Genomic DNA, 72089 nt, shown 5'->3' on the forward strand with positions numbered 1-72089 from the left:
TATTTAAATTCACTTGACTTCTCTTTAATACCTATATTAATACCTTTTCACTCTTTAATTTATTTTCAAAGCATTTAATTGATAAAACATTTATCAACTCAAGTAATAATAATATTTAGTATTTATTTAAAAATGATCTCCTAAATATATTATTACTAAATTAAATAAATATTATTACGCTCTAAAATTAAACTATAATTTTTTCTTTAAATTTAATTATTTTTATATTTAATTAATTTTAAAAATATTATAACAATTTTTCATTAAATAAAATCAATAATTTAATCTTTTAATCTGACTTAATTAATAGAAAAATCACCAAAGACCTACAGGATGAAATACGAAAACCCATCATAGAAAAACACGTACAAGATAAAACTAAAGGATTATAATCACAAATTTATGTCATACGATGCATTCAGATGGTAATCATCTCAGATATTTGTCATAATTTTCTAGGAGAATTGGCTTAAAGGTTTAGGATTTGGACTCAAGAATTTATCTCTCCTCTCTTACTATTGAGATAATGCAATAGGGTATGCTCATCCTAGCAATTCAGGGAAGTCAATACCTGGTACTCGCAATCTACATAAAATCCATGCATGTATAAACACATATATTCTAAAGTAAATAGGCAATGGTAGGAAGTGTGCATCATTTATATCCTGACTAGTAGGTGACTATGACTCCCTTCCTTAACCATATAAAAAATGTCATACATAAAGAAAATATACATGCACACCATACACATGTAGTATGGGGTAAGTATCCATATAATAATCCATCTAACTAATCATATCAAATAAATAAAATCACTGTAATAATCATCATCAAGGTATAATCATCCATACAAAAAGTACATAGTAACAAGTAGTCTCATCATAAAATCAACTGAATATGAAACAATATCTGATAATATGAAAGATAATGCTACTAATCACCAATGATAGACTGGCCTAACAGAGTTCGACAATGATAACAAAATATAAACTAGGGGCAACACTACATCAGTAATTTCAAATTGAAATATTTGTCACAAAGTAAACCAGATAAAAAATTCACAGTCATGAAGAAGATAAGAATAATAAAGAACATAATTAACTAGGTGAATCAAAACACAAGAACCTACCTAGTTCTGATGCTAAAATCACAAACACCCAAAATATTTGTGAGAGAAATTTCTTCTCTCAAAAACTTCTCTTTTAAAAATCCTTCTCCAAAATTCAAGGTCCCTTGAAAATGAACCTTGCAATGCTGATAAGGAGTTCTTTCCTGAATTCGGGGCACTAATTGTGCGATCACCCAAAAAGACTCCTTGCTTGCAACTCTTTAACTCTTTATTATCTATCTTTTATGTTTTCATGCACATTTATTGCAATATAAAATATCTTTATTTAAACTCATTTGACTTCTCTTTTTAATTAATTTATTAAATTTTAATCTCATGCATACTTTATGCAATCTTAAAACTCTTTAAAAAATTAATATATTTTCACTCTTTAATTTAGTTTTGAAGTATTTAATTGATAAAATATTTATCAACTCAAGTAATAATAATAATTAGCATTTATTTAAAAATGATCTCCTAAATATATTATTACTAAATTAAATAAATATTATTATGCTTTAAAATTAAACTACAATTATCTGTTTAAATTTAATTCTTTTTATTTTTTCTCAATTAATTAAATATAATGAAATATTTAAAATATCATAATTTTTTTTATTAAATTAAATCATTAATTAAATCTTTTAATTTGACTTAATTAATAGAAAAATCACCAAAGACCTATAGGACGAAATATGAAAACCCATCATAGAAAAATGCATACAAGATCAAACTAAAGGGTTATAATAAAAAAATTACATTATACAATGCATTCAAAAGGTAATGATCTCAGATACTTGTCTTAATTTTCTAGGACAATTGGCTTAAAAGTTTAGGATTTGGACTCGAGAATTTATCTCCCTTCTCTTACCATTAAGATAATGTGATAGGGTATACTCATCCTAGTAATTCAGGGAAGTTGATACTCAATACCTACAATCTACATAAAATCCACGCATGTACAAACACATATATTCTAAACTAAACAAGCAATGGTAAGAAGTGTTGCATCATGTAGATCCTGACTAGCAGGTGGCTATGACTCCCTTTCTTAACCATATAAAAAATGTCATACATAAAGAAAATATACACATGCACCATACACATGTAGTATGGGGTAAGCATCCATATAATAATCTATCTAACTAATCATAGTCAAATAACTAAAATCACTTTAATAATTATTATCAAGGTATAATCATGCATACAAGAAGTACATAGTACTAGGTAGACTCATCATAAAATCAACTAAATATGAAACAATATCTAATAATCTAAAAGATAATTCTACTAATCATCAAGTATAAACTGGCCTAAAAGAGTTTGGCAATGATAACAAAATGTAAACTAGGGGTATGCACTACATCCACCCCCCTAAACTTAGGCTTACTCCTGGAAGTCAACAAGAATGGTAAAACTAAAGAACTCATTGCGTGGGTCCCATTGGACCCTTCCACCCTATAGGAGGATATGAATCTATTGTGAAAACTACAACAATAGTATCTGAGATAACAAGATGCTATAATAACAATAAAACATGCTACTATAAAGCATATATAAAAGACACATGTTTTCAAAATAGATTCATGTTCAATTTTTAGTTTTGCTTATTTTTAGGTTTAAGTATATTTTAGTTTTGAAGTCTAAATGTTCAAGTTTGAGAATATACAACTAAAATTTTAAGTTTTATTTCAGTTCAACTAGTTCAAGTTTCAATTTGAAATAGATATACACAACACTTCAAATTTCATTTTAGTTCTACTAGTTAACAACTAGTGGCATTCCAATATACCCAGAGCTTCCAATGTTGAACTCAAGCTCTAATAATCTAGGTCAATAATAGAACCTTGCTACTTGTTCTAGTGTATTATTTGTCCCAAAATGACCTCTGAGAGAACCATTGTGCTTTTCTTTGATAATATTATCCCTCATTGATGACTTAGGGATACATAACCTTGATCCTTTGAATAAGAAATCATCCTGCAATACATAGTCATAAAATTCACCATGAAAAGTATTAGCATACTCCAAATACATTTTATAGGACTCTTTGAAATCATAATCTGCCTTATATAGATCCTTGATCTGCTACAATCCCACCCTTTTTAGCTTGATTTCTTGGACTACAAGTATCCTCCTACTTAAAGCATTAGCCATCTTGTTGGAAGTCCCTTTTTTATGTTTGATTGAGAAGGCAAATGCTTTAATCTGCTCCACCCATTTAACATGTCTATGGTTAAGTTTATCTTGTCTATTCAAAAAGTTGAGGGCATGATTACTAGTATATACTATAAACTCCTTTGGCATAGGTAGTCTTTCCATTTCTTTAGAGCTTGAACCATGCATTATAGTTCAAGGTCATAGGTGGAATACTTTTGCTTAGCTTCATTTGAATTTTTTGAGAAAAATTCAATGGGATGATTCTCCTGACTAAGGATTACTACTATAACATACTTACTAGAAACACAATCCACAACAAACACCTTATCAAAATTAGGTAGCATTAGGGTGGGTAATTCTATCACTTTCTTCTTCAAAATTTGAAAACTCCTCTTTGTTGTTTCAGTCCACCTAAACTTACATTTGATTCATCCTTTGATGGTGTTAAGTATGGGAGTTACTTTCCAACTAAATCCCCTAATCAATTTCCTATAAAAGGTAGCTAAGACATGAAATCTCCTAACATCTCCTACTACCTTAGGACTAGGCCAATTCAAAATAGCTTCTACCTTACTAGGATCCATCATTAGGCATCCTTTTGAAATCATGAGACTAAGGTAAATCAATTCAAACTTAAAGAACTCATATTTTTCCAAGTTGATGTGTAGCTTCTCCTAATGCAATTTCTTCATCACCATGCTGAGATGCTCCAAGTTTTATTCTTTATTTCTATTGAATATCAAAATGTCATCTAAATAGACTATCACAAACTTTCCAATGAATTCTACCAATATCTTATTCATTAATCCCATAAATGTGCTAGGTGTATTACTCAATCCAAATGGCATCACTAGCCACTCATATAATCTCTCATTGGCCTTGAAATTTGTTTTCCACTCATCCCCTTAGATGGTCTTAATGAACATGATATCCTGATTTCAAGTCCAATTTTAAGCACATGATTCTCCTAGCTAATCCATTAGATCTTCAATCCTAGGCATGGGAAACCTATTCCTAAGTGTGATATTATTGATTTCCCTTGAATCAACGCAAAGTATACATTTACCATCCTTCTTGGGTTCTAAAATTGATGGAAATGTACATGGGATCAAACTTTTTCTCACTAATCCTTTATTCAATGATTCCACAACTTGTCTACATAGCTCTACATTCTATTGCGGTATGAGCTTATAGGCAAGATTGCTAGGTAATGTTGCACCAAGAACTAAGTCAATCTAATGGTTTATTCTCCTAAGAGGTGCTAATGCTTCTGGTTTCTCCTCTACAATTAGTGAAGGGTATTGTTTTAGTAATTCTACAACCTTTTCAAGTGGTTCTCTATTCCAAACTTCCTCCTTTGGCTTAGAAATTAGATCATACCCTTGAAAATCATCTTCCTTAGTTAACTACAGTAACTCCTTACCTCTGATCAATCTAACTACACTATCATCTTGGTCTTTCATTATATGATCAGGTAAAGGATTCATCTTAAATTGTCTTCCATAATTCTCTATCAAATAGGTGTTCTTTTCACCATTATGTTGGGCCTTCACATCATACTACCATGGGTTTCCTAGGATCAAATGACATGCACCCATAGGAATGAGTTTACATAGAACCTTATCCTTATACTCACCATGTTCAAATTCTACCCACACTTGATCTTCAATTGTAAAGCTATGATTCTTTTTTAATGATGAGATCTTGTGTGGGGCTAAATGGGGTAACATCTTAAGCTTACACTTCTTTGCCATCTCTAGAGATACAACATTCCCTATGGATCTAGAGTCAACTATAATTTTACACAATTTTCCATATGCCTTACCTTGAGTTTTGAATAGGGATTTTCTTTGTGTTGGTTCTATCTTTAGAGGCATCTTCAACATAGTCATTCTTAGCATCATGTTCTCCCCATAAAATATTGGTACTACACTCCCAACTTGTGTGGCACTACTACTGCAGATAGATTCATCACTCATGGCTAACTGATCCCTTCCATCTCTGTTATGGTTAGGAGGATTTTTGTTTTTGAGTGGACACTAAACCATTGTATGCCCTAGTTTCCCACATGAATAACACTTTATTTCTCATGTCCCTTTCCTTTTCCACCTTCATATTCTTTGCCTCTATTAAATAGCCTGCTCTACCCTCTAAATCCTTGATTCCCTCTATGTGAGTTCACCCCTATTACCACCTTCATTTCTCTAATCATTTTGTTGATTTTCCTCTAGCCTCCTTGGAAAGTTTCCTCTTCCCCTTTGATGATTATTTCTTTCTCCTCTGCCCCTATTAGAGTTCTCTTATCTTATTTCTATCTTCTCTTCAATATTCACTGCTACCTAAAAGCATTTTTCTACTATATTGGGGCATAAGATGGTGACTTCTTCACATATGTTATACCCTAGACCAATAAGATACCTAGCCACCTTCACACTATATGTCTCCACCATTCTTGATCTGAGGTAGAGCCAATTACACTCCTATGCATATAAGCTCACCATCAGCTCCTTTTGCCTTAGATTTTGTCTTCTTATGTGTAACTAGACATCATAGTCCTTTGGAACATAAGTATCCCTTGTCATATTAGACATTACCTTCCATGAAGTAATAATGTTCTTACTTTCTCTGACTGTTTCCTCCTGAATGAAATTCCACCATGTGAGAGTTGCTCCTTTCAGTCTTGATTGAGCTAGTCTCACCTTCTTCCCCTTTGTTATTCCATGCCATTCAAAATAACTCTCAATATCCTTGATCTAATCCATTATGGCATCAGGCTACATCTTCCCTCCAAAAATAGGAGTGTCAATGGATTTACTCCCAAAAGTTTCCAAAGATTTTATGAATGTTTCCTAGTCTATAGACATGTTATCATACTCATCATCCACATACTACTCTCCCTGCTCATCCATCTCTCTTTCTCCTTTGTTGAGGTATTCCTCAATCTTCTCAGTAGTTTTCTCTACTACTCCCATCTTGTGTTTTAACTTCTCTAATCTTTCTTTCAACTTTTTATTCTCATCTTTATATTCTTGAAGTTCTTTGGCCAATTCCACATTTGTCACCATCTTGTCTATCCTTGATGTACAACACTGATCAAGTGCAAAGATCCAATCCATAGGCTCCAAGATGAGCTTTGATAACACTTATGATGCAAGTAATGGGTATAATCCACTAGGATATCCTAATATCCTTCCTTCAGACCTAATCAAGACTAGGGTGGTGGTGATTGGTTTCCATAACACACCAACTTAACCTTACAATGCCATCCCTATCTTCCAAGTGGCCTCAAGCCTTCAAAAAGGAAACCAAGAGTTCTCTACAACTCACTCCCTTCCACCCTCTAGGATCTTAGACTCCAACACACTTCTTTGTACCCTTTGATAGTTTTTGGGCTTCCTTCTTAGCCAAAACTACAAGTTGTTTTAGGAGGTCTAATAAGGGCTCTTTTCTAGTAGTCTTGTCCAACTAGAACAATCACCAAAATCCAAAAAGTCCCAAAGAACTCACGCAAAAAGTTACAAAATATCTAATTCTATAAGAATATTTAACAAAATCCACAAGATGGGTTTTGGGTTGACTCTCCTAACCCCTTAAATCTCAAGTCCTAGTTTAGGGATAATTAGGCTTACTATCATAGTTTGTGTTAATAGCCTCCAATATTGAAACCCACACTATAAATACCTCCACCAAAACTTAGAGCATCCTTCCACACTACCTTCTACAAAATCTCAAGCACCCATGATCTTCCTTCTTCATTCTACATTGCTATTCTTGACTATTAGCATGCTAAGCACATCTGATGCTTAGCTCAAATGTTGTAAGAATTCCCAAGTAGGTGCATGGTGGAAAAAAAAGTTACAACAGTCATCTCCATCTTGAAACCATTCTATACACCATTAACTATGATTTTCCACTATGGGAATTAGGAGGTAGGCTTCATTGTAGTTAAAACCCTGACTACAGACTAGGTTAACCAACAGGCACAAATAAAGCCAAAATAAATACTAGATTATTCTACACGACCAAACCAAATTAATACATGGACAAGTAACCCAAACAAAAATTTCCTCAATCACAACATGTCCTTACTATCACTCTACAAGAAGATCTTAAGTTTGTATTGACTGTTTGTACATGGTTTCCCACCAAAATCTTGTTTTATTGATTCAAATTCCATACAACACATTCCAACCCTTTCCTAGATTAAAGATATTAATTTTATATGCCAAGCCTCTTGACCTTACATATTCACCTTTACATGTTCGATCAAAATAACCATTTGACTATTGACTTTCTAAAATGTTTTGCAAGAAAAGTTGCATGACAACTTTTTTGACAATTTTTGCAACTTGTCCACATTTCAAAACAAATAACACCAAATTCCTTCCAAATCTTGATAAATTATGCAAGAATACCAAAAATATACAAAAAAAATTTTAAATTTTTTTTTGATCAACTAACAACTTTGACTAACATTAACTGACCTTTAACTTGCCCAAAGGCCTTACTACAACATGCAAGAAATTTGGTTAAATGAATTCTAGGGATGCTTGAGATTGTATTATTGACTTGTGTCATCTTGGACACTTATTAACCTCCTACTCTATCCAAGATTGGTGTTTGACCACATTATATAGGACCTTGGGCCCCTGCACCAAACACCAAGCTTCATTCATCCACATATCCATGTTCTTGATTAATGCAACCACCATAGTTTTTATCAATGCAATTAGGACCAAACCATGAGTAATCTCTAGTGTAAAACATGTAAACATTACTATATGTGCTCATGTAACTAAATGCAAACATCGTTTCTTGTGTACCCTCTTCCATGCATGCATTGATCTTCCTTTGAACACCTGAATGTAAGGTCCACATGTAAAAAAAGTAAGTTAAACATGTATATATATATATATATATACATATATGCATGTATGTATGTGTGTATGTATGTATGTATGTATGTATGTATGTAAAGTAAGTTAAACATGTATATATATACATACATACATACATACATATGTATGTATGTATGTATGTATGTATACATGTTTAACCTACATTTTTTACATGTGGACCTTACATTCAAGTGTTGAAAGGAATATCAATGCATATTTAATGCATCTTTTGAAAATTGTTTTAACGTAGCTTTTTAATATTTGGAAAAGAAGACATAAAAATAGATAAAAGAATTGTATGGCCAAATCGATGTGTAAGACAATTTCAATTATCCTGGATATTTTATGCATAATGTAGATATCATCAATACAAAAATATACCACACATTTGAAGTTATTTTGAGAGTGGACATAGAAAGGGTGAGCATTATGGTGCAAGCACTTGTATCAAAAACACTTTAAGAAAGTATTAAAGGGACTATTAAGGTTATCACATTAATAATCCTCATGATGTAATTGAGTTGTGAAAAAACATTTTATGAAGGCCAATACAGATAACATGTTATCACAAGCAAATCAACTCATACTATTCAAAATGTTTTGTGAGGTATCACTTATGTGGATATTTAAATTAATTTATTCACCTAACATATTAAAGTGAAATTTGATTCCATTGATTTCAAACTAATTTAACATGTGCTATATATATATATATATATATATATATATATATATATATATATATATATATATATATATATATATATATATATATACATACATATATATCTATACATATATATATATATATACATATATATATATATATATATATATATATGTGTATGTATGTATATATATATGTATGTATGTATATATATATATGTATGTATATATGTATATATATATATACATATATATCTATACATACATATATATATGTATATATATATATATATATATATGTATATGTATATATATATGTATATATACATATATACATATATACATATATACATACATACATACATATATACATATATACATATATACATATATATATATATCTACATATATATATATATGTGATATAGATATACACACATATATATTATGATATATATACATATATATACATGTATACAAGTGATAACTCACAGAACATTTTGAATAGTATGAGTTGATTTGCTTGTGATAACATGTTATCTGTATTGGCCTTTGTAAAATGTTTTTTCACAACTCAATTACATCATGAGCATTATTAATGTGATAACCTTAATAGTCCCTTTGATACTTTCTTAAAGTCTTTTTGATACAAGTGCTTGCAACATCACACTCAACCTTTCTATGCCCACTCTCAAAATAACTCCAAATGTGTGGTATATTTTGGTATTGATGATATCTACATTATGCATAAAATATCTAGTATAATTGAAATTGTCTTACACATCGATTTGACCATACAATTCTTTTATCTATTTTTATGCCTTCTTTTCCAAATATTCAAAAGATACATTAAAACAATTTTCAAAAGATGCATTAAAACAATATTCAACAAAATTTATTCTTTTCCTTTATCATCACTAATGTAAAAATGATACTCTTTTTTAATGATATATGCTTGATCTGTACATTCCACACCATCAAAATTGATTTGTGCATGTGGATAAGACACTTGGACCATAGCAGTGACATTCTCTATAAAGTAGTATTTTTCTTGAAGTTGTTTTTGAGAAACAAAAGAGTAGTTCTCTTCAAATTGAAGGACTAATACAATTGTTCCTAGCGGGAAAGTTTCTCTTAATGTATAATTTTCTTCTTCTTGTCACTTAGAGAAAAAAGGCATGTTGTCTATATGGCTAAATCAAGTTTTTAAATTTTGAGATAAATTCTCCAAGAGGTATGTTGTCCTCTACATATTCTAACCTTGTTGATTCTTTCCCAAATTTTATTTCATATTTTATGTACTTATATCTCTTACATTTTACCATCCTCATCATCTCAATATCTTCATTTCTCAAAGGAAATTTAGCCAGATTACCACATGTTTCACAAGTTCTTCTTATGCAATACATTTCATCTATTGCATAATCATTTCATTCATCACATAAGATTGATGCCATGAATTGGCTTGGTCATTTAGGAAAAGAATTTTTTAGAACAACCATTTTCTTGTATCATCTTTCTAAACCTTTGATAGTACATATCAAATTCAACATGATATCAATAACATGAAGTACTCTATTTTACTAACAAATGTTGGTGAACCTGAATGTTATGATGAAGCTATGCAGGTGGATACTAAGATTTAGTGGGAGTCTGCAATGAAAGAAGAATTTGACTCTTTGCTAAAAAATAAGACATGAGATTTATGCAAGTTTCCTGTAGGTAAAAGGGCTTCATAGAATAAGTGAATTTATAGATTGAAAGAAGAGGATGGAGGTAAGCAAATATTTAAAGCCAAGTTAGTGGTAAAAGGAAATGCACAGGAAAAAGGCATTGATTTTGATGAGATATTCTCTCATGTTGTTAAACTAACTTCTATTTGCACTATTTAAATATTGTTGCTACTAAAGATTTGCATTTAGATAAGCTTGATATTAAAATAGCCTTCCTTCATGGTGGTTTGGATGAAGAGATATATATGGCTTAGCCATAGGGATTTGAGGTCAAAGGTAAGGAGAAATTAGTGTGTAGATTAAAGAAGATTTTATATGGCTTGAAGCAAGAACCTCGGTAATAGTATCTAAAATTTGATAGGTTTATGCATGAACATGGATACAATAGGTGTCACTCAGATCATTGTGTTTATTTCAATAGGTTAGATGATGAAAGCTATATTATTTTATGTTTCTATGTTGATGATGTGCTTGTAGCTGGGTCTAACATGGATCACATTAAGGGGCTAGAATGCCAAGTAACACATGCATTTTCTATGAAGGATTTGGGGGCAGCAAGACAATTCCTTGGTATGAAGATTTGTCAAGATAGGAAGAACTAGAAATTGAGGTTATCTCAGGATGATTATGTTGAGAAGGTATTGCAATGTTTCTCTATGGAGAATGCTAAAGTTGTCAGTACACCTTTACCTGGTCATTTGAAGTTGACTAAGGAGATGTGTCCCAAGACACAAGAAGAGGAGGATAAGATGTCCAAGGTACCCTATGCTTCAGTTGTAGTAAGCTTGATGCATACTATGGTATGTACTAGGGAGTTGTTAGTTGGTTTATGAGTCATCTAAAAATCTAGCATTGGAATGTAGTCAAATGGAATCTCAGATATTTGAGAGGAACATCTAGCAAGTGTTTACACTTTGGGGGCTCTACTACTGATTTGCAGGGCTATGTTCACTCTAATTTGGTAGGGGATATTGATCCCATGTGGAGTACTACAAGCTATGTATTTACTATTGGTGGGGGAGTAATGAGCTTGGTTTTTTGGTTACATCAAGTTAATGCATTATCCACTACAAAAGTAGAGTATGTTGCTACTATAGAGGAAACCAAGGAGAGGATATGGCTTTAGTTCTTCTTAGAAGAATTGGAACACCCTCAGAGGGATAATTATTTGTTTATAGATAGCTAGAGTGCCATCCATCTTGCAAATGATTCTACTTTGCATTCAAAGACAAAACACATATAGTTGTGGTACCATTTCATTTGATCTATTTTGGATGATGGATGGTGAAAGATCAAAAAGATACATATAGATGACAATCTAATGGATATGTTTACAAAGGTAGTGACAAGGGAGAAGCTAGATTCCTCTTCAGCTTTGGTTGGTCTTCTAGACTGAATAGGTATATAAGAACAACAAAGCCCATGGTGGTTTGATCTAGTGGGAACTCCATGTGGTAGTGGTCTTGCTATAGGATTAGTCTCCAAGTGGAATATTATTGTCTAGTGTGGAGTATGATCAGTCCACAAGTGAGAGATTATTGGTTTGTGGTGACTAATAAGGGAAGTATTGTACACACTTCATAAATTTTTTGTGGCTTGAGGCATTTCCCCAAGAATTTTTTTGGGCCCTATTTTATTGATATTTTGGGCCAACATGTAACTATTAATTATAAGCCTAAAGAGGTAAAAAATACTTGTATAAAAGGGCTTAGGGGTAGGGATTGCTAAATAAGGTGATGCAAAAATTGGTTCTTGTGGTGGCAGTATTGAGTTGTAAGGGATTATGGATTGTAATTAGGTTGTAATAACTGGATCATAAAAATATTGGACTTGTTTTTTGGTGGACATAGCCCAGGGTTTGGGTGAACCACATTAGATCATGGTGTTTTGTGTTCTTTTCTATGTGATCTATTATTTTTTGATATTGTTTATATTTACATGCAATTGTTATTTTTGTCTGTGGTTTAATCCTAACACTTCAATACTCATTGCTTCAACTTCAATTTCCTCTTGGTCAACATTTCCATCATCAACTACTACACACATGACAACAAATAAAATCAATCCCTTGTAATGGGAAATGTCTCTAAAATATGTTTTAAAATTACAAAGCTTGCCTAAATCTAGAGAGATATTTTACCAAACGAGAGATGTGTGGTACATGTTTGAGCTTGAGCTTAGTGTGATACCTGTTTGAGCTTGGGATGATCCTTCTCCAACCTCTAGAATTTTTCCATATTGAGTATATTCTACACATGTACATGTACATAAGTATTTTAGTCATCAAACCACTATGAATCTAAACTCTATATAGTAAATTGAACTCTAAGCTTTACACTTGTTACCAAATTAGACCCTCACATAAATTAAATGGACCCCTAACCATAACTCTAAATTAGGTCAAACTTAACATAAAATTAGCCAAACATAAAAATCCAAAACCCTATCAAGTTAACCCTAATTGGCTCCTCAATCCCTAATGTTAAGACCTAATCCTAATGCTAACCATAATACAAACCCCTAGAACATAAATAACTTTGAAATTTAGCTCTATACTAAATTTAACCCTCGTTGAAACACTAAAAAAAATTGAAACCTTAATGTATAGATAAATAAAATATTTAAACCACAACCATAACTTTAAATTGTTTCAAACTTGACATATACCAAATTGGTCCAAACATATAAATAAAATAGAACCTTCAAAATCGTAAACCCTATTGATAACCCTTATTGATGCCCTTATCCTAAATGTTTATATTTAATCTTAAAATGATAATTTTATTTATTGTGAAACTTATATAAACCCATGAACCTAGATTTAATTTTTAATTCTCATCCTAATTGTGAACTGTCATCATGTAATCATTAATACAAAACCCTAACTCCAGACAGTGATATCTTTAATGGTAACCCTAATTGCTAAACCATATTATTAATTTAATAAGCCATATATTGGTATAAATTATAAACCCTAGATCTTAGATATATTATGTTAAATGATAATCCTAATTTTAAACCCTAATCTTAAAAGTTACACACCCACTAATTTCTAAACTCTAATTTGAACTTTAAATTTTTTTAATGTGCCATAAATGGAAAATCCTAATCCTAAATATATAAAACTCCAAATTGATTGTACTATAAAAAAGACACTTAATGGGGAAAAAGTGTGCATGTGTACCTTGCTTCCTTCTATAGTATCCTGCTAAAAAAATTGAATGTTTTTCTTCTTCTTGTTCCTTTGTTCTATTTTGTGTAGAATTGCTCTTTTATTTATTTGTCCCATCACAAATTCTTTTACAAAATTTTTTAAAAAAAAGACAAACTACATATATTTCCTTTGAATTGATGTGCATATTATCTAATTAATTTTAATTTTAAAATGAAATATTTGATCATTTATTTATATGGGAACCACAAAATTGGAAAAAAAAAAAAATTTAAATAGGTCAACGTGGATTTTGATTAAAAGAACCTAAGTACTTTCGATAAAAAGTACATATGTAGCATTTAACCCACAGTTAATCAGGCTAAATAGGATCACCACTTTTTAAAATGATTTATAATTCTAATGTTATAGTTGTTTTCTCACATTCTAGAGTTAGGGAGCCCATATGTACTTCTTGAAAACACTATTGGCTAAAGAGATAACTTTCAATGATGAGCATGATATTTCACTCCATAGATTGTTAGTACTTGATACAAGGTTAACTATTTTCTTCTCTTTCTAATTATTTTCCCTCTACTTAATCTTTATGGTTTGCATTTTTTCTTGTTTAGTATAATTTAAACTCTTGAAAGAATATAATTTTATTTTCTATAGTTTTTAGTTATTATTTCTTTAGACGTATAAAATAGTGTCTGAATATATATTAGAGATAATAGGCCAAGGTTTTTTGCATTTTATTATTTAAAATTAATTTTACATGAGACCCCATTTATAATGTTTGTACTAGGGGGAAGAAATGGGGAAGAAAACCTTGAGTATCACCTAAGATGATACATCATGATAATGCAAAAGTTCTAAAACTTCCCTTACTTTGTAAGTGAGACATTTAGGAAGGCATTCCTTTGTTTACATTTTCCCTTCAAGTAATAGCTATTAATCAAAAGACATCCTTCTTAACTAGACATACCTTCATACATTGCATAAAAATTTCACATGTTCTTCTAGATATGAAGCTAGAAGGGTCTTTTGAACAAAATTCTTTCTAGGTCCATTGTATATGTGTCTTCACTATTAATCTCAAACTTGTTAGATTCACATTGGGTTAGGATGTGAACCTACACCCTAAATGTCATAATATAATTTCTAAATATCGCATGCTTATTTATAGATTTTGAATCTATTAATTTATTTAGTAGAATTTTTTAAAATGAAATTTTAATTTTGAATAAAGAAATAAACAGTTTACATTATTTAATAGACATTATTGAATTAGTTATACAATGTTACATTAATATTATATCTATTATCTATCTTGTACATCCACATTTTTTTTAGCAATTCTAGAGTTAAAATTTATTTATATTAAGTTGATCTCCACTAATAATTTTTTCTACCAACTCTTTAAAAATAATTTAATTAAAGATGTGCATTATTTTTAAAAATATCATAAATATAAATATATATGTATATAAATTGAGTTTTAATATGCTTTCAATTATTTTCGTTTGAGTTCATAGTTTAGGCACTATAAGGGACCAAGTCTTGTTGAGTGTAGGGCTAATACATCATAAGGGATGAGGGTGCGACCGTGCGCTGGTCAGATTTTCATGGAATGGATATTCCTCAATTCTTTTCTCTTAACTAAAGAAGTTCTCTGAACCTTTTTTAAAAAAATTGAATGTTCAATAATTTTACATGTCAAATAAAAATTTGAATGATGAACAATTTTGCATATCAATATGATTTTCATTATGATTTTCCACATTGCATGATTCTGATTTAAACATCATCAATGTCATAAATGTTCATTGAATTGAATACACAAGAACAGTTTAATTTTTTGCTTATTTCGACTAATGAAAAAGAAATAACTTTTTTTTACTAATAATTGGCGATTTCGCTCTGCTAGGGTTTTCTTGCTACATGCGAACTTTCAAATTTTTTTTTGCGTACGACCCTTCGCCTACACTCCCCTTCTGTCGGCACTTGTCATACCGCATTTACTGTAGGAGCTTTAGGTTAGGATATAATGGCTCCGACCAGCGATGAACCAGATGTTTCTGGTGTTCACATTGCTGGTTCAGACTACCTTGGTGCTGCCACCAAACAAACACCCGCACAAGTTTGTCCTGAAGGTTTTCCATGAGGTAATCCTAACATTATCCTTCCTTTGCAAGAATTTGATGTTGCATGTGATTGGTTAGAGCAACATATCTTGATAGGGTATTTTGTTGGTAAGACTCCTCCTGAAGCTATGCTCAGAGAATGGGTCAACAAATGCTAGACTCCTCATGGAGTTCGCCTTGATGCTGTGCAAAACCTTACCAAAGGTTTCTTTTTATTTTGCTTTGCTAACTTGTCACAAGCAGTCGCGGTCTTCAACAATGGCCCTTGGTCTGTGCATTCCTCTCTGCTTGTTTTTCAGAAATGGTCCCGAGACTTCACTATCTCGGATGATAGAAAGCTTAGGGTTCCTGTATGGGTCGAATTCCCAGGTCTACCCTTGCCCTACTGGCCTTTCGTTGAGTCTATTGTCCAAGCCCTTGGCAAAGTTGTTACCAGGGAGCCTGAGAAATTTTTTAATGCTCGCCCTCAGCTGTGTGTTTACGTTGAAGTTGATCTTTCCAAAGATCTCAAGGATTCTGTGGAAATCCAGATTGGAACTCAAACCTTCTCACAGAAGGTGCTTTACTTGAACCTACCTAACACCTGTTATAGGTGCTAGTCTGCAGAACACAAGATCAGGGATTGCCCTTTGGCTACGCCTAGGGTCAAACCCTAGCCTAAAGCGGTGCCTAACAAATAGGCCAAAGGAAAGAAAGAAGAATGAGTTATTGTTGGGCACAAGGGCAAGCCTACCTCGAATCGCTTGGCCCTTAAGCCATCCTATGCGGTGGTTACTGCGATTCCTCCTACTTCCACAGAAGTGTCAATGCCTACTAGCGTGGAGATGCTAGCAGCTTCCATTGCACTTGTTCTGGGGGTTTCGCAGGTTTCAAACCCTGCTAGTTCGCAGGGGATCAGGGTGGTTGCCAGGGCCTCACCCTTGGCTAGGGCTTGTACTCCTATTGTAGTCTCTTCCATAGTCCCACCAATAACAAGGCATTCTCGCAGTCCTCCTGGACGTGCAGAGATATTAGGAGTAAAATGGCAAGCTATAAGTCTAGAGAATTTCTCGTCTCACTTCCACCCGGTTTCTACCTTTTTGCTGAATAGCTACTCCTCTTTGGAGGATGAGGATGATATGGAAGAGTTCTCATGAACTTCCTCTCATGGAATGTTCGAGGTCTTACAGACCTCCCCAGAATGTTCTATGTCCGGGATACCCGTCATAGACTTGAGAATTTAGATTTTCTTTGCGTGCAAGAAGTTAAGATTTCTAATTTCATGTTTTCTGCTATATGCTGCATCATTTGGTAGGATATTATTATGTTTTCTTCTCAGCATGAAGCTGGCCGAGGTGGTGTAGTTACTCTCATGTCACCTCACCTTCATTTTGCTATTATCTCACATGGTTCTGACCCCACACACCGTATTATTTGGCTTTTGCTTTCCATTAACAATCATTCTTTTGGAGTCATTAATGTTTATGCCTCCAATAATGCTATGGAAAGGGCAAAAATGTGGGTTTGGCTTGCTGACAACTTGCCGCCAGCTACTTGGGTCTTGTGTGGGGACTTTAATATGGTTGAAGTGGCCTCTGAAAAAGATGGCATTCTGCCTTTCTGTTGGACAGTTGGGGAAAGAGAAGCCTAGTTTTACATGTGAAATAAATTGGGCCTTTTTATCCCAATACTAACTACCACCATGGTCATGGGGCCTGGCATGCTTGGTCCAATTTTTGAGCTGGTCCTGACCGCATTTTGAAACGTCTTGATCGTACTATGATCTCGATGCAATCTTTTTTCTCCTTCTCTGAAGATCGTGATTTACCTATCATTCCCTTGATAGATGTGATGTTGTCAAACCACTATCCCATTTATTTTGGCATTTCTTGGCAAACAGCTGTCCCCAAGGTGGCCAAGTCTCAACTCTTCCTCAACATGTCTGTGTTGTTGCATGCTTCCACCATCTCCCACATCCAACTTCTCTGGAATTTGGAGCCACGTCCACATTCACATTGAGGTTAGATTCAATGGTGGAATGACACCATTACCAGAACTGGTCATTTTTTGCATATCTGTGGGTGTCAGTTGGCAATCTTCAGAATATGGTCTTATGAAGCCAACACCCTTGCCCTCAAAAAGCCTCTGAAGCTCTCACCTTCAACCCCTTTGATGTGGATTTACAAATTCAGCTTGCCAAGCTTTGCCATGATAAGAAAATTGCTGATAACTATGCTGCTCGAGGAGCCCAAATCAAAGCTTGTCTCCACTAGTTGGAGGTTGGCGACAAAGCCTCGAAGGAGTTCTTCTAGGCTCTTCAAGCCCATCGTACAATGTTGGGATTAAAAAGATAAAATAGGGAATTGATGTTCTTTCCAGTCTGCTCAACATCCTGCAAGCATTTGTTCTTCACTATGAGAACGTTTTTGCTTCGCAGGGCAATTCGGTTGCTTAGGAGGAGGCTCTCAACAAGTGTATCACTATTACTCCAAACTACCTTGTGGTTGAGCAACGCGCTTTCTGTGAGCAACTTCTTTCCCTCCGAGACCTTAAAGAGGCAGTTTACTCCATGATAGATGACAAATCCCCTGGGTGTGATGGATTTCTTTGTGAATTTTACAAACATCTTTGGGAGCAAATTGGTCCTGATCTGCACCAAGTCTATCTTGAAGCATATACTTCTAAAAGCTTAGGAGCGATCATAAATAAAGGCAATATTAAATTCATACCTAAAGCTGGTGATCCTGAGGACATTTGCAACTAGAGGCCCATCACCCTCTTGAATGTGTCTTATAAGATCATTGCCAAGGCGCTCTCTCTCAAAATCCGCCATAGGCTACCTTTAATTGTGCGGCCTGAACAAATTGGCTTCATTAAATCCAGATATATTCTTGACAACGTCATTGCTGTCTGGGAAGGTATGGAATGGGCCCGTAAGTCCAAGCAACAAGCTATCTTTTTAAAGATAGATTTTGCTAAAGCCTATGATCGCATTGAATGGCCTTTCATTTTGGCTATGCTTCAGGCTCTGGGCTTTGGTCCCAATTTCCTTCAGTCCATGGAGATGCTCTTTGGTGATGCTAATACTTGCATCACCATCAATAATTTGCAATCTGAAGCTTTTGGACTTTTTCGCTCCATCAAGCAAGGTTGTCCGCTAGCTCCAGCGCTTTATGTCCTTGCTGCTGAAGGTTTTGGTTATTTACTTGCTCACTCTATGTCTTTAGGACTGGTCCGTGGCATTTCCTTGCCGGATTCTTCCTCCCAGTTAGTCAATGGTCATTTTGCTGATGATTCTTTTCTTACTCTTCTTGAAGATGAAGAAAACATCAAAAAAGCTTTAAATTGTTTGGACACTTTTTGTCAAGCCTCTGGCTCTTCCATTCAATGGCATAAAACACTATGTTACCACTAGTCTTTCTTGATAGCTCCACCTTGGCTCAACCAGTTTTAATGGAACTGGGTTACTCATGGAGAAATCTTCCACTTTCTTGGCATTCCCTTTGCTTTCCAGGCTTCCCCTGTGGAACTTTGGAATGATGTGCTTGCAAAGATTAGCAAAAATCTTGATTATTGGATCACTAAGCCACTTTCCCTTACTGGTAAATTCCAGATTTGTTCTAAGATTTTGGCTACCACCCATGTGTACTATTCTTCCTGTTGGGCTCCCTCCAAAGCTTCCTATCTCAAACTAGAATGTTTGCTCAGAGATTTTCTTTGGGCCTCTGGTTCTGACCATCATGGTTTTCACAGAGTTGCTTGGGATTTTTGTTGTCTCCCAAGGGAATCTAGGGGTCTCGGCCTGCTTTCCACTCGGAAGCAGGGCCTTGCCCTCTATGCTAAATGGATTATCAGAGCTATTTCTGGAGATGAAGCCTGGAAGATACTAGTAAGGCATTGCATTTCTTTCGGCTTCCCTGTTAACAGATTGGCATGGAAGGGGATTGGGTTTCAGACCCTTCTCACTATGCGTGAACCAGTGGTCATACAGGGCTCTTTTGTTATAAAGAGCATATGGAAAGCTTGGGAAGCTGTTAAACCTTGGCTTCGTTGGGCTAGTGATGAGTTTTGTAATGGGCTATCCTTAAATCAACAGAACATTTGGTGGTCTCCCTTGTTTTCCATCTAGGGTACTCCTCTTGCCAAGACTCAAGGTGCCAGTGCTCTACATTTCTTTAAACGTGGCATCCGCAATACCAAGGATATTTTTTCAAGAGTCACCATGAATTTCAGGCCATGGGAGGATATGCAAGTTCAGTACCACCTTGTTAGTTCCAATCGCCAGACTTATGACCTTCTGTTGTCTTCCATCCCTGTGCACTTAGTTCATAAAGTGGGAATTCAGTCTGTTCGTCCTTGGTGGCATGATTGGAAGTGGTATCCTGCCACTCCATTTACCAATTATAAGCTCAATATGGGGTACAAATGGCTTTCGCCCCACCTTCCAATGGTGGACACGCTTAATCAATGGTGGCATTTGCAATCTTCGCTTTCTCAATGGAGAAAACATTTCGACACCATTTGGAGTGCCATTACAGAACCTAAGATTGCCCACTTTGCTTGGTGCCTTGCCTTCCAAGGTCTTCCCTTGGGGCCTCGACTCAAGCACATTGGGGTTTCTGATCCCAGATGCCCCTTCTGTGGTCAACCTGAGTCCTTTTTGCATTTTTTTGGTTTTGCAAGTGTGCTCAGAATTATTGGCACTGGATTCATGATTTTTTCAAGCCTTTTAGGCTTGAACCTTTTTCATGGCACATGATCTTGCTCGGTGATTCCCCTAGAATTTCTCGAAAGTTATCCCAGATTTGGCATACCTTCAGGATGGAAATTTTATTTTCTCTGTGGAAAGATAGGAATGTAGTTTTATTCACTCATAGTTTTTTGGATGTTAACATTGCAATGTACACTAAGGCATGCATTTGTAACAATGTCATTATGCAGATACAGGTGCAAGCTAATAAAGTTGCCCTGGAAGTTGCGCACTTACAGGAATTGTTAAATCATTGGGGCAATGCTCCATGCACCATTGCCAGAGTGCCTCCGGATGCCTCAACCGATGCCTCTTCGTCTCATGGTCGTTGTTCCCGACGCCAGTCCTTTGGCTACCATTCACACACGCTGCACTCCCAGGGTCCCTGCCATCGCTCTCCCAGTGGTGGACATGGCGGTTGGAAGCGTCGCTCCGCTTCCCCACCGCGTGGTGGTTCTGGCTGGTCCCCGGCTCCTCCCCCTGGGTGGGCTTCTGGTCGGTCCCCGGCTCCTCCCCCTGGACGGGCGCACTCTAGCAAGTTTCCTCGGCTGGCCTTGGCAATTTCTCCTCCACGGCCAGACAAGAAGGATGCGGAGACTGCGACTACCCCAGATCCTGCTGATGCTGTTGACGGCTGAACTATTCCTAGTCTGCCCCACAATGCCACTGATGCGTGGGGATTTCCTGATAAAGACGATCCTCCTCCCTCTGCTGGTACTGCCTTGGTAGCCTAAGGTGGTTAAATTTTTTTTTTGATGAATAGTTAATAGTTTCTCGCTAAGGCTTTGTTTTTCTGGGTTCGGCCGTGTGAACTCATTCGTGGGGTAATCTTGTATCCCCCGGCCCTTTTTTTGTAAATTGTAATCTTAGTAAATTTTATTAATTGAAAAGGACTATTTATCAAAAAAAATAAAAAATAAAAAATAACTTTTAAAATTAGTTAAAATATGAAATAAAATAAAATTAAAAAAATTCAGTAAATATAGTAATTTATTAAAAATGAAAAGAAATTGAACCATTGCAATAATATCCTACCTTGAGACACACTATTAGTACTTTAAAATTCATTTGACATGAATTCAATAATGTTGCTTCAAGCTTTTGTCTTGTCTTATATAACTTAAATGCTTTTCAAAATTAAGTCAGGTCCAAACTTTGAAATGCAGAATGTAGACATCATAGTTTTAAAAAAAAATTCAATGTTTGATCTTTATGATTGCATAGTATGTAGTCCAAAACAATAAAAATTTTAAAGAAAAATTACTATATTTTAAAATTTTGACTTTCTTTTTATCTTTGATTTATTTTTATTTTTTTGAGACTAGTCTGTACCATACACCATACAAAAACCTAATATAGAGACATGTAGGTTAATTATCTTTTTGTAGTCGGCGTATCCTCGAGCGAGAGCCTTGTTCAGGTTCAACTGAGTTCGGGAGCCTCTCATTTGAAGAGCCATTTGTTATACGCCATCGCCGCCTCTTCCGCCGTCGCAAACGTCCCATCGTTTTGAGGGAAATGGAGAAGCGTAAATGGTGGTATTAAAATGCGATAAAAGTTTTGCTGGTTCAACAGCTGGAAAGTTATTCTAGTAAACATACTCTCACCAAAACTATAAGAAAATCTATGTAACATAGTTTTAGAAAGCCTTCATCCCCCCTGCATGCCGTCCACAATCTCTTGTGAAGAGAATGTTATCTTACTGCGTAAGATTACAAATTTCCATGCCACATTACTTTTTCCTTTATCACTACAACCACTTGCAGTCGAGACCAAATCTCCTTGCCCACGTCGCTTCACTAAACCCTATTTTCTATATGAGCTTGATCTAGAATATACGGCATCTTAACCATCGATCGAACGATCGACACAATTTCCAACAATCTGCCTAACGAGCAATGGTTCTAGAAAGTTAGGACATAAAAATTCATTAATTCAGATTTCACCAAGAATATTACTTTATTATTGTTGTAAAAATGATTTCCCTTGTCGAGAGTAGTGATAAAACTTGTGCTTCAATTGAAATACGCATCAAGTAAACTTTAGAAGTACTTTGTAACAATTTTTTAAATATTAGATATAAAATTGCAATTACCTCTTCTTTAAATTAAATTTATATGTTTTTTCATTAATCTGTGCTTATATTAATATCTTTATAAAATAAAACCAAGCAACAATAGGTGAATCAAGGATGCAAAATCCATTCATTAGGTGATATAAAATGATTGATTAGAAAATATTGGTTTTACTATATTATTTGTAGATGAGATAAAGGTTAATAGTTGTTTAGAAAATATTGGTGTTAAGAAAGATTGCTTTATAGATAATTATTTTACTATGGGTTTAGGGGCTATTTTAGCTTGTCGTTAAGATTACTCACATAGATTTAGTGTTGAGTTTGGATCATTGCCTAAGATTCTATAATGTGGACATTTCTCTTCTTTCCAAAATAGGTTTGGCTCCTTGGATTAATCTGTACCTTGAAAAGTTCTGTTATTTTCCAACAAGGACTATTCTTAAGGAGTAAAGATTATACAATTTAAGAAAAAAGCTAATATTAAAATTTAGGATGTCACTTAAAATAGTCATGGGCTAAAATATAGAAATCATTGTTGAAGATATTTTTCTGGAGAGAATTTGCTATTGAAGGAAATGGATAGAGATTTTAGTGGGCCATCAAAATAGATGACTCTCAACATGTCCAATTTATTTTGTTCATCTTATTTTTCTTCATTTCCGATGATCACTTCAAAATTATAATTAATAGTCCTTAATTTTGTAGCAATCAAAGTGTAATTTATATAAATGACACCTTGGCTTCAACCCTTATGATTTTCTCATAATATTGCTCCTACTAGGCTCACCTCTAGACTTTCCTTTAGAATTAAGTGATGAGGAATTTATCATGCAAATTTTTAATTCCTTCAACTAGCTTACCATATAGATAATGCAAATCTTGGTTTATTTACATTCATATATTGTCAATGTAGATCCTTACAAGATTCTTCCTACGTTTATCTCATAGGAGAATTCTAGACTCAAATATTAATTCATGATTCTTAGTTCTTGTTATGTACCTATAAAAATTCTAAAGAGAATTGCATTGCTACCTTTATGTTAGGTACCTTGGGTGGATTTTCTACCTAAGGTATGTAAGTAAGGTAAGTAGTAGAATAATTTCCTAACCTAATATTACAAATAGCTGTCACAAAATGAAGTACTTTTATATAAAATATGTTGGAAGACAATAATTTCTCCCACCTCACTCTTAGTTAAAACTAAAGTTTATCTTTTAGGTAGCATAAATTTTTCCACAAATTTTCTTTCAAAACTATTGTGTTTCTTCAACCATTTAGATATGACACCATTATAAATTGCTGTTAGAAATACTTTTTTCACATTATGTCCTCTTATGCACAAACATCTATTTGATCACTGATATTTATGTAGTTGTCTACATTGCTTATGGCTTATGTTGTCCACATACATAATAGTTAGGAGTTGTTAAGTAAAGACTAAATAATATTGAATCCTCTATAAAAAGAGGAAATGTATTATTATTTTCTTACCTGATAAATGAATAAAACATAGTTTCTTTTGTGTTGTAGCACAAAATTTTCTTTCTTCTATTTTAATATGTATTTCTATATTTAATTTCTTTATATTGGTATCAGAGAAGGTTAGATCCAAAGGGATGATGAAGTTTGTGGCTAGTTAGAATAGCTAAGAGAAGGCATACAAAGAAAAAATATTCAAGCTTGCTAGGAGTATCAAGGATCTATTTAGTTTGATGATGAGAAGAAGATTTAATTTTTATTAAAAGAGTGAAATATAGTTGTAGGAAGAAGACTGTAATTTGTGTATCTCATAGTTTGTTGTCTTTATGAACTCATTATGAATAATGCTTATAAATAAGCATCTAGGGTGATAAAAAGTAGAAGATTGTGTGAAATAGGATATTTGAAGTCTAAAGTTAGCAAGAGGTCTTATAAAAATAAAATAGAGATCAAAGGAAAAAAGGAGAAAAAGGAGGATGGAAGTTGTCATTTGATAAGAGATGAATGTTCAAGCATTGTCTTTCAATTTTGGTAAGCAATAGGGCATGAAAGACCAATCAAGTTTGGTTCCCCCAAACACTAGTATTGTGGCTCACTAAGAGGTGTTGATAAGATACAAGGGTTTCATACCTAAACCTACAATGGAGGTGACATCAAGATTGTCAGAGCTCATAGTTAGAGCATCCCCAAGAGAATGATGGGATTTTCTAGGTCTGATTCAAGTTTAAATATTCAAGATATGTTTTTTATTAATTCTAAGGACTTGATAGAATTGAAACAAAAGAGAATGATGAATTTGAAGATTTTATATGCTAGTTAGTTTTTGTGGTCAATAGGAGCCACTTGCATGCAAAGTTTTTGGTCAACTATAAACCACATCATGGATATAAAAGTTTATGGTAAACTTAAAACTATTTTAGAATTGCATTAATAAGAGGTAGTTCATGTAGTAGCATTTGTGGTAGAAATTAAGGGAAATTTTGTTAAACGATAACTTCTCCCATCAAAAGTGAACTAGGCTAAACTTAGTCTTGGATAACACATGTAGTAGTGATTATTAAATAGATTGTTGTAGTAAAAAAATCATGATTTAAGAAATAAGGATCAGATACATAATACTTTGAGTCTATTCAGATCTATAGTAGTTTAACTGTAAATAAGTTTTGATATCTTAAAAATGAATGGACTAATAACAGTCTGTTAGGAATCTAATTTGTATTTGATCTTTGAGCTCTATGTGATGTAAAACTCTCTAGAAATGAGAGATATTGTAATAAGTTTTCATTAGCAATCAATAAAATTTTCTTTCTATGTTGTAGTATCCTTTCCTATTGTGTTTATTTGTTATTTTTATTCTTTTAATATCGAAGAAAATTGTAGATAGGAAAAAAAAAAACTATGTTCAAAAAATATAATTTACTATTTCTTGAAAAGGGATGATAAACCTTTCGCTTATGTAATTGATCACAATAATTAAATATGGCTTCCATGAACTAAGAGCAATAGATGTCAAATGGGAAGAAATAAAGCACAAGCCTTTTTTTGAACCCACAAGATTTGAGAGAGTGCTACACGAGTAGCTATTGTTGCACAAGAATAATGCTTCTATATTATTTTTGGGGGTATTTTAATGTTTTATTATTTTAGGGCATATTTTAATGTTTTGTTATCACCTTAGTAAAGGATTAAATAAAACCTTTACAAGTCTGGTGGTTGCCAAAAATAGTTTTTAACTGTTTGTCATTATTTATATATTCTCTCCAAAATCGATGGCTAGGGGGAGGATTTTTTTTCTTTTCTGTGGGAAGAAGGCCGAGATATTGTGAAAATTATTTGTACTCTACCTTGAATAGATGAAATAAATAACATTATGGTGGTTTCCTATTACTTTAGTTTATATTTTGTTTACATTAAAAATTTATTAGAGATGCATATCATAATTATTAGTTTCTTTTGAATAAAATAGCAGTGGCATTTTTTTTTTGTATATAAATTATTATTGTAGGAAGCAAGACTCACACAAGAACCCTTGGGAGTTAATTTGGGCAGAAATGCCTCTTGCTCACATGAACACCATGTGAAGTGGCCTAAGTGTGGTCGAGAGCTGGTAAGAGTAATGTACAATACTTTCTCCATGTTCAGTTGTAGGAATGGGCTACAATTTGAAGAAACATGTGTTTGGTAAGGCAACATCTCTATGTGCTTTCCGTGAATGAATAGATGCAATCTGTAAGGTGCTAGTTGTGTTTGATGTTTTTCCTATAGTCTTCTCCTATTTCTTCTTTCCATCTGATAGTGAAGCTATTATAGAATTTATCCTTGTTATCTCCTCATGAGAGAGAATCTACACAAAAATACAGTATGTTCTCAAAAGCTACTAAATCTTATAGTTTTGGCTTAAAACAATGTTGACAAATAGACATGATCATCTTTTCACATATGATTCAAACACTTCCTATGAATCAATTTGAATAAAATTGTAATTTAAGACCTAAAAAATGTATAGAAAACATTAGAAATTGAAATATCCTCATGCCCTAGTCAAAGTTACATGCTCATTATGTGACAACTGTTTGTAATCGATATATTCTTGAGTGATAGCCTACTTGACCACTTTTATGGGGAAGTTCAACTAAGTTTGAGAGCCTCTCATTTTTTATAGCGACCTTTTTGTATGCAATGATTGCCTCTTTGACTCAAGATGATGTAGGAAATGACAAAAATATTCACTAAAAAAATTCTCCTCATATATACGTGGCTCTCCTCTCTTCTCCCACGGTTCATTTGGTTATAGAAACAGGAATAGGGGAATAGATATTGTTATTCTACAATAGAAAATAAGAATATGTATTCATATTCTCTGTTTCGTTAGACAAAATTGAAATTGGAGTTTGAACAGTAGACAAACAATGTCAATTAAGTGATGTGAAACCATACGATCATATTCTGAGATTTTTTCATGGTTTCATTGTGTATGAATCCAAAAGTGTCTATGAAGGGAAAAATATAGAATATGTTCAAATTCCTCATGATTTTCCTCATCAGCGAGGTCATAAAATGCTTCATATAACTACGCGAACTTGAGGTTTTAGCATGCAATCTTAGTATTCAAAATCAATGCCTCTAATCTAGTAACAATTTGTGCAAGAGCGACACCACTTTTCAAAATTGGCCATTTTTTATTTTCATTAAATATGAAAAAATAAAATTGAAATAGGGATACGTATTCCAATTCCACCTATTTAGGTGGAATTGCAAATGCTCATTTTTGGGCCTAACTAAGAATATGTATTCATATTCTCAATTCTAATTTGGTGCACCCAAATGAAGGATTAGAAATTTTAAGAATTAACATATGCCTATTCCAGTCTAATTCCCATTGCCAAATAGACCCTCAATGTTCTTACTATTATAGTTCACAAACTTGAAGTCTTTTACAATTCCAATAGAGAACACATCAATTATGTGAAGAGAACAACTATTGTTGAGGATGTTCAGACTATGAAAAAAATATGAATTATTAAAATAAACTACATCTTCCAACACCGAACATAAAATACCATAAAAGAAAAAAATTGGAAACAACTATTAAACAAAATTGGAAGTCAGTACATCAAGTAGCACATCTACGATGTGATAGGACAACTATTGTAGATTGAAATTTACCCAAATAGGCTCCTCTTGTTAGGTAGTTCTTGGAAGCATGGTCATTCAAAACTGATAAGAAGTTGTGACATGACTTAATTGAGAAAAGATAATCAAAATCTAAAATAAAATACTAAATACTAGTTCAAATGGCTTAAATATCCCACACTAAGCTTGATTCCTAGACTAAAAGTGTTAAATAGTCTAACTTGACTTATTTTTTCCAAGCTTAACTTAGTTTGTGATATTTAAGGGTGGCCATATTAGTTGCCAACCTATGAAGTCAATGTTTATCTTGATGCTTGAGAATATCATTTTCAAGTCATCGCCAATTGTTGGTGTTTATCCATGTTACTATGCCATGACTGATCACACTGACTGGGCCCAAATTTGATGGTTGTATTAGGTAATTTTCTATTTTTTAATCGTATATGACAGTTTTTTTTAATTATATTACTTAATAGAATATATAACTAGCAGTTTAGTACATGCAACAATAAGCCAATAGAAGTTTTGATTTTAATGAGAGTTGTATATTTTCTACAATTTTGAATCTAGATCATTAATGATATGTAGGCAAACAACAATATTCAATCATGTAAAAGAAAGACATTGTAATATTTGAGAAAATATGTTGTATAAATATGAATAATAATATTCAAAATAAAATCCTATATATTTATTATAATGTTACTAACAAAAAATGACATCCATTCATGTGATAAATGGAGCTAAAGAAAATAAAATTCATTGTTGTGAATGCAAGGTGAAAATCTACAATATAAACTTTTAAAAAAATGTTACCAAATAGGTGAAATCAAAATCTATAGGTATTTATTACAATCCAACCAAAATTATGGTATAAACTTGACAAAATATATGCTTGCAAATTTAATTGAAATTTTTTCAATTGAACTCTCCATAAAATTTAAATGATAAATTAATCTCAATTATTACAATTTTGAGTGCTCCAAAAACTATCAGATGTAACACATCAGATCAGAAAATCAAAGTTCAACCCAGTAATGTAAGTGTAACTAATGATAATGAAAATGTGATATTTTTTTCCTAATCTAATTTGAATTGGTTGTTCCAATTGATTGTGTCCATGTTCCGTGCATTTGGAAGCCATAAAAACCCATGTATATGAGCATAACCATGGTATACCCACTTCTACTTATACCAGTTGCCCTTTACAAGACTGACACTTTCAAATAGTTCAACTTCCATGTGAGATAGGTAGATATTAACTTTTGTGCTTTGATTCAGTGAGATACTTGTGTTTTCTCTTGCATTATTCTTGAGGATGTACAACATAAAAAAAGAAACATACAAGATAAGGATTAAGGAAGAGATGAAAAAGAATCAAATAAAGCACAACTCATCATTGAAAAAAGTAATTTGTTTGTTTTACAATTATTGGTTAATTTATGTTTTCTTTTGCCAATTAATTTCCTTTATTAATTAAAGGAAGACATAGAAAGGATAAAGCACAACTCATCAAAGGAAAAACTACTTTTTTCATTTTACAATTATTGGTTAATTTGTGTTTTCTTCTGAATGCACATGTAGGGGCCATAGAATAGTAGGGCAGTGATAGCTAGATGAGATGAGGGGAGCCTACTAGAAAGAGCCTATGGAGTTCATTTTGTTCAATGCCTATTGTATTAGAATGCATATAATGGAGGCCCCTAGCAAAATCAACAAAAAACTTTTTCTTGATAAGTTGTACAACTCTAGATTTAATTGATGTTTAATTTTTTTAAGTAAAATGATATTTAATGTCGCACATTTAGTCATTATTTAAGAGTTTAAATGTAAAAATAATTCATTGAACACAACCAATACTAAAATGTGCAAAACCAAAGTACTAAATTGTGTGAATTTCAAAAGTAATAGATTATGTGAATTTTGATATGCAAAAGAAAATGATATGAATGAAAAATTTGACATTAATAAAATATATGTTTAATTTCATTTACTTAAGATATTTGTGGTAGAAAATTATATATATATATATATATATATATATATATATATATATATATATATATATATATATATATATATATATATATATATATATATATAAGTTGCATAGAAGTATCTTAATTCTAATAAATATTATTAAGTTTATGTAATATATATTTATTGTATCATACTTAAAATTCTTTAGGGAAAGTAAATTTACATATTTATATAAAATAAAATCATTAAAAATAAATGTCTACTTTAAATTAAATAATTTAATATAATTGATAAATCATCTTTATCTATAATTCACTCTCTTTTTCTTTTGATACCTTACTCTTTGGTTCATCTTCATATCAAGAAGTGAAAAATGTGAAGAAAGTCATTGATTTATATATGCAAGTTTCAGCGTAATGTATTAATATAAATATTTAATAAATAATTTATATCTTTATTAATTCTCAATTGGTTTCTCAAATGATAGTTCAATTGCTTGGTTTACCCCTTCACCAGTTACCTTCTATGCCCTTATCTTGGTGTTCCTTTTTACATGGGTTCAAATAAATCTACTTATTGGAATTATGTTATTGATCATATCAAACATAGAATTAGTGCATGAAAGGTTCATTGGTTATCTCTCTCAAGTATAACTTTTCTTGTTAAATATTTGCTCTGAGCCATTCCAAATTATTATTTCTCTATTTTGCAAGCTCCTAAAGGCATCATCTCTCAAATTGTAGCTTTAATCCACTGATTTCGTTGGTCAAAAAATTTTAATGGATAGAAGAAAATATCCCTTATTTCTATTTTTGCCTTGTCAACCTCTTTGAAAATTTGATGCTTGTGACTTCACAACATTACTAATAAGAATAGGGCTTTTGGTGCTAAATTAATTTGGCAGATGTACGACAAACCCTTTTGGAAATGGTGTCAACTTGTACAAGAGAAATATTTGGATAACATGGAATCCTCTAGGATTTTTATTGTTGGCATTATGTTGTATTTTTCATTAGTGACAACACTTATTCAATTCTAAATGCTTACCAAGCTCATCACTCAGTCTTCAATTTATATTGAGCATTTAGTGGTTACCGTGTAAACTTAGAAGTTAAGTAGTTTACACTGAGCATTCCTAAAGCCACCAAGTAAATGCAGACAATGTGAAGACCAGGAGTGTCTACCGAGTTTCTCAGTGTCTACCATGCTCCACAGTGTCTACCGAGCAGTAAGTTTGTGTCATGGAGATTCAGTGTAAACCGAGCATTGGAAGAAGTAGTGTTTATCGAGTGAAGCAAGGTAAACTAAGTGTGCAGTATCTACCAAGTGACACTACATCTACCGAGTCACCAATGGTTATGGAGTTCATAACTACTTCAAGTGATTAGTATGGACCGAGCCTTCACTTCTACCAAGTGCATGACAATGCTGAGTAATGCAGTGGACACCATGTATCAGAAGGTCACCGAGTCAGTTCAGTGAACCCGAGTTATTTACTATTGGGACGACTTTGTAATGTATTTGTTCACTTGTGTTTTGGTTGACCTTGCAATTTTGTAAATTTTAAAGGTATATATGTAAGATGTATTGTAAGATATCAGATATATCAAGTAATAGCAAAGTAATGTGAAGTAATTTTGAAAAGTATCTGCGAAGGATTTTCAGCAGCAGTTCAAGGAATACAACAAGGTCAATACAGAGGCAGAAAAGTTATATTCATCACATGAGGTGATCAGTGCATAAAGGATCTTCTCAGCAATAAGTTGTAAGTAGATCCACTGGTTCATCTTAATAGGTGAATCAACTTCTAAATCCTTTAACAGGGTAGACTTAATAGTCTTTGTATAAATCTCTTAACCGAGTGCATACTTCATTATATGTTTGTAAATCCTCTAACAAGGTGGACCTAGCAGTCCTTTGTGCTCCTAATAGGGTAGATCACTAGAAGTGGTCAATGTAAGCCTTAATAGGCCAACTTTATGTTGCAGTATTGAAATTTTGTGGGTATCATCCCCACCTCAGTTTTACTTTCTATTTGGAAGGTTTCTGGGTCACCAAAATATTGTGTTCTTTTGTGTGATAAATTTTTTATCTTTCAAAACTAATGTATGTAGTAGCATAGATGGATGTGTGGTAAATTTAAAGGAAATTTTTTAAGTTATTGATTCACCCCTCCCCTCTTAGTAACTTGTCATATGTTGAATATTTCCAATAATTGGTATCAGAGCATTGTGGTTCTCAGGATAAAAGTTTGGTAGCTTGAACAAAGATCTAAAGACAAATGGAGATATTTAGACTTGACAAGGCAATTGAAAATGAAAAGGTAGATCTGGAGATGGCCATAGCTCAACTCAAAGAAGAAAAGGAGCATCTTTTCCAATCCTTGAAAAGAAGAAAGGAACTTGCAAGAAAAATGGATGACCATCAGTATGTTGAAGAAAATATTGAAGACCTTTTCCCATCAAGCAACTTAGATGAAGCTAATGAGGCAATCAAGGAACTCCTAGCAAAGAATGGCTCTCTATAGGAAGAAGTAAGAAAACTCAAAAGAGAACAAGAAATCTAATCAAGCAGGCTATGTGAAATTTTGGAACAAAGGAATAAGGCAAATGAAGACTTGGAGGCAAGAAACAATGAAGACCGGAATCAATCCAATCAGCATGAAGACCTCATTGATCAAATCACTAGAGCAAATGAAGATATCAAGATTCTCAAAGCACAGAATGAAAGAATAAGAAGTGATCTAAATTATGAAAGGGAAATTAATGAAAGAATATTCAGAGAACTGAGATGTGAAAAGAAAATTGTTGAAAAATTGAAGAATGACCTAAATGTTGAAAAACAAATCAATGAGAGAATGCTGAAATCACAAGAAGACATGAATCAATTGATTCAACAAAATGAGTATAATCTTCATAAGCAAAAAGGTAAAGCAAGACTTCGATACAATGAAGAACAAGGTGAATCTTCCAAGCAAGGTGCAAAAAGGAATAAAAAACCCTCATGCAATCATTGTGAAAAAATTGGTCACACATCAAACAAATGCTAGAGCAATGGAAAAGAAAAATTCAATGGGAAGTGCTACAAATACAGTCAACATGGTCACAAAGCTAAAAAATGTGAGGAGAAACCAAAATTTGAAGGTAAATGTCACAAATGCAAAAAGCATGGTCACAAGGCATCTTAATGCAAATAAAAATCATTCAATCCAGCTGAACAACTTGTAAAGGCAATATTTGGATGGGACTACAATACCTAGTACAAATGTCATTATTGTGGAGAATATGGACACACTGGTATAAATTGTGCAAGGCATCACCTAAGAAAGAAGGATGCTACCATAAGTTGTTACACATGCACTAAACTCAGTCATATAGCTCAAAACTGCATGAACAACATAAGGAAACAAATGAGATAGTAATGGATTCCTAAATCTATCGAAGATTCAAGCTCAAATCATGGAAGTGAAGTCACTCAAGAAGTGGGTGACTCCATCCCCTCAAACTAAATTCCTAAGAATGTGTTGGAGCTATACTCAGAAAGAAAATCATAAGTAGTTCCAAGAAATATGAGGAATGAAAATGATCCAATTAGTATTCCAGATACACCAGGATCATAGAAAGGTTATCTTTCACTGAGTTGCATTAGACTCCACTGAGGAAATTTGGTTAAAGACCTTACCGAGCGAGGTCAGGAGTAAAAGGAATTTGGTTCGTCTGTCAAGTTGATACTCTAATCGAGTTAGGTCAGTGGATGATAGTTTGTAATGCACTACGTCAGTATGTTACCTAGCATTAATGGAAAAAATTTCATCAAAAAGGGTGAAGTTCAACTTCATTTTTTCACTGTTTCCTCAGAGCAAAGAGATTTCCAGGGGTATTCAAGTGATATCAAGCGATTCCAAGAAATTTCAAGTGAATTTGCTGTTAGGAAATTTGTTTGAAGATTTCCATCACTTACAAAGTAGCAATGGCATCTAGAAGCACCAGTAGTAGCAAGACGAAAGAGGATCAGAGATGTTGATCAAGGGTGTAGAGTGGAAAGTACCAAATTTCAAGTTAGTTCCTACAGTGGTGGAGGCACTCGACCCTAATGGCGCCCAGTCACAAATTCCACCAAAGGTACTTCTGATTAACAATATCCTAACTCATTTTAAGTGTTCAATTCAAGAGATAGGAACCCTAGAAATGGATAGTGCTTTAGAAGAAATGTGTGTTGATGTCTCATTGAAACTCGAGCACAAGCATTTGTAAACAAAAGGGTTGACACACATATCTCACCTACCAAGAAGCTTTCAGATAAAATAGATTAGGTATATTCTTAGTCATGTACACAATGGTCAGTTATGGTTGGAGTAGCCTATATTAATCACCAAAAAGATGATTCACAAGATTACTGGCCTTCCCATTCTGACCAAAGCTAAGACAACCAAAACCCTAGGTCAAGAGGAACTACAGAAGAAAACCCTAGCCGAGTGGGATGGTAGAGGTTTGAAAATTAGCATTGTTACTGATATAGAGATGAAGTTCAAAATTCATGTAATTGCCCACAATATTTATAGTTCCAGTCATTTAAATAGTGTGCCATGTGAGGCAATAGACTTAGCATTCAAAGTCATGAAGATAAAAATGGAGTTTGACCTGTTAGAGCTACTACTGAAGCAACTAAACAAGAATATGGATAACATCATGTCATTAAAGAACAATCCCTGCAAATTTGGTTCTTTGTTAACATGTCTCTTCTTTTATGTGCAAAAATTCTTTCCATCCAAAGGTTCTGTCATATGGAGAAAGGATGTTCCCATTTTGTATTAGATAAACGAGTTTATAGAAAAAATGGGTGTAAACTTCGACAGTATAATGGATAATTATTTTGAAGACTTCAAAGAAAGAATGAACAACAGGTTCAAGATTCCTCCTAAACTTGTTGAGGACTATAAAGATTATGTATGTTTCATGGTAGACTGTGATAGAGTACACATTCAGGCAATCAGGCCCTGATTTGCATGGGTGAAATCTCTCCCTTATGAGGTCAATATTGATGAAACCAGGGACATCATTGAAGCACTGGTAAATGAGCATGTAGATCCCAAGCAACTAGTCTTTGACACTTATGATGAGGCAAAAGCCAAAATTGAATCGGAAATTAAGCTACCTCAAGCAATTAGCAAAGGTAAGAGGAAGATTTCTAAGATGAAAACTACCACTAGTCCCTTAATTCTTACCAAGGGAAAAGGAGAGGATGAAGAAGAAGATCAAGAACAAGAAGATGAAGAGCAAGAATCAGAAAAGGAGGTAGAGCTAGCAAAGAAGAAAGGGAGGGTTATCATTACTAAACCTCCAAATGTCTCCACAATTGTTTTCACCAAGAGAGGCAAAGAAAAAAATAAAGGTGAAGTAGTATTCAACAAGCCCCAACTTACCTTCCGAGAGAGGCTAAAATAGATGGAAGAAGGAGCTGGCATCACAAACTTCAAGGCTTTAAAGTTTGAAACCATAACTGATGCAAAGAAGATGCACATTGAGGAGCTAGTACCCACCAAAATGGGAAAGTGGAAGTATTCCCTAGACCAGATTGCTCCTCAGATCTCAAAATAATTATTAGTAAGATTGCAACCGAGGTGGGGGTTAGCCACACAGACAGCCAAGGACATCTATGAAAAATCCTTGAAGAATCTATTACCAAATCTCACTGAGGTGGAAGTAAAGGTAGCCATGAAGAATAATGAAGGTAAAATGATGATTAGATTTCACTCATGTTTGATTCTAATTAGGGACATTGAGCATGTTATAACAGATTAACAAACATGTGGAAGAATATCTATCATCTGCATAAGCCTAGTGATGATCTAGTTGTGATCAAGGATGATGATGGTGATAGTGATGATGAAGAAGATGACAGCACTCCATGTGTTACTATTGATATTGAGGATTATCAAGCTCTAAGGGCTGATGATGAAGATAAAGGGGAAGAATCTGAAGAAGAAGACAAGGAGGAAGTGGATGAAGAAGATGATCCAATGAAGATTGCAACAGAAGTCATTGCTTCCCTTCCTCACTCTCCACCTAAGCTAGCAACATCATCAGGATTGATTGCATCTACATTACAAATATCATCTACTCCTAAAACCCCATAGCACCAAGCATCTTCTATGGAAGTATCAGTTACTTCATCTATCAAGCTACAACCCTCTTCATCAACACCTGAGTAATTAATCACAACATCATCAACTGTGCCAACTTCTTCTGCTCCATGTACAGTAAGTTCACCAGCCCATTCTACAATTTTTTCTACCACAACTCTAACTGCACCAATCTTTGTTAGTACTTCAATTGTAAATATTCCAGCCTATACATTATCTATTGGTACATCATTTTTGGGAAGCACATCAATTTTGGATACAATTAGTACTTCTCTTAGTTTTCCTCTAGTTGGACCAATTCAAGTTTTTTCTGCTAGTCCATCTATATCAACTATTGTTTCTGTTTCTAAATCCTAGGACATAAGCACTAAAGTAAAACCAAAGACTCCTCTAAAACTTCTGCTTACTAGTAAGGAAATTGATGAAGATATAGACTTAGATAAAGAAATTATTATCCCTAAGATAGATTTAGACACTACCTCAGCCAATGAAATGAGATTGGTCAATTAGCTTTTAGAGAAAAAGGAAAGCCAAAAGCAGCTAAGAGAAGAGAGGGACGAAGAATTCACAATAATCAAGAATGTCAAAAACATAATTACTCAAGCCATAGGTGTTGATGTTGATCCATCTCAACACATTTTGTTACAATTAGAAGACACTATAAATAAGTTCAATGAGGACACTTCTGGCCAAGAGAAGGTCATTGAAAGGGTTGAAAAGAAATTTGACAATAAGGTGCTTGAGCACATTGCAATAAAGCAGGTAGAATTATCCACAATTTTGAGCAACCTTGAGCAATCTTTTACAAATGTAACATTACCTTTTAGCAAGCTTTGTGATGTTACCAAGGATTTTTTTAAAAAATTAAATAAGATATATGTGAACATGAAGGCTAGTGCTCAAAAGTTACAACTTGACCATAGTTCAAGATCATCACATCACATGAAGGTGAAATTTTTGTCAAAAATGCAAGCAGAGCTACTTAGAGAAGAAGCCAGGATCAGGTCTACACTGATTGACATCCAAAATATGATCTTTCCAGTCATGGACCAAATGAAAAAACATATTGCTTATTCAAAATTATTGATCCAAGACAACAATTTTTCTATAGCATATCATATGATTGAACTTTGTGCAAAAGTTCAAGTGGCACTCTCCAACCACAAAATTTTGCAAGATAATTAGGATAAGACATTGTCTCTTATTCTCAAGGTACACTCTGAATTTCTTTCCCATTTTAGTGTCTCTATTTGAATTTATTGTATATACTCTTTGGCATTATTGTCAAAAAGGAGGAGTATGAGATGAATAAGAGAAGAGAGCAAGGGGAGTAAAACAGACTTGTGGAGAAATAAGAAAGAAAATAAATTGACATATGTATAGATAAAGGCTATGTATGCTATATGTATGGGGGAGACATGTAAGATATGTATATACAGTAGCTTTACAAAGATCAATTTTGGAAAATCAAAATCAAAATGTCAATTAACATAAGTTTTGGTTCATAAGTGTTTTTGTCACTAATGCCAAAGGGGGAGATTGTTGCCATTATGTTGTATTTTTCATTAGTGACAACACTTATTCAATTCTGAATTCTTACTGAGCTCATCGCATAGTCTTTAGTTTATACTAAGCATTCAATGGTTATCTTGTAATCTTAGTAGTTAAACAGTTTACACCGAGCATTCTTGAAGCCACCAAGTAAATGTAGACAATGTGAAGACCAATAGTGTCTACCAATTTTCTCAATGTCTAACATGGAGATTCAGTGTAAAACGAGCATTGGAAGAAGTAGTGTTTACCAAGTGAAGCAAGGTAAACTCAATTTTTCAGTATCTATCGAGTAACACTATATCTACTAAGTCACCAGTGGTTACTAAGTTTAGAACTACTTTGAGTGATTAGCATGGATCAAGCCTTCACTTGTATTGAGTGCATGATGATGTCGAGTAATGCAATGGATGTTGTGTATCAGAAGGTCACTGAGTCAGTTTAGTGAAACCAAGTTATTTACCATTGGGTTGACTTTGTAATGTATTTGTTCACTTGTGTTTTGGCCAACCTTGCAATTTTTTTAATTTGAAAGGTATATATGTAAGGTATCAGATATATCAAGTAATAGCAAAGTAATTTGAAGTAATTTTGCAAAGTATCTATTAAGGATTTTCAGTAGTAGTTCAAGGAATACAACAAGGTCAATATAGATGCAGAAAAATTATATTCATCACATGAGGTGATTAGTGAATAAAGGATCTTATCAGAAATTAGTTGTAAGTAGATCCACTGCTTCATCTTAATAGGTGAATCAGCTTCTAAATCCTTTAATAGGGTAGACTTACAATCTTTGTATAAATCTCTTAACCGAGCACATACTTTGTTGTATGTTTGTAAATCCTATAACAAGGTGGACCTAGTAGTCCTTTGTGCTCCTAACAAGGAAGATCACTGGAAGTGGTCAATATAAGCCTAAAGAAGCCAACTTTATGCTATAGTATTGAAGTTTTGTGGGTATCATTCCCACCCCAGTTTTACTTTTTATTTAGAAGGTTTCTTGGTCACCAAAATATTGTGTTCTTTTGTGTGATGAATGTATTATCTTTCAAAACTAATGTATGCAGTAGCATAGATGGATGTGTGGTAAATTTAAAGGAAAATTTTAAATTTACTGATTCACCCCTCCCCTCTTAGTAACTTGTCATATCTTGAATATTTCCAACATTTTATTTCTCTGGATCTACCAAATGGCTCAGCCATTTGAGATTTCATGATGGCCTTTGGGAATTTATAACATAGAATCCTCCAAGAATTTTACTACCCTAGATTTGCCAAAGGGCTCTACCATCTGGGATTTCATGATGGCCTCTAGGAAGTTATTACTTCATTAATATCTTTAGAACTGCATAATGGGGAATGTGTCAACTTTTGGTTTGATTCTTGGAACATATCCACCCCTCCCCCACCCCCATTCTCCTTTTTCATCTATTGACTCTTTAAAGGACTTTTCAAATATAGTGATGTAAGCTTGGGGATCATCTTTCTATAATTATGTCTCATACATACATAGATTTATAGGATTGGTTATTTGAAAAGATCCATCAAATCTCCCTATATCTCATAATTGGGCTACTTCTTTGAAACAAATATTAGTTAAAAGGAATCTATTTATGTGTAATTAGCCAAATTGCCTCTTTTGGGCTCTAGACAAAGACGGTAAATACTATATTAAGAAAGATTGCTTCTCCTTTCAACAAAATCAGCATAATCAAACCACATATCGTTCTTTTAAATTTTGTTGGAATACTTTAGTTATGCCAAAAGTAGGATATTTAAATGGATTTCATTAAAGCATTATATCTCAACAAGTGATCATCTTCATAGATTGAACATTTCTAATCCCTTCAATTGTGTACTTTGTCACCAAGATGTAGAAACAATAGATCATCTCCTCTTAAATTGGCCTTGTGCCCAAGATTGTTGGCATTTTGTTCTTAGTAACCTTAAATTTTCTATGCCATTGCCTAATTCCCTCTGGGATCTATTTTAGGCATGGCCAATTCTACACACTAAGTTCATATTTTCATGTGTTTTGAAGTGTATCCTTACTTCTATAGTTTGGGCAATTTGGTGGGAGAGAAATAAGAGATTTTTTAGAAATATTTCATCTTCAATTTCCCAAGTTCTAAAAGGATTAGAAAGATAAATTATTGAGCTTGTTAGTGCTATAGTAAGTAAGTTAAAGGGTAATCATACTTTTTCTTCCTGGCACAACTATGTTATTCTATTGAATACAATTGGTTAATTTTGTATTATCTTTGATGTTACACAAAATATCACATCTTTACCAGTCAATGTATGTCGAGCTCACTCTAGCATTGAAGATAGTTCCCTGTGTCTATCAAGAATTCCAAGGTTTGCTAAGTTTAGAAGGTGGTGACTACTGAGTTCACTCGGGTGGTAGAGAGAATATCATGGAAGTGGAGTGTTAACCAAGTTTACTTAGATAATAAAGGGAAGTTGGATGAAACTTGTGCTAATCGAGATCACTCGATTACCAAAGTAAGTTTGTGAAGATGCAGTATTAACCGAGTTCACTTGGTTAACATGGGAAAATCATTTATGATTTAGTGTCTACCAAGTAGGGTTGGCTAATGAAGGATTTTCTTGTTTTGGCATAATAGGTTTAATAGATTTTTTTGTTGGTTCTAGCAGACTAGGGAGATGAATGTTAATTATTCTAAGTTATATTCAAACCAACTTGACAATGAATAAGATATAAATATAAGGTCAAGCTAAGGATTGAATATGTGCAAGTGTATGGAAGAATAGAAGATTCTTAGAGGAAGCAAATTAGAAGGATAAGAAAAATATCCTTGTGGAGCTGCAAAGATACATTCGATCAAAAAAGATCAAATATGCAACCAAAACTGAGATTTGTAATCAAGAATTCAGTTTCATCAGAAATTAGGTCATCTCATTGTTACTCTCTAACCATTGTAGCAGTGATCTAAATCTCTTAATAGATTTGGCTTAACAACTATTTCTAAATCCTCTAACAAGGTGGCATTTCTTGATTGAAGCATCTAAAGACCTCTAAAAAGACCACTTTTAATAGGGTGATTAAATCCTCTAATATGATCACACCTAATAGTGTATTTTTTAACCTTTAACAAGGTTGGCTCATAGTAGAGATTACTTCAAAAGAGTGAAAATCAGTAACTAGTTACAATTGGTGGTTTTTCTCAAATTAGGTTTTCATGTTAAACCTTGGTGTCATTTGTGTTCATGCTATTTATTTTATGTGTATGAAACTAAGTTAAGTAATTTTAATCATAGATAATATCTTAAGATTTGCATTTTCCAAGTTATAAGTTGTTATTTTAATGCTTGTCGAGTTACAACATTTACTAATGTAAATTGAGTGCTTGTGTGTTTGTCGAGAGTTAGTACTTTCAGTGAAGTTTGTGTTTTGTGTTGATATCTAAGAGATTTGAGATTTAATTTAGTGTTAATTAATTCACCACTCTCCTCTCAGCTAATCCTTTTATATTTCCAACAATTGGTATCGGAGCTTCTTGGTGCTTGAAGAGAAGGTTTCATGGACCTAAGCTAAAGATTAGGATGTCTTACATAACAGAGATTCCCAATCTGAAAAGAGATAACTTTGAGGCATGGAAAGAACTTATGGAGTTGCACCTAGCAACCATCAGTGATTCGGGTTTAAAATATTTTTAAAATGCTTACAAGGTTCCTATTAGAACATTGATTGTGGAAGAAATTGTTGAAAATAAAAGTCATAACATCAGGATGATTGACATTGCATCAACACTCAACTATGTTGAGTTTGATGAGGTCAGAGGATGTGCTACTCCTCATGACATGTGGACCAAACTAAAGGATATATATCGAGGTTATGATAATGTAAAAAGAGCTAAGGTAGAAAGCTTGAGAGGTCAATTTGATTAGATGAAGATGAGAGAGGATGAAAACATTGCAATATATATGAAGAGAATCAAAGTTAGTGTCAGTGCTAATCAAAGCCTCTAGAAGAACAATTGAAGATGTCACACTAGTAAGAAAGGTACTTAGAACCCTTTTTTCTATCTATGTAATTAGAGTGTCTGCTATTCAAGAGATGAGATGTGATCCAAATAAAAAGATAACTTTAGATGCTCTAGTTGGAAGATTGACTACATTTGAACTAGATAACTATGAGAATTAAACTCCTAGTTCTAGCAATGTTGAGTTTTCATTTAAAGCCCAGTTATCACTAACAAAGAAGAAATCTCCAAAGTCTAAAGGAAAACAATTTGGAAGTGAAGAGGGAGATAGTTTCGATAGTGATCTTGAAGCTATTGAAACATTTCTTGCAAGAAGGTGTCCCAAAGGCAAAGGAAAGTACAAAGGTAAAATTCCTTTCATCTATTTTTCTTGTGAAGTAGTTGGACACATTGTTGCAAGATGTCCAAATAGAGAAGACAAAGATGAAAAGAAGCACAAGAAGTACAAAGGCAAGAAGGATTTCAAGAACTTCAAGGACTACAAGTACAAAGGTAAGAAATCTTATTTTATGACTAAAGATTCAAATAGTAGTGAAGATGATGAAATGAAATATATTGTTGTAAAAGATGAATCTAATAATGAAGGATACAAAATGGGACTTATCTCTCATGTTAGAAAAAATGATACATGGATTATTGATAGTGGTTGTTATATCATATGACTGGTGACAGAACAAAGTTTAAACATATAGAACATTATGATGGTGGAAGTGTGAGATTTGGGAATAATGAACCATGTTGCATAAAGGGAAAAGGTTGTATCTCACTAACTAATGAACTTAGATGTGATAATTCTTATTGGGTTGAAGGACTTAAGCATAATCTACTGAGTCTGGGATAGTTGAATAATATTGGATTCGAGGTAGAATTCATGAATGGGAAGGCCAAGTTGCTAGATACAAAATGAAATCTAGTTGGGTCTGGTAAAAAAACTAAAAGTAATATATTCTACCTAGATCACAGTGAAAGTTCATGTTTCATTGTTCAAGTAGAAGAAAGTTGGTTATGGCATAAAATGTTATGTCATGTGAACTTTGATAACCTGATCAAGATAAGAAACAATAAAAGAGTGAGAGGTATTCCTAGTTTGAGGAAACCCAATATGGACCTATGAAAAAATTGTCAAATTGGTAAGATGGGTAAGACAAGTTTCAAAAGCAATAATTGTCATTCTAAAGAAATATTGTAATTGGTTCATACCAACTTATGTGGACCTATTGGAATAGAGAGCTACAATAAAGATAAGTATTTTATTCCTTTAGTTGATTATAAATCTAGAATGATGAATGTAATGTATTTGAAAGAGAAATCTAAAGCTTTTTAGAAGTTTAAGTGGTATGTAGCAAGAATGGAGAAGGAAAGTGGAAAGAAGCTAAAATGTTTGAGGTTACATAGAGGTGGCAAATTCATCTCTAATAAGTTTAATAAATTTTGCATTGAAAGAGGAATTAAAAGACAAGTATATGCCCCTAGTACACCTTAACAGAATTGTATAGAACTTAAAAGAAGGAATAGATCTGTCATGGATTGTGTAAGAACTTTGACAACAGAAAAGAATGTTGCAATCAAATGTAGAAGGAAGCAATCAGTATTGCAGTGCATACCTTGAATAGATTACAACTGAAGAAAGACTCAAATAAAACTCTTTATGAACTATGGTATGGCTACAAACCAAATGTAAGTTACTTGAAAGTGTTTGGTAGCAAATGTTATATTCTAAAGGAGACTAGCAAAGGAAAATTTGATGTCAAAGGTGATGAAGGTATATTCCTAGGATACTCTAGCAAAAGTAAAGCATATAAATGATTGAATTTATCCACTCATAAGATCATAGAAAGTGCACATGTGAGAATTAATGACTTTTCTAAAAGAAAAGTGAAGAAGAGAGAATCAAAGAACCTAAGGATTTCAAAAGGTTTATTTACTATGAACTTGATATATTGCCAAATAAAATTGGAAATCAAGAGACTTAATCTCTAGAGTCCCCAAAATCTCTAGAAGTACCCGAGTTGCAATTAATGTAACCCAAGTTAGAGTCTAAAGGACTCGGGTCATAATCAAAAGGCTACCAAGTTGCAACCAAAGAAAGCCAAGTCTAAAGGACCTGAGTCACGTACAGTGGGACTCAAGCTTGATACAAAAGATCATGGCAAGGCTAGTGGAACAAGTTCCAAATCCAAAGTACCTATGTTACCAAGATTTGTTTGAACCTAGATTAGTTAAAGATGCTTTGGATAATGAAACTTGGATTGAAGCTTAGAATGAAGAGATAGAATAGATAAAGAGGAATAAGACTTGGACTCTTGTTCCTAGACCCAAATATAAAAATGTAATTGGCACAAAGTGGGATTTTAGAAATAAGCTGAATGAAGATGGAGAAGTTTCTAGAAATAAAGCATGGTTAGTATGAAAAGATTATTCTGAAGAAGAAGGTATTGATTCTAGTGAAACTTTTTCTCATTTTGCAAGATTAGAAGGTGTTAGAAGTCTACTTTATTTTACTACACATAAAGGATTTAAAGTTTATCAAACGGATGTGAAATCTGCATTCTTGAATGAAATTATTGAAGAGGAAGTTTACATAGAATAACTTGAAGGTTTTGTAGATCCTAGCAAAAAGGATATGGTTTGTAAATTGCACAAAGCATTGTATGGTCTCGAGCAAGCTCTTAGAGCTTGGTATGAAAGACTTCATGACTACTTGATAAAGATTGATTTTCAAATAAAAAATGATAACAACAACTAGTCTATCAAAGAAGGACTAGACAAGAAGATTGTATTGGTTGAAATCTTTATAGATGACACATTTTTTATAGGAAATGATGACTTGTGGAAAGCTTTTTCAGAATAAATGAGTAAAGAATATTAGATGTCCATGTTTGGAGAGATTAAATTCTTTCTTGGATTAAAAATATAATAGAAGAAAGATGGTATGTACATTACTCAATCCAAATATATCAAGGAGATACTAAAGAAGTTTGGAATGGAAGATTCAAGACCAGTTGGAACATGTATGTCTACTAGACATAAGATTTCAAAAAATGATGATTCCTAGGAGGTAGATCAAACCACATACTGTAAATCAATGATTGGAAAATTGTAATATCGAGTACATACAAGGCCTAATATTGCATTAGCAATTGGTATGGTGGAAAGATTCTCAACAAATCCTAAAGAAAACCACATGATGGAAATCAAGAGAATCATGAGGTATCTGAAGGGTACTAAAAACTACAGTCTATGGTATAAGAAAGGGGGCACTTTAGATTTGAAAACTTCAAAAATGTTGATTGGGTAGGAAGTGTTGATGACATGAAGAGAACCAGTGGTGGAGGGTTCTTTCTTGGTAAAAGACTAGTGTCTTGGACAAGTAAGAAGAAGAATTGTATTTCTCAGTTTACAATAGAAGCAAAGTATGTAGCAACATCAGTTAATTGCTCCAATGTTGTTTGGTTCAAGAAACTAATTGTAAGTATGAAAATAGAAATTAGGGATCCAATGGTTATATTTTGTGACAACACCAGTGAGATTAATATATCAAAGAATCCTATGATGCATACTAAGACTAAACACATTATTATAAAATATCATTTTCTAAGATAATTGATACAAGATAAAGAGGTAAGATTGGAATATGTGAATACTAAAGAACAAATTGTATATGTATTGACTAAATCATTACCTAAAGATGCATTTTTGTATCTAAGAGGTAAGTTAGGGGTTATTACCCTATTTGAAGCTCATTAAGATGAAGTTTAGTGATGCATCAACTAGAAAAATTTGAAGATCAGTCAGTTAATGTAGTATTCAAAAGGGCAAATTGCATATGAATAAGTGCATGAGGTGCATTAATATTCACTTGATATTGTCATTAGCATATGATTTCAAAGAGGGAGAGTGGTTATCATACCATATAATTTTTTTTTGAAGATGTCAAAGAGGAAGAACTTTGTCTAATATCAAAGACGAAGAATTTCCTATTAAAAGAAGATGTTGATGACAAAGTTTTGGTAACAGAGGGAGAAACTGAAGGTAGAGGGAGATAACACTGATAGAGGGAATTCTCAAGGATGATATCAAAATGAAAATAAGGATATTTTCCTTACTTTATTTTGCTTTAAAAATTTCATTAAATTATGATATGTTGTGTTTCCATCAATGCCAAAGAGGGAGATTATTGAATACAATCAATTGATTGTTTATTGTCTTTGATGTTACACAAAATGCCATATCTTTACCACTCAGTGTATGCCGATCTTGCTCGAGCATTGAAGAAAATTTATTGTGTCCATAGAGAATTCTAGAGTTTTCCAAGTTTAGAAGGCAGTGAGTATCGAGTTCACTTGGGCATTAAAGAGAAGATCATAGAAGTTGAGTGTTAATTGAGTTCACTTAGGTAAAAAGGAAAAGTTGGATGGAACCAGTGTTAATCAAGCTCACTTAGTTACCAAATAAATTTTGTGAAGATGTAGTGTTAACTAAGTTCACTTGATTAACACAAGTAAATCATTTCTGAGTTAGTGTTTACTGAGCAGGATTAGCTAATGAAGGATTTTATTATTTCGGTATAATAAGTTTAATAGATTTGCGTGTTGTTTCTAGCCGACTAAGGAGATGAATATTAATTATTCTAAGTTATATTCAATTCAACTTGACAATGAATAATATATATGGGTAAAAGCACAAACCTGTGTCACCCTTTTGTATAGGAAAAGGCTCATAAAAGTATAACCATTCATCTTCAAGGACATAAAATTGGTATTATTTTTTTTAATTTGAAAATGAAGTAAACTAATGAAATGTGTAGAAATGGATGAAGTTTAAGATTATATTTTTTAATAATTATTTGCAATAAGAATTGATATATTTTCCTAATTTTTATAGATAATTTTTTTGTTGCTAAACAATGCTGAAAATTAGGCATTTAGTTCCCACCACAAAACAATATGGAAATAAAATTATTTCCCTTTGACCTCAGAGTATGTTATAGATAATATATATACCTAGAATAATAAAAAATAGAAATTGATTATAGACTTATATTTTCTCTTTTGTAATGATTCAAATTTCATTCCAGTTGAAATCAATAGTTTTCATCTCCCACCACATTTTTGAAAACAAATTTATTCTAACCAAGAGAAAAACTATACATTCTAGAAGAGGACTCTCTCATCTAGGATGTCATATAATTTTTAAATTTTTTTGATATGATTTAATATTTTTTCTTTCTTAAAACTGACATATTTTTGAGTGTCGAAATACATGCTTGTAGATTTTTTAAATTACAATATACTATATCTAATTAAAACACTATAAAATCTATATGAGAATATTCTTGATTGTAATCTCTATAGGTGTTTATATGTTATCAAAAAAATATCATAAAAAATAGTGAGAGTTATTGAAAGCCACTTTTCTGAAATGATTTTATTTCTATAGTAATTGGATACAAACTAGTATAAAGCATGCATTTAATAGACACTTCTAATTGGAAAAGTGTGAGACCATATATAACTTAGCTAGAATGAATTTATCTAGATCATGTGTTTGGACAAAATTGGTTTTTTGGATAGAAATACTCAAAATCACTTGTTCTAATAAGTCAACATGAAACATGACACAACTTTGTAATTTTACCCATAAATATACGTTCAAGTTGAGGAATGAATGTGTGCATGTTTATGGAAGAATATAAGATGCTTAGAGGAAGCGAATTAGAAGGATAAGCATAATATTATTGTTCAGCTGCAAAGATATATTTGATTAGAAAGGATCAAGTATACAAGCTCGAATTGAGATCTATAATAAGAAATTTAGTTACATTAGAAATACGGTCATCTCATTATTACTCTCTAACTATTGTAGCAATGATATAAATCTCTCTACAGAGTTGGCTTAATAGCTATTTGTAAATCCTCTAACAAGGTGGCATTTCTAGATTGAAGTGTCTAAAGACCTCTAACAAGGCCACTCCTAACATGGTGATTATATCCTCTAATAGAATTACACCTAACAATATGTTTTGTAACCTTTAACAGGGTTGGCTCCTAATAGGGCTCACCTTAGAAGAGTGAAAATTAGTAACTAGTTGCAATTGGTGGTTTTTTCCAAATTGGGTTTCTACGTTAATCCTTGGTGTCATTTGTGTTCATGCTATTACTTTTATGTGTATGCAACTAAGTTAAGTAAGGTTAATCATAGATAATATCTTCAATTTTTCATTGTCAAGTTACAGGTTGTTATTTTAGTGCTTGCTAAGTTACAAAATCTACTAGTGTAAAGCAAGTTCTTGTGTTTTTGTCAAGCATCAATACTTCAGTGAAGTTTGTGTTCTATTTTTTTGAAGTACTTGATAGTAGCCAAAAAGATAAGGGGTTGACCTTGGAGTACAAAAATGTTGAGAATCATCCAGAAGTTACCTCCTAGTTGTCTAACCTATACCAACTTTAACCATCAAAAACCAAAAAAAATTTAAGAGCCAAATTGTCATTAACCATAGTCCTTACTACTATGCATAAGAAACTGAATAATAAACTAGCAATATTTAAAGATATTGCTGCTATTGGTCCACTTAATTGACATAGTCCAAAAAACCCTATGGGGTGTAAAGTTTAGAGACATAATCATAAAAATAGAAATAAAACACAACAGAACTTCGGCTAGATACCCTCTTCTTTCTCTTGGTTACCATTCTTCTACTCCCGAGGAGCTTCCCTCACTAGATCCTCCTCCACTTTCATTATTTGTGTAGGATGGTTTTTAGGAAATCCTTTTCCAAGAACCCATATATGGATCGGGTTGTCTCAGTAGTCTTTCGTAGGTCATGTTCCTCTTTGTTAGCCTATAGGAAGTAGAGGGTTGTGCCCATAGAGTGCATAACACTGGTGGAGAATTCAACTAGGGTTTTGAACCTATGGAAGATAGTGGTATGGTTATCCACCACATCCTTTATAGCCTTCTCAAGCCTCTCTAACTACATCTTAGTGTGGCTATGTTTTCCTTTCATCGTAGTAATCTTGGGGTTAACCTTTCTGGGAGAAGTGATGTCTTCCCCCTACTACAAGTTAAGGTAGCTTCTAGGGTATCAAAGACATGGGATGGGTAGATAGAGCTTAGGCTAGGTTTGATGTCATGTTGAAGTCTTTTTTTTATAGTAGGTTTCTCCATCTAGAGGTGCTCGTTGGTTCTCCTAGTAGACTGCTTTTTCTTCTTGGTATCCGCATTTGACTCAATAATACAAACTTTAACATTAGGGTTACGTTTTACCTCAGTGGCATAACATTTATTGGGCCTCTTAATAGTAGAGCTAGGGCTGGGCTCTAGGGAGATCTGACAAATGATAAAGGCTAGAAGGTTAATCAGGAGAGGGGGATTCTGAGCTAGGTGCTAGATAAAAAGTTTATTCATTAAGCCCTTGTGTATAAGGTAGAAGGGTTATCCCTCCTCATGTTTCCTTCTAGCCCTAAAGATTCTATCCTCCACCAAATGGAGTAACAAAAATGAAAAGGAGATAAGGTCTAGATTTTTGAAATGATATAGGATAGGAAAATGATAGGACCTAATAGCGGTCCTCCAAGGTAATGTATTTGATAATCACATAGAAAATGGTATCACATGGCTTAGGAAGGGAAACCCATGCAAACCCACCATGCAATCTCTTTGGTTCCTCCTTGGATTTGAAGAATTTATGTAAACTCGAATCCTCATTGACCTTAGTTTGCCTCTTCCATTTATTGCCATCTAGTAGAAAATCCCCAACCCTCATAATGTTATCTTCAAAAATTTCAAAGCATGTGCTATTAACCGTAACTTTTCTATCCTTCCAAGTTTCATATAACTGCATTGAGATAACATCATTGTGTTTAACCATGTCCTCCATATAAGGTAAAATCCCCCCTCTTGCAAGTAGACCATCATAGCTTCACCACTTCTGATACACTCCTCCACACCCACTAGTTTACTATAGTCAGTAGTGGCCATATCATCCCCTAGGCCCATAACTAAATCCTCTGATGACATAGCCTTGCACAAGGTTTTGGAGTTGCAAAATATAAAATGCCAAGCCATAATGGAAAGGCATTGCATAGTCATCATGAATCCACAATGTTTCCCAAAAAACCCAAAATCTCTCAATATAGTATGCGTGGAAAGATCCTTTTTGTCCATAAATGACCATTGCCAGCTATACCAATTGTGGGAATTAACCAACTTGTCTTTATGATCATTTCAAAACCATTCTTTAAATCTTATAGAAATCCCTCTGTATGTCCTTTTACTACAATCATCAATGTTCACAATATTCAGAACATAAATGTTAATCAACATCCAAACATGCCAAAAAAATGCTTTACTGAGTGCCACATTCCCATGACCATGTGTAGAAAAAGAGATCTACTACCCAATTTTATAGTTCATGTGTCATTATTGAAGGTATGCTCCCATTCCATCACAATTTGAGTTGATGATGGCAATATACTGATGTCGTCTCATACCACTAACAGTGTGACATCATGGCCAACTTTGGCAAGGTCATTTGCCATGTTATTTCCCTCTTGATATATATGTACCATGCAGATATCTTGATAATAATTCATCATCCTTTGTATTTCAAAAGTAATGATTTTAATCAACAATTGCATTTTCCCTCTCCCTTAGTAGCTTTGATGATTAGCATAGAGTCCCCCTCTATGACTAGCTTAGTGGCTCCTCATGTTCTTACCATTCTTAGACCCTAGAGAAGCACAATCACCTTAGCTTTATTATTAGAACCTCTACCATAGTTTCTTGAACAAGAGGCCACCAATATTCCCATGTTGTTCTAGAGGATACCCTTGTAGTAGTGCCACCCATCATGGCTGACCCATCAAAATTTAAATTTATCTAGGACTCAGAGGGGGGGGTTCCAAATTGTCTTATTTCCTTGCCTAGATTTTGGAATTTTCAAACTGTGCTACCATTGGCCCCATGCCCCAAGCCAAAGCCTAGTTCCTATTAGTTTCACTGGGGTGATGAGGGGGGGTTTCTAGCATCATATCCTCTTGCATTCCTTTACAAGCCTGATAACTTGTTCAACCATCCCCATGGTAGTTGTGCCTTGCTCCCTGAAAATCATATTATTCCTCTCCTTCAATATTTTCCATGAGACATAAGGTGGGAAAATTGACCAAAGGTTTCTGAGATAAGGGTGTCAAGCCCTCCCAATGGGAAAATTGTATCAACTCATTATCCATACACCAACTGACCCCCCATAAAGAAAGAACCTCCCTCTAAGCATCCATGGAAAAAGGATAGTGGATGAGCAAGTGTGAAATAGATTTAGCATCTTCAAGGCATAAAATGCAGCAATTGGCAAGTTGGCAACGAAGCTATTGGAGGTTTTCAATAGTGAGGATCGACCCATGTAGAGATAACAACCAAAACAAGTTTATTTTAGGTAGTATCCAAGGGTGCCAATATTTTTTCCAATCATCCTATGCCCCTTCCCCCACCAGCCAACTAAGATAAGAAGAATTAACAGTAAACTCCCCCAAGGGTGTTAGTTTCCATACTAAGGAGTCCTCAACTGAGATGAGGGGAATCCTATAGGTGTCTAAGAGATCCTCCAATTCTTGAGCTAAACTTAACTCCCTTGGTTGGAGATTCAGGAAAGTGATCCATTGTTTATTAGGGGTGATAAAGTCCTAAGTCTGAGGAGCATACATTCTAGTGCACATCTCACACAAAAGGGAAAACTTAGCTTTCTTGAGGAGGTCCTTGTAGATCCTAATCTTCCCAAAAGTCTATTGAATTACCATTCCCCATGATCCAGTGACACCCCTTTCTTAGGGTCTTTTGGGTAATAGTAATGTTATTCTAGATCTTAGAGCTCTCGGGAAAAGCTTGTGCCCCTATAAATTGGTGGGAAGAAAATCCCCCAAAATATTTAGCCATTATCATGTTACTCAAGCTATCCTAGGAATTAACCAACTTCCAACCAATTTTGATTAATAGAGTCTTATTTATGTGTCCAATTATTCCTAGATTCAATCCTCCATGAGCTTTATGTTTGCAAACACTCTCCTAGCTAACCACATTCATTCTTTCCTTTTCTTTAGTTCTAGACCATAGAATATTACTCTAAATTTTCTCAATGATATGTCTTAATCTACCTAGGAGTTTGAAAATAGATAGGAAATGCACCAGGATGCCTTATAGGGAGACTAAAAGGAGTTGGAGTTTCCCAGCATTTCTTAATGTTTTCCTTTTCTAGCCTACTAGCTTTCTTTGTAAACGTTCCATAAGACCATTCCAAAAATAGTTTGGGATCTCCTTAATAGTGAGTAGTAGACCAAGATAGTTTTCAAGGAGGGTTACCTCTTGGCATCCAAGGATACCAGTAACCTTTTCCTACAAATTGGCACAAGTGTTAGAAAAATAAACTTTACTTTTATGGTAGTTTATGCATTGGCACAAGACTAGAGCATACATATTTAGGGTGTCATTCCATTCTTTGGCTTCATGGATGGAGGAGATGTCAAACAAAAAAGTATCATCCATAAACTACTGTATGACTTGGGGGAGGCACCAGGAAGTAGGCTTGATGCCCTTAATTCTACCAGAGTTAGATAAAGAGACTAAATTTTTTCTTAGTACTTCCACTACAATAATAAAGAGATAAGGGTATAAAGGGTCACCTTGATGAAGACTTTGAGAGGAAGAGAAGAAGTTACTTAGGGCACCATTAAAAAATCACTAAGAAGGTAAAAAAAGTCACAACATTCTTAAGAATTCTTAGGACCTTCTCATTAAAGCCAAGTTTGGTGAGAATGGAAAATAAGAAGTCACACCTGACCTTATCATAGGCTTTAGAAATATCAAGTTTAAAGGCCGAACCTAGGTTTCTATATTTTTCCATTGATTGTATCACCTCATTGGTAGATATGAACATGTCAAGAATTTGTCTCCTAGGCACAAAGCCATTCTGATCAGGACTAATGAATTTTTCTAGGAGAGGCTTGAGTCAATTCACTATAACTTTATAAAAGATCTTGTAGATAGTATTACAAAGGCTAATGGGTCTAAAGTCTTTCATCCTTTGGGGGTCCTCAATATTAGGAATGAGAACAATGAAGGTTTGATTGAGTTCCTTCAGTAGCTTCCTTATTCTAAAATAGTCCCCTACAACATGAATAATGTCATACTTAACAATGTCCTAGAATACCTAGAAGAAGGTAGGGGGAACCCGTCATGGCCAAGGGCTTTGTACTAATTCATACTAAAGAAAACCACTCTAACTTCTTCCTCTTTAACCTTACATGTGATCCCCTCATTCATCTGGTCATCAATCACAAGTTGGAAGGTATGTAGGATATCACTCTATAAGTTATTGTGAATCTGGGCTAGTGGGGGATTATACATTTCCTAGAAATAGGTGTTAACTCTTTCTTCTATTTGGTCCATTTTACTAACCTCCTCATTATTATCATCCTCTAACAAATTTATAGTGTTTCTCTTTTTTCTTCTTGAGGCCAATCTATGGAAGAACACCATATTTTTATCTCCCTCCTCTAGCCATTGAACCCTAGATCACTATTTCCAAAAGACTTTCTCCTTATTCATGAGGGAGTTCCATTTGTGTTAGCACTCCCTCTCCTCCTACTATTGCACCACTTGAGCTCCACTTTGCACGATTTGATTTTGTAGCTCAACAAACTTCTTTTTTGTATCCTTATTTCTTTGGCTAAATTCCCAAATGATAACTTTCACCATTCCTTAACCTCTTTATGGATTCTCTCTAGTTGTATGGAAATTTGAAACATGGTCATACCTTCCACTGGGTCCTTCCACCAATGTACAATAAATTCTCTGAGATCATTATACAAGTGCCTCATAGTTTCGTATCTAAAAGGCCACTATCTAGTTAGACTTTGTTTCCAGGAGAACAAAAGCATAGAATGATCCAAGATGGTCCTAGGATAAGCCTTTAGGTTAGTATAATGAAGAATATTGTATCCAATAGAGATGAGGGCCCTTTCAAGCCTAACCTAGATCAAGTTTTTTGAAAGTTTGTGTTTTGTGTTAATATCTAAGGGATCTATGATTTATTTTAGTGGTAACCAATTCACCCCTCCCCTCTTAGTTATTCCTCTTATATTTCCAACATATTCAACATGGGAAGGCTTCGTGTTTCCTCATCTACTATCTCCATTATGCACATCCAAGGTACCTTTGGTTTAGGCACAAAGTAAGTGGATCACTCCTAGTAAGGGTTATTATAAACTTAATCTTTTATGGGACTTTTAGAGGGAATGTAGGTAAATCTAGCTATGATATAATCATTAGATATTTTCAAGGTTAAACTATTCCAACTAAATCTTCTCCTCTCCCTCTAGATACTAATAGTATAGTTGAAGCCTTAACATTTCTCTTTTGTTTGGAACTTGCAAAATTACTATCTATATCTAAGTTGCATGTGGAAGTGGACTCGACCATTGTTATTAATGCATGTATTAAGCATCATGTGTATAACTTGTCCATTTATTATATAATGCATCAAGTGTAATTCCTTCTTGATTCAATCTTTGAATGTTACATTATGCATACTTATAGAGAAGGTAATATTTTAGTTGATTGTCTAGCCAATTTGGGTACTGATGGGGTTATTATTAATTATATCCTTTCTCCACTTAATCCTCTTGTCTTCCCTTATCAAAAAAGAAATAGTTTAGAACCTTTCTAGCTTAGGTCTTCATTTTGGCTCCTCATTATACTTATTTTTGCAACTACTAGCATCAAAGGATTTCACAAAAAAATTCTTTGCATTTCTCTTCAGTTAAATTTTTTATTTTATTATGGATCTCATCTATTCTCTTGAAATTTCATAAATAGTTCAAGGATGTGGTGGGCTTGTATCTTCATTGGATGATCTTCTTTCTACCATCATGATCTCATTGTTGTATCCTAGATGAAGAACATTGATGGTGATTTTTGGGATCTACTTTGTGGCATTTACTCTTGTACTAGTTAATGACTGGCTTTATTTTTGTCTTCATATGAGCTCTAGGCCTTTGAGAAATCATAATGTAGTCAACATGTAATATTTTTAGTGTTGTCTTTGTTCTATAGGGTGGGCCTTAGGCATGGTTTTGGAATTTTTTTAATTAGCTCTCTCCTCTTGGATGATTGATGAAAGGGATTTTGGGATTTAGATTTGGGGCTCATTTAGTGTTTAATGCTCTCTCAAAATGCAATATTTTTAGTTTTGCATCCCTTTTTGTATCAAGAAAACATTGGACATTTTGCTCACAGGTTCTTTTCTCTAGGAGCCCTTTTGAACCATTTATATATATATATATATATATATATATATATATATATATATATATATATATATATATATATATATATATATATATATATATATATATATATATATATATATATATATATATATAATTTCACCAAAAAAGTATAATTATAAATAAATATTTTTAAAAAATTACTATTGAATATATTTTAAGAAAATAAGTGTAAATTATTTTACATTATAATATTTAAAATATTAATATTAGTGCTATTAATATTTATATTGTTAATTTGTAAACAAAAAGCATACTAACTAGAAACTACTTATATAAAGTGTATTCAAGTAAAAACTATAACCTTGTGCATAAGAGCTTGCATATGGATAAAAAACTAAATGTCATTAAAAATAAAAAATAATTCTTAAAATTAAAATTAAATTAATGAGTATTCTAAAACATTTAGAAAATAAAAAACTTATCTAAATTAGAAATGAATTAATCTAAAGTTAGAAAGTAATTAAAACTAAAATTAAAAACTAATTCTAAGAAATCTAAACTAAATAATAAATGAAAAGGTAGACAAAAATAATCTAATCTAATATCTAAAAATCACCTACAAATATACAAGATGCACAATTTTGATGAGAACATTTAAATCTTCAAAAAAACATTGAAAACTCTATGTAATCTAAATATAGTTAAACTATTTTTCATCAAATACTCAAATCACAAATACCTATGATAAAAAAAATAACATAATAAGTCATTTGATCAAAAAAATAGCTTCATCCAAATAATGGAATTGAAAATCAAACATTAGCATACCTTGATTGTTGTTTTAGATATTTTTTCCTATCTATTTTCAGTTTTCCTAAAGGTTTGGAATTTTAAATAGTGCATGAGAAACATGATAGAAAATATTTTTAAAATTATGGTAATTATTGTTTCCAAAAATATAGGGATAAGAAGGAAAAAAAATTAAGACATTTACAAAAAAAATAGTAAAATAATATTTATAATCAGGAAACTAAATTTCATGATAAAAAGGCTAATAATGAAATTTAATTATTATTTTTAAATCTAAACTTAATACTAGTTAAAATCTAAAAGCTAATTCACAAAACTAATTAAAAATAAAATAAATTTAGAATGAAACCTAACTAAAAAATAAAGTCCAATTTAAAAACAAAACTAATTATAACACTAAAACTCAATCAACGTCGTAAAACTAAAAACTACTTAAGAATTTTTTCGATATATTCTTTAGAGAAAGAAGTAATGAATTATTTGAAAAAATTCTTTAATAAAATGGTGTATCAATCTCACAAATATGAATGACTTGATATATCAATATGTTGTTTCAATGTATGCAATAATTCTGCATGTGTTTTCAATATATAAAAAATACCCATCCACGCATAGTTATGGAGGGAAGGATGTGTAAGTTCGTATAATCCTAAGAGAAAAATCATAAACAAAATCTTAAATGCAAAAATCTAGGAAAATGATGCATTGCTCGAGACCGAGTGTCAAACATAACATATATTGTAATGTCTAGGTTGGGACATTAATAAATCTTTCTTCATTAGGTCCTTGCAAACTCTATTCCTATAATGTGAAACATTACCAATTTCTTCATTAAACTCCCCTAGATCTCCTTTAGATATATTTTCCTATATATTTTTCCCATCAGCCATGACTCTTCATAATTTAATAACTTATATTGATTATTAGTTAATCTCATATATATATATATATATATATATATATATATATATATATATATATATATATATATATATATATATATATATATATATATATATATATATAATGTCCCTTTATAAACATTGTATATTGTGTTATATCAATTTATACATAAGTATATTTTATTGGTATTATATCCTTATTTATTACTTGACCTTATTAGCTTATTTATCATTTCAATAATATATTACTGTTTATTCTTCAATATTTATTAAATTAAATTATATTTATTATTTATAATGAACCTATATAATTTATATATCATTATTTACTTCAATCAGTTTGTATGTAATAATAATTATTATATATAATTTTTTCATATATTTATTAAAGTATTTTATTGCATTTTTATAAAAAAAATTTACCTATATTGTCATGATTGGGGGGCATGACAAGTCCACCTCTCTCAAATTTGGTTGTCGTTAAGTAACTAATGTGGTTCATAGGCCAAATTTATTCTTTTCCCTCCATATCAGTTAAATACATGTAAAGTACACATGTTAGTATATGATAATCTATGAATGAATACACAAAGCAGACACATTAATGCATGAAAACACAATGTAAACACAAGGTAGACACATCAATGTAGGAAGACACAAAGAAGACATGAATAAAACATATTAATGTAGGAAAACACAATGTAGACATATAGTATACTTGTTAGAATCCTGCTTACAATTTGGAATAAAGAAAGCGTAAGGAAATATTTTACCACTTTGATCGTGAATGTTGTGCTCCTCTCCCCTATTTTGAAATCAAAAGTTGGATGAATTGGTGTTTGTGATACCTATCTTTGATACCAACACACATATCTTTCCTTAATAATTGGTCAAACACATATAATACCTATCTCTGATACCAATACATAAACTATTCCTTAATGTTTGGCCAAATAGGTATATTACCTATCTCTGATATGAATGCATAAATCCTTCCTTAATAATTGGTCAAATAGGTATAATACCTATCTCTGATGCCAATACATAAACCATTCCTTAATAGTTGGTGAAATAGGTATACTACCTATCTCTGATACCAACACATATATCCATCTCTACTGTGTCAGCCAAACAAATAGCGATACCTGCCTCTGATACTAACATCGATAGATTTCCATTTACTTCATCATTTTTGCCAAGTGGGAGTTTACTCACCTTTGATACAAATATATGAAGTTATAATCTTTCCTTTATGTGATACTTATTAACAAGTTATCACTAATACGAACTAATTTACAATCCATTTATTAATATCATTACATATTAAGTATTTATGTTTATCCTTTACTAAATATCATTACATATACAATTATTTCTTCTTAATGATCCTTTAATCAAATAAACAAAATTATTATTCAAAATTACACACTCATCACTGTAATGTCTAGGTTGGGACATTAATAAATCTTTCTTTATTAAGGTCCTTGTAAACTCTATTCCCATAATGTGAAACATTACCGATTTCTTCATTAAACTCCCCCCAGATCTCCTTTAGATACATGTCTCTATATATTTTTCCCATCAACAATGACTCTTCGTAATTTAATAACTTATATTGATTATTGGTTAATCTCATTAATATAATGTCCCTTTAAAAACATTAAATATTGTGCTATATCAATTTATATATAAGTATATTTTATTGCTATTATATCCTTATTTATTACTCAATCTTATTAGCATATTTATGATTGCAATAATATATTATTATTTATTCTTCAATATTTATTAAATTAAATTATATTTATTATTTATAATTAACTTATACAATTTATATATCATCATTTACTTCAATCACATATTATTATATATAATATTTTCATTATTTATTAATGTATTTTATTGCATTTATTTTATTTATTTTTTTGACCTATATTGTCATAATTGAGGGACATGACATATATCCCTTGTTAAACAAATGATGGAAGCCAACATCTTTGGGATACAAATGATGGAAGCCAACATCTTTGGGATACAACTGAATAATGGAAAACTTAGTTCCTTTTAACGAAAAATCTCATAGAATAATGGGAAACTCACCACATTGAGTAATGAGTTCTTAAAGAGGCTTTTAAGCTTTTAAACCATAGCCATTAGAGCCCTTGTAGAATTCCTTTTTAGAATGGAAAAATGAAGAAATTGAAAGTCCTAGCTAAAAAGCTATGTATGAAAAAAGAGAAAAACAAAGTGACTCCTACACAAGAGAGAAAAATTAAAATCAATAGAAAGAATAGAAATAAAAAAGAATAAAAATAAATAATCTAATAAACTAAAAATTAGAAAATAAGTGAAAGGAGTTGGAATTTTTTAAAATTTGGGTTGACAATATGCTTGTGATAAAATGTAAAATATGGGAGCAAAGCTCTAACATGTAAGTCTATTGGCGCGCACACCCACACACACACACACACACACACACACATGCATATATATACATATACATACATATACACACATATACACACATATACATACACATATATATCCCTTCATCTTTATCTCTTACTCATTTTTACCTATGTTACATGAATCTTTATTCCTATATCTAGCTCTCTACCTCTCTTTCTTCTTCTTGACCCTTTTCCTATCACCTAGGGTTGTAATTACAATTACATTTGTTTTTGTTTTATGATTTAATTTTGTTTATTTTTGTTTTGAGGATTTATAATCCATTTAGAGGTTAGAATTAACAATTAGGTTCAAATTTAAGATCAATCTATTTATTTAACCTTATAGATTAAGCTAAGAGATTTACTTAGGTTTAATATTATTATCTAAAATTTTATAGTTTGATTTGATTCTATCGTATTACAAGTATCCTTATATACCTCTCTTAAACTTCCATCTATCTCATTATCTTTATCTCTCTTGTTTTATATGACTATTTGTACCATTTCTTTCACTCTTCCATAATTTTTGCTTTGTTTATCTTGACCTCTTTACCGATTTTCTTTCTCTATATCTCTTTACCTATTTCTTAATATCACTATATATCCATACATATCCCTTATATCACCAAAACATTATTTCTATCAACAAATTGCATCTCAGTGTTATTTATTTCATCATCATATTGAACTGTAGATAAATGCTATGCATTTCTTCAATGACTACCTAAACATTTATTTCATATTAAATAATTGCATCTTGGTTTTATTTTAGTTTCAATATTTCTCTTTTTCATCATATTGTTGAATACAAATTTTCAATTGTGTGTTTTCTTTGATGTTACACAAATGTCATATCAGTCAATAGACAGAGTCTACTGAGCTCAGTTGGTCAGCAAAGAAAATTCTAGAGTCTATCGAGCATTCCTAAAAATTACTCTATGAAAACAGTTTCTACTGAGCTCACTTGAGTGTCAAAGGTTTCTGTGGCAAAAGTCAATTTCTACCAAGCTCACAAGGTCAGCAAGGAAAGTTAGTATTTACCAAGTTCACTCGGTCTGCAAAGGATTTTGCAGAGTTCGCTGTGTTCACCTAGCTTCAGTTGGTTAACACTGAAAATCATTTCTAGAGCAGTGTCTACCAAGTAGCGTCAACCAATGAAGGATTTCATTGTTTTGAGAAATAAAGTTTAATTGTTTCATGTAATATTTGTAGACGATTAATGTAATTATTATTGGTAATTGTAACTTGCAAATGAGCCGACTTGACAATTTGTAAGGTATAAATGAAAGGTCAAGTTGTGAATTATAAATTGTAATGAGTGAGCATGCAAGTGTATTGATTGTGTGAATTCTTTTTGAGTCATCTTTCTGTTTTTCCCTCTCACTTGGCAGGTTTCTTTGTAAAAAGGGAAATGATTTTATTTTTATATTTTATCTAATAAAAAAAGTACATATTAAATTGATGTTCACAAATTTCAACAATAAAATGTTGTATAGAACTATGAGTACAGATACATTAAGTTTAGATCTTACAAGTAGTTAAGGCCTAACAGTTCTAGGTTTTTTTTCATTTCATTTAAAGGTGGCTTTATTGTTTTCAGCTATATTTTGTCTATTTTTTTAGGTTTTGTTATAGTTTAGAATTGTTCTCTCTCTTAAGGTTCTAGTTGACTTTTCCTCAAATATATTTACATAATATTTTTAACAACTTCAATAATTCATGCTATGATATATATTTTTGACACAAATAAAAAAGTTCATGTCATCTCTCTCTTTCACCATCTTAATATTCTAAAACTATTAATATTGTTATATCTCATTTAAAAAATTTCAAAATTAATACCTTGAATTAATCGTTTTAGTTAGAATTTTATTATTTTTAGAAAATTTTCCCACTATTGACTATATTTTTTCCTACTAGTTCATACACAAATTTGATTGATTTTGGATCATTAAAAAACTAGTAGTTGCACCATTGAAGGTGCAAAGGTTATGCCAATAGTATTTTATATATGAAATGATGTCATTGTAATGCTAACGTAGAAACTTTTCTAATAACATTTTGTATATAGAGTAAAATATTTGTAAGATATTTTATTTAATGTTTATGAATGCAATGTGTTAGACTTTTCCACCATTGCATTTTTTATTTTCAAAAATTTATCTTTTTCCTAAGTTTTACAAGTTTCTTTGCACCCTTTTTCATCCATAACGAAATTTATATGCTCTTGGTGAGATTGGTGTGTGTTTTTATATACTCCTCCAAAAAGAAATTCTTAGCTCTTCTTCTTAATTCTTGCTTCATTCAATCGGTTGTTTAATTGATATTTAATCTCCTCTTCTTTGGGGTGCATTTTAGGCTGAGGAAATGATGCTTCTGGTAAAAGATTTCAAGTTAAAATATACAACTTCTTCAATTGAGTGAGATGTATCACATGTTTATGTATTGAAGAATATATGGTATGATTTCTTTTGCTGCTACTGGCCAAAAGAGACAAGATATATTAATGAATATGGAACTAAATGAAGGATGAAAAAGAGTACTATAAAGAAAGGATTTGTACCTAAAACATGTTTAGCAAAACACTTTTCAAACTTAGTCTATTTCTGAATAAATGGTATGATTGTCTACAAGCCAAAAGAGATAAAAAAGGAACTAAGAAAGAAGCATGAAAAATAGTAAGCTCAAGAAAAAAATTGCACCTAAAACATGTTGGCTAAAATAACTATGTATCAAGAAATAGAATTCATGCAAATAAATAATTTACCCTGCTAATCTTTGCAACAAAAATATAGACAATTCACATAGTCCAACTCTATATCTAACTCTAATTTTAATTTCAACTCTAATTTTAATTTCAACTCTAATTAAATGTGCAACCATTAGCGATAACCTTAAGTCTATATCTAATTGAACTTTACCATAAATTCAACTACTACTAAAATTACAAAAAAACACTTAATTAACTACTCACAAATCTATACATAGACTATAATTGTGTCTAATAACATCTAGCATACAATGGGGATTATTTTTTAGTTATGGTGAGCTTTGGAAAGGGAGGGAAGATATGCTTTCAAAATTCAAATCTCGATTAGGGCGAGATTTATTTGGAATGTTAGAATTGGGCCCCTGGCTTGGGGCATGGCTTGCAGTAGGAGGATGATTAGGGATCTTCGGCTAAAGGGAACTAGGAGGAGAAAGATGATAGGGACCTAGATGCTCACCCCAAGGTTTTGGACAAGATTCTGTTTGTTCCCAAGGCAGGCTTCCTAGGACCTATTAAATGGTCGTTACTTTTTGGTGTCAAGCCTATAGGTAAGTCCTCATTCCTAGCTATTAAGATTCTCCCTAAGGCAGAGAAAGGATCTTGTTCTATTGTCATTCCAAATGAGTTGGTGGATCATAGCATAGCATTACTGGCTTCTACTCTAGTGGGCAAGTTTATAGGACCAAGGCCTAGTATAGATATTATTAGATCTTTTATTAAGAAGAAATGGGCTCTCAAAGGAAAAGTCTATGTCACGACTATGGAATAAGAATTCCCATCCTTTGACTTTTCTTGTCTCGAAGACTTCACAAACATCTTGTGTGAGGGACCGTGGATGGTTGGTCGGTCCACCCCAATTCTCCAGAAATGGACTTCAAAGATGAAAATGAATGACTCATTCTTTGAGCAAGCATCTGTATGGGTAAGGCTTCCAGAGCTTCCCCTAGAATTCTGGAATGAGGATTTTTTTTGGGGGGTAGTCAACTCCTTTGGAGAGCTCCTTTCAATTAACCCAACTATAGCCTCTAAAAGATGCCTCACCTATGCTTGTATTTGCATAAGGTTAAGGTAAGGAGTGGACATGCTGAAAACTGTGACATTCCATTCAAAGCTAGGAGTGCATGTCCAAAAACTAATTTATGAGATGGTGCCTTTTGCATGCTTTCTCTATTTTAAATCAGGACACAAGGCCAACCAATGTCCAAAAGCCAAAGCAGAAAGGCATAAGAGTAAGTCTGTTGCTAACTTAAGGAAAGATAAGAAAATGGTTTGGAAATAAAAGAAGACCAAAAACCTAGAGAACTAGGTAGAGGATGTGGGAAAGATGAATACTCTTGAGCAGGAAGGAGATCTGAGCCATGTAGGTAGTAAAGAAGCAAAGGAGTTAGAAAATAGGGATTAGGAGAAGGATTTCTAGGCCTTATAAGTGACTAATAAAGATTCATTGTCTATGAAAGAGCAGGAAGCCAATATGTTGGGGGAGCCTTAGATGGTAAACAGGTCCAAGCTGGAACCTATGAAACCAATCAATGGAATAGGAGGATAGCATAATGTCCCCCCTCTTAGTGTAGGAAGTAAAGGAGAAGAGGTGAGCTAGTAAAGAGAGGGGTAGGAGATGACAGTTGAGGTGTTGGACCAAGGGCTCTCCTTGGATCTCCCTTTGTTTCCTTTGGTGAATATGCTAGTTTCCTCTGATCTGGGGATGAAGTTTTTGGAACTAATCAATAACTCTTCCCTAGAACAGATTTTAAAATGCGAAGAATGGATAAATAGTTGTTCTCAAGGAAACAAAGGAAATTGGTCTATGGTTAAAAGGAAGAAAAATTGTGACCATCCCCTAGTGTCACCAGCAACAACTAGAAGCAAGGTCAAAGTTGATGTTGGGGTAAAACCTAAGACATCAAGTAGAAAAAGTTTGAGGCAGATAATGCAAGAGGAGGCCAGAAGGAACTTGGTAGATGGGAGCCAAGAACCATTAAGAAATTCTTTGTTAAAAAGAAATGAAGATCATATCTTGGAACATAAGGGGCATAAATGGTGCCCATAAATAGGAGATAGTTAGGAATTTGATTAGAGACCAAAGACCTGATTTTCTACTGATCCAAGAAACAAAAATGAGAAAAGACATGGCAGGGAAGTTGTCTTTTAGTAGCAATATGAGTATTGAGGCCATAGACTCAAAGGGAGTTTTAGGGAGGGTTCTTACACTCTTCAACAAAAAGGCTTTCAATATCTCCATAGTGCTCAATGAAGAAAATGCTCTCCTTTGTAAAGTTTTTCATATACATAGTAGTGACACTTGGTTTCTCTTAAATGTGTATACTCTCAACTCTAAGAGGGAGAGTAGGGTTTTTTGGGCAAAGATTCTTGATGTAATTCAAAGTAGTAACATTAATAAAGGTATTATTATGGGGGATTTTAATACCCCTAAATGGAGAAGATGGGGATAGTCAAAGAGACAATGAATCCTCAAGTTCTCAAAGACAAGGAGGGAAAACTTCATTTCGAGGAACTCATAGATCTGGCTTTGGTATAAATTTTAGACAATGCAAGGGAGATAGGGTTCAACCTACTCGATAATGCCAAAAATAGTATGATAGATAACTTCCACTTAATTAAGTCATTGTTCCATGATATTGAAGAGCTCAAGGAGAAAGGGTGCCAAGAGGAAGGCCAAAAGAAGAGCAATGACCAGGGTTCTATAGTCAACTAGGAGGGTCATATTTCTAAGGTCGAGAAAAGGGAGCAAAGGATGGAGATATCAAACCAAAATCTTGCTAATCAGGTGATTTCCACTCTGAACATTCTTAATGAGAACATCAATAGCTTGGGAAAATCTTTGAAAAATGAAAGCATTGGTGGGTAAAAGGATGAAAGGATCAATGAGGAATCCAGGCAGATTGAGGGGGAAATGAATGTGACCAAGGGCTTGGTGGAATGTGCTACTAATCTGATATAGGAATGCTCGACTATGGAGTTCCACAATGCTAATGAAGTAGCTGAAACCATGTAGGAAACTGAAAGGAAGATTGAATATTAAGAGTTTTATTTCTTGTGTTGTACTTTTGTTAGTTGGTCTGTTGGCTTTTTCTATCTAGACCTTGGCCTGTCTTTTGTTTTGGCCTTATGTAGGTAGAAGTATTGGGTCTGGACTTTATTTAATATTATGTTGCGAGCTATTTTGTAAAAACTATTTGGTTTCAAGATCCCTATAAGACCTATTTTTCTTAATAAAAAACATCTAGCATATAATTAAAATAGACAATGTTAAAATATATGAAAAATATATTAATATTATTTTAAAAACTAGTTCTTAATACAATAATTTTTAAACTAATCACATAGTAGTTAGAAGAATGGGAATATACAACATTGTGCCATTTCATGATTGCTAGAATATTTTCTTTAAATAATAATATTAACATAGACAATTCAAATATAAATGTACTCCTAAAATATTTAAGAAAAAAATTAGCATCAATATTTTAATATTAACTCGTTGTGTAAGCCAAAGCTACGATCTAATGTCCATGCTTTTTCTAATTAATAATTTATAATATTGTTCTCTATTCTTTATGGTCTATTTATCTATATATAATATATTTTGATTTTCAAATCTGAGTACTTTTTAGATTGAATTGTATAAGAGTTGTTTATCACATTTGTATCTTTATTATTATGCCGATAGGTGTATCTACATTAAGAGATGTGGAAGATGGATTATAGTCTTCCCATGTCCATCAAAACTATATTTATTACATTGATCGGCATGGGATATCATTTTGATTGTAATTTAAATAATTTGAATGAAAATGATATGGCGACTCACAACCAAATTCAATACGTCGACTCATAGCCAGTGATTTTGATTGTTTATTCTTTATTGAATGATTCAATACGCCGACTCACAGGTCACAAATGGATTAGATATGATTTTGATTGTTTATTGAATGAAAACAATATTTATTACGCCATTGATTATGCCCATTAATAACCAGATTCAAGGATGATATATCACAGCTATTTATTCTGCAACTCATTAGATTCATATCTGAACCATTATATTCATATTTGTTCACTATATGTGAACAGATATGAATATAATGGTTCAGATATGAATCTAATGAGTTGCTTGATGACCCAATAATCTAAACTATTATTTTGTTTCCTGCACCACATGTGAAGCTATTTATATTAAGCTAAATATAAATAAGAATTAATCATTAATCAAGTGAATGGCCATGAAACCCGAGAATGCTAAACTATGGTATCCACATAATTAAACAAAAATTATGCCGATTACTCTAAAGATGGATCATATTATGCTACTAATATTTACAAATGATAATCATGCCGCTAATACCGCCTGGCATGCAGTGAAGGAGATCCCATAAAATATTTATAGATTATCATGCTGCTAATACTACCTGGCATGCAGTGAAGGAAATACTACCTAGTATGCAGTGAAGGAGATACCATAAAATATTTATAAATAATCATGCTGCTAATACTGCCTACCATGTAGTGATGGAGATACCATAAAATATAAATGTCAGATTTAGATGGGCTGTACCATGGTTTTGGAGAACCATGCCCACAGAGTTAGGTTTAGATTTATGTCACCATTATATTTTTGGGTAATCATTAATCAAGTGAATGGCCATGAAACCCGAGAATGCTGGACTATAGTAATCGCATAATTAAACAAAAAATTTATTGCATTTATTGTGTGTCTGCTCCCTACTTATGTTGGTCATGTGCAACATCCATCATCCTTACTTATTATGTTGATAGGGACCACCTCTTTCTTTTTTTAGCAACCGTTATGGAATCTTTTTTTTTTTTTTTATCAATTATAGTTTGACAATTTCAAATGATCACTTTATCAGTTTTCAACTAAACTACAGATCAAAATTAAATATGTGTGGCTAACAAGTGTAGTTCTTCATTTTAACTCTTCAACTACTTGCAATGTGTCAAATTTTTTCCACAAAATTAGATAAATTGTTACTAAAAAATCTTATAAATGGTAAATCTATGGTTAGCTCCTCACACACAATAGCCTCATTGAAATCAAGTGCACAGGTTCATGAATTTGTTGTTAATATTTTGAATAAGTTTTCTTAAAATGTATCATTTTACAGTAGTTCTTTTCAACAATCAAATTATATGTCTACATGCACAAAATCACAATATCTTCAGGACTAATACTATTTGTTTTATTTCAAATTCTAGGTATCTACTATATTGCTCATACAATGCATTTGACTACTTTAAAGGTCATTATCTAGGTACTTTATATTGATTCTCTTTCTTGAATATTATTTTCAGTTATTATTATAATAAATAAATTTCTTACAGTGTACTATATTTCTGTCATTATATAGAGATTTGAATTCTGAAGTTGATAGTTTACATAATATAAATTTCAATTATATTCATTGGTTAGATATACAATGGACTTGTGTTGCAATGAAAACAACAATGTTATACAAATATCAGATACAGAAGACACCATAAATGGACCACCTCCATTAAGTCCTACGATTTCCATAGGTTCAAATTGGTACATAGAAAAACCTATTGAAAAAGTAATGAAAAACATGTCTAACTATTTCACAGAGATGGTAACTGATATTGAGAACCCAGTAAATCATATACATGATGTTGACAAGACAGATGTCAACACATCAACAGAAATGACATCCTTCATCAGAAAAGTAGCTAGCAAAATAAGAAGCATTGAAGCATTTTTCAAGGAGATGTATTATGATAAGCATTATGATTTAGGGAATAGTGAAATATTACATGACAATTTCTTAAATTACTTGAAGAAGTAGATATTGTAGTAGGGTTCTTTGTGTTCATGTAGTTACAAAAATCACAACTAAATAAATTGTTCAACTCTCAAATTTTATGCAATGATTTCTTACATCGCTTAAACAAGTAGATATTAACACCAAGGCTTCTTTGAATTCATGTACTTGGAAAAACTACCTATAAATAAATTGTTGGTAATATTTGTCACACCAGATCAATGTAAATGTACTTGTATATTCTTATTCATTTTTTCTATATCAGTATTACTTAATCAATTAAAAACTAAATGTGTCTCTCATAAGTAAGCATCTATTCTACAAATACAAACATATATTGAAACAAATAGATGAATTACTTAGTCATCAATTATATAGAAGTATATATTTAATCATATTTTTATCAACTACATTAAAATATACTTTATTTTTTGTTATTATATTTTGTCAATATCAGCTATGGGACATCCAAAATGAAATTTTGAATCAAAAGACCAATGTAGACTATATATAAGAGAATACCAAAGGAAGTGTCGTAGGAACTATCATGCACAAAGAAGAGAACAACAAATAGACTCTCAGATAGAAGAGCAAAAAAGAAAGTGCAATCAAGCTAATAGAGAACGATATGCTAAAAAAAAGAAAAATCCAAGTGTAGATCATTTTGAAGTTCATAATAGTGAGGATACAAGTCTATACAGAAATGATCATCAAATGGTACCTGCACAAACCTCTAATTCTCAAGGTCAAGAGAGACAAGAGGATCATGTCAAAACAAATGAGACTGCCCATCCTCACTTTAATGGAACTATTCAGTTCAATGATGAACATGAAAATTCAGTCTAATTAGATTGTGTTCTAGAAACACTTCAACAGGGAAATTCATTACTGATGAATTTAGGTGTTTAGTGTAGAGTCCACAATGTACAAAATTGTAACAATTTGGTTCAATTTGATTTCAAAAGATTCCAAATGCAATTTAGATCTCAATTGGATAGTTTTAGAATCCCAAAGATGTGTTATGTTTGTCAAGAATTGTATATCGAAATCAAAGTATCCTAAAGTTCTGAAGGTCCTATATGCAATAGATGTAGACAAGAAAGAGGAATTCATAGATTTTCATGTTCAAACAATATGGATCCTGGGCCACAAGTAGAGATTTTATCAAAATTGACACAAATAGAGGAAATGTTGATTGCACATGTAAGCCCAATACTACAAGTGACCCATGCAATAGGTGGTCAATATAAATACAAAGGTCACACCATAAGTTTTCCTTAGAATGTACAATAGGTTTCAAAGATATTGCCACACACAATACAAAATTTTCCCATTATTATTGTTAGAAGAAGTAATAAGCATGGCACAGATTATAATTTCACTATCAATAGAGATTGTGTTTACAATGCACTGAAATACAAAATAGAGCATGGAATTTTTTATTCAGATGTTATTATTGATGATAATGCTCTCAATGACCTACCAAGGAATGTAGATAAAAATTTATTTAGTAGGTTGACTACAGTACAAATGGAATTTGACTCAGATACCAATGAACTCACATATGTTGGTCCTTTATTAGAGATTGATGAAGGTAATACAATAGAGCACACTACATCGATGGCTTCAAAACCACCAAATGCCTAAAGAGAAATGGAATTAATTCAAATGTGGGTTAATAACCCTGATGCAAAACCAATGAAATTGATTGATTGGCCTGGTATTGGTGTTTCTCCTATCAATGAGTATGTAACATTAGGTTTACTAGACATGGCATTTCTTACACTATTCCCTAATGGAAGAAGTGATTGGTTAGAACCACGAATGAGGCATGTGAATCTACATGAATTTTTCAAGCATTTATTATTGTGTAGGGATTGTAGATTTGGCAAACATCCATGATTTATATATTTTATGATGAACATGATAATGAGACACCAAGCACAAAATTCATCTGCAGTGTTTGTGAAAAGAAATATCCAAGACATACCCATTACTAATAATGAGCTATGTGAGCATATGGAACTAATGCCACAATCTCATTTAGTTGATAGGTTGATGCAATTTTGAAAAACATTAAGGGGAACATGATCATACTGGACTAAATGTCGTGTAGAATTGACAAACATGCTTCACCAAATTGGCACTCCAACAATATTTTTCACCTTAAGTGCAGTAGATATGCAATGGCCTGATCTACATGCTCTCATGCTTAGAACATGCCCAACCAATATGTGACAAGCTCAAAATTTGAGAAAATAAAATGTTATCAACCATCCTCATATAGTTGCACATTACTTGCATTTAAGACATACAGTATTCAGAAAAGAAATCCTAGAAAATGGAATGGATATCAAAGATTTTTGGTGTAGGTATGAATGGCAACATAGAGGACCTCCACATGTGCATGGATTTTTATGGATCAATGGTGCTCCCAATATGGGCATTATTGATTGGTCAAATGAGGAGGAACGAAGAACAATTGAGCAATATTTTCATCTCATTATATAGGTGTTTTCAAATTGTTTTTTTGTAAAATATCTTGTTATTGTACTACATATTATTTCAAAACTATATTTATATAATGACCATATGTTGAATATTTTAGAGTAAATAATTAATTATTAATTATTTATTCTATTTACTTAAGCTTACTTAAGTAAATGCATTTATTTGATATTTTGTATTTAATGCATGTAGTGGTTAGTTGTTGACAACATGGGATTTTTTTCCCTTCTAGCATGTTCCATCTTTTGTGGATATGTGTTGAGTTTTCATCCTTATCTTCTACCACCTTCCAGCTTGTTCTACAAGCTTCCATGAGGTCTTTATAAGTGACCTCTCTCTCATTGTATTTTCATAACATTGTGCATATTGTAAATGCATATTCTTCTTGTGTTTGCATATGTGGTCTCTCATGTCCATTTAGGGTTTTTTCCTTGCTCCATGCTCTTCCTCTTCTTGTCTTTTCTTTGACAAATTCTCACATGTAGGTGATCTTGGGCGTCTTCAGAGTTGGCTTTCCTCAACTCCAATAGAATATGTTTATTTTGTTGTAGGCATTCCAAAATTTTGCTAAACATTCGTGTCTCAAAAATACAACACAACTTACCAATATGGATATTGATAATGACTATGAGAAAATACTAAACTATGTTGAGCATCACACAGTTTGTAGAGAGGGTGCATGTCTATGCAAAAAATAAGGAAAGATGGTTTGCAAGTAACTATTATAGTTATTAATATTTTTTATTGTAAAACATATTATTTATTTAATGAAATAATTATTCACTCACCTTCTTATAATCTTTTTAGAGATAATGCTCCTTGGCCATTGAATCTTACTAGATCTAAATTATATGAAGACATAGGAAAAGGGGGAAAAAAATTGAGCCAGCAAGAAATGATGATAGAATTAACTCACATAATCGCTACATATTGCAATTATGGAGAGAAAATATAGATTGGCAACTTGTTTTATCCAGACATGTAGTCATTAAATACATAGCAAAGTATGCATCAAAAGCTAATAAGAGCTCTAAAACATACCACTAGATGTTGATGTGTCTTTCAAACATGGAAAACCCTGATGATTTAGCTACACGTGCATATAGAATGCTTCTAATAGAAACTGTGATAGAAAGGGACATTGGAGCTCAAGAAACATGTCACATGTTGTTAGAGCTTCCGCTCATGGAGATTAGTAGAAGATTTGTCAATCTAAATGTCTCACATGAAGTGTTCAAATCTATAACTCTAAATAATGAGGAGAACAATGATGAAAATACAAAATGTTTCATTGATGGATATAAAGAAATACCTATATCTATGGAAGGCATTGCATTAATTGATGTAGAAAAATCATGGATATACAATTCTAAAAGAAAAAGAGAAAATAAATGGGAGCCAAGGAAAAAATCAACTATAGTTAGAGTTTTTCCAAGATTTACATCCATTCCTTCTCATGCTTCACAAAAATTGGTAGAATTTTTTTTTACAAAGTTATTACTATACAAACCATTTCATGACATAGACAGGGATATTGGTGTGGATACTGATTCCATAATACAAAAGTGGGAGTCATTCAATTATAATGCTTGGCATGCACAAAGAGAAACAATTATAGATGAAAATGAAAATAATAATGGTTCAGATATTGGAGAAGATGAAACTATTTCAAGTACCAATATAGATAATGAATGGAAAATAATATCTAGACTTCATAATGGTAAAAATATGCAATTATTAGAAATAGATATGTTGGGAAGAAGAGACATTGATAACAATACAAATTGGTCTACTAAATATCAAGGTGAGGAGTGTAAAATAAGAGCAGTTAATTTCATAAAAAATATGAAGGAAAATGGATGTCTCATATATGATGATATTCCTCAATGTTTGAATTATATGACCCTTAGCAATAAACAACAAAAGGCAATGAACATAGTTATGACACACTACCGCACCAATGAAGATAGAGGCCTATTGTTCCTAATAATTCAAGGAATAGCAGGGACAGGAAAGTCATATTTGATTGGTGACATTTGTGAAGCCCTTCAAAATACATGTTTATCGAGTCCTTCTCCCCTTCTTTTACTA

Source organism: Cupressus sempervirens, chromosome 8 (genome assembly GCF_028749045.1).
Source record: "Cupressus sempervirens isolate cs-2001-9-10 chromosome 8, ASM2874904v1, whole genome shotgun sequence".
Lineage (NCBI taxonomy): Eukaryota > Viridiplantae > Streptophyta > Pinopsida > Cupressales > Cupressaceae > Cupressus > Cupressus sempervirens.